General features: G+C 35.0%; 2 protein-coding genes across 5 annotated transcripts; one reads left to right on the top strand and one right to left on the bottom strand.

The window, feature by feature from the left end:
* The first annotated feature begins 3256 nt into the window (after positions 1 to 3256).
* Positions 3257 to 30823, top strand: LOC102808348 (uncharacterized). Of its 2 annotated transcripts, XM_006819490.3 has the most exons (9): positions 3257 to 3310; positions 3797 to 3979; positions 6395 to 6970; positions 21416 to 21567; positions 22376 to 25232; positions 27071 to 27200; positions 27930 to 28083; positions 29325 to 29424; positions 30126 to 30823. In XM_006819490.3, the coding sequence occupies exons 3-9, from the start codon at positions 6680 to 6682 to the stop codon at positions 30300 to 30302; spliced, it is 3861 nt and encodes a 1286-aa protein (XP_006819553.1). In that variant the 5' UTR covers positions 3257 to 3310; positions 3797 to 3979; positions 6395 to 6679; the 3' UTR covers positions 30303 to 30823. The 2 variants fall into 2 exon arrangements, with proteins under 2 accessions (XP_006819553.1, XP_085360303.1); XM_085504177.1 differs by lacking the exons at positions 3257 to 3310; positions 3797 to 3979; positions 6395 to 6970 and adding an exon at positions 17407 to 17586.
* A 2665-nt stretch (positions 30824 to 33488) lies between these two features.
* On the bottom strand, positions 33489 to 51891 carry LOC100371119 (ornithine aminotransferase, mitochondrial-like). Of its 3 annotated transcripts, XM_085504185.1 has the most exons (9): positions 51803 to 51891; positions 49001 to 49139; positions 44438 to 44621; positions 41994 to 42218; positions 41536 to 41759; positions 38657 to 38779; positions 36320 to 36448; positions 35718 to 35976; positions 33489 to 34790 (listed from the first exon to the last, which is right to left on the bottom strand). In XM_085504185.1, exons 3-9 carry the CDS (start codon positions 44613 to 44615, stop codon positions 34630 to 34632), a joined length of 1299 nt encoding a protein of 432 aa, XP_085360311.1. In that variant the 5' UTR covers positions 44616 to 44621; positions 49001 to 49139; positions 51803 to 51891; the 3' UTR covers positions 33489 to 34629. The 3 variants fall into 3 exon arrangements, with proteins under 3 accessions (XP_085360311.1, XP_085360309.1, XP_085360310.1); XM_085504183.1 differs by lacking the exons at positions 49001 to 49139; positions 51803 to 51891 and adding an exon at positions 48796 to 48885; XM_085504184.1 differs by lacking the exons at positions 49001 to 49139; positions 51803 to 51891 and adding an exon at positions 48773 to 48879.
* Positions 51892 to 63922: the final 12031 nt, after the last annotated feature.

Raw genomic sequence — 63922 nt, 5'->3', positions numbered from 1 at the left:
GATACGCGCCACACAGCATGGCCAGAATGCGGCAAAGGCCTTCAGATCTGGCTGTAGTAGGATGGTGAAAGTAACGGTACAGCATTTTAACAGTGAATAAGTACTGAGAAATAATTTTTAAACTCATAGTTGCTGTCGACATAGGAAGTAAAGTAAGCAAATAACACCGAATAAACGGCAAGGTAAAGACTATGTCTAATTATAGTAAATACGTACTGCGTGCGTGACTCGAACCGGCGCTCGCGTACGGCACCTAATCGCCTAGCTACACGCCACTACACGTCTTCCCCTCGGCCACCGGGCATCCCCAAAAAAAGAATGCTTAATAACCGAGCTTATTACGTGCAGAGAACGTGAAACCCGTCCACGCGATACGCGCCACACAGCATGGCCAGAATGCGGCAAAGGCCTTCAGATCTGGCTGTAGTAGGATGGTGAAAGTAACGGTACAGCATTTTAACAGTGAATAATGCTTACTTTACTTCCTATGTCGACAGCAACTATGAGTTTAAAAATTATTTCTCAGTACTTATTGTTGTTGTTGAACAATCGATTGGAAGAAAACAAAGACTTCAAACCAGCACACAGTGTGACAGAATTGGTTTGAAAAATGCCATAATAGTGTATAGTAACAAAAACTATATTAAATGTCATTAACTATTTACAACAAAAATGACTGCTGTTCACACACTGATATTGTAACAACATTCAGAATTTTCTGCTTATTGATTTTAACATATTTACTATAATAAATATTATTTGATTAATTACATGTTAATAGTGTGTCATATTTGTTATTGTTAGTTGTTTCTTATGGAGTAAAAACACAAGGTTTTGTTGGTGCATTTTTTACTTCTGTGGGCAAAGTACACAATTGGAGTCTTTGTGGTTTGGGCGTCTCTGTGAATGTATGTATGTATGCTTGTGTGTGTATGTGTCTGTTCTACTGATATCTCATTTCAATGACACTTGGTACATAGATGCTCTGGTATATACTCAGATCTGATTAGCTTTTAGTTGAAATCCATGCTTACTAATCACCCAATTTGCATAAATTAACCAATTTATAGGTGTTTCACAGATATCTTGAGTACCACTCATCAAATTTCATTGAAACTTATTAGGTGCTTTTGGATATCCACAAATCTGATTACTTCAGGGTTGAAATCCCCATTAATATCCCACCTTATATAAATGGGTTCATGTGACCTCATAAGCATAAGTGTAATATCTCAAGCACTGTTGCAGATAAGGACATGCAACTAGTGATATATTGAAGGCATTTGACTAACACATCAAATGCCCATATATGGTCACTTGACCAGCAATGCATCAAGCAATGCTGCTGATGACATTCAACCAGTGCTATAACAAAGGCATTTGACAAGAGATATGACTAACCTACCACATGTTCATATATGGTCATGTGACCTCATCAATAGGCATAAATGGAATATCACAACATTTAATTGTAAGATGTATATTTTTTCTGGTGCGAGAGTGGTTCAAAAGAATCGACCAATACTTCTAAGTCCCAAACAATATAAACAGCGCACAGTATAAAAACAGTACTTCGTTCTGGCTACGTCCTCAGATCAGCCTCGTCAAATGGAATTTTCCATTTTTTCAGACGCGGATAGCAGTATGAATGTTCAGGAAAGGCATAAATAAACTTATGCGTCAATTTGACATCATGCCATTTACTTTTGCAGAGAAATTCGTTTCAAATTATCTAAAACATTGAGATATGAATTTGCCAGTATTGTGCAAGCTTAACCACCTCATTTTGTAGATGTCTACATAAAATGTGAAGTAAAATAAACGCCATTAGTATGTTGTTTATGTTATTGATTACAATGGAATCCATTACAAAGTAAACACAGATGAGTCTCTTTGCAACGGGGGGGGGGGGCGAAGTAGTCAAAATGTTATTACTCTTATCACAGTCCCTCAATGTGATTGTGCTCTCATGTATGTGTGAATAATAAAACAATAAAAAAATCCCAATCATGCAGGACATTCCGGTCGTGTATCCTTTTACAGCGTATTAGTCCTAAATCATGGCAAGCGACCCAAAAATGTGAAGTTCTAATTATTCAAATTCAAGACAAATGCCGCGCGAAATAAAACACTGAAGATGTTTGTTGGAACTGGTTGGAAATAAAATATTTGATCGAAAGTAATAAAAACATGAATAATAATTAAAAACATTACAGATATTGTCATGCTCATCCGAGTGAGGACACGCACCAAATATGAAAATAAGTTTTGTAGAAAAAAGACAAAAATAGAAGTTTGACCGAAAATAGAAAAACGTAGATATTGAGTTATAATTTTGGCATGGCTTTACAAAGGCGAGCGTGGTTTCTATGTTCGCGCCATGATGTTCGCAACTCGAACAATCCACCATCTCTGGTAACATTACTAAAACCCTAATATAAAGCGTGTATGGCATACTTGTTATACATAGTCAGAGGAACTATACAGGAATGAACAACTTACATTCCAAATTTTAATGTAATTTTAACCCAAAATGTCCTTTCATCACAAAATAAAACAGGGTCGATGTTTTGAGACCGGAGTATCAAACTTTTGTAAATATTTTAAGTTGAAATTATGTGTAGTTTCAAATAGTGTGTCTCAAGTTGTTGAAAAAGATAACAGTTTCACTGAAATATACCATATAACATAAAACAAAAATTGAATCTAAAAAACGACAAAATATTACCGGTAAATCCACCTAGTCTTTTATATTTTGAAATTATGACAAAATAGTAAGACTAGAATATTTCCTTTTAATATAAGGGATGTTACCATCTTACAAAAAAGATGGCACAATGGACTGACTTGGATCACAGTCCCTCTATATAGAGAGACTGTGCTTGGTTACATTGATTTGACAATTCCAAGCAAAGCCGTCGGTGATCACAAACGAATAGGAATTGAAAGGAAAATGATGTTTTTTTCATGACTTAAGCCCCCATTACTGTAAATGCATTACTTGTTCACTGGGTTTTAATTTCGCTGATAAGTAAAATCCGCTAAATTAAATTTACGAAATTAAAAAAACAAAATATTAATGCCGACGAACCATGGACACTTTCGCAATTGTAAGGTCTTCCGGTATATGGCCCGAATTCTATGCATACCGATATAAGTGAGACCTCTATCGGGAACCTCTCTATGACCGATTCGATGAACGCACGTAACCTCGGCTAGAGTCTGGGTTTGAATGTAGTACCGACCAATCTCCCAGCATCCCTCGCGCGAAGTGCGTTGGTGCTTAGCGCCTACCTGCTGTGTAAGAGAGGTAAACATACACAATTTGGGTCAAAATATTACATTATTACAAAACAAATGGTTCAAATACACCTCATCAGAGTTGAATAGATGAACAACGTGAATTGTTTGACGACAGCCCCGTAATGAAGGCTAATTTTCAAGTAATTGTCACATTCGGACTGATCCGGTTCCGGGTTTTAGAGTCCCCTGTAATGCGTTTGCGCAGTGACCGTTTATAGAAACGTATAGCAACATCAGTGTTCTTCCGCCACAATTGAGTTGAACTCCAACTCACATTTCATTACTTTTTCCCATTATTAAAACAGGTACAATTATTATTAAAAAAATAATCCAAGTACGTTATTTAGTTAAATAATGTAGGAAATAATGCAACTCTTCGAAACATTGTCGTACGTGCACTATTATGCGCATTGATCGTAAACCTATGTGATACCCGCAATTTTGCAAATGGAGTTCAAAGGCCAAAAAACGCAAAAGAATTTGTTCATTTCAGTACCATCGCACGTCAAACAGACTCCAGGGTGATTTGGCAGACGCATATTATTACTACCGAAGCGCAATATAACAATCAAAACCAGGAGTGTTTGATCTGTCAATTATTTTTTTCCGTGTACCGACTGCGGCACATAACTGAGTTGCGTTGACTGTTGTCTCGCGTTACAGAAATACCTGGCAGGTAAGTACCTTGTTGTGTTGTCGGATTTGTTTTTGAGCTGGCGACCACAATTTTGCCCAAACAAATAATGTTCGAATCTTATGCTTGAACGCGAATTTCTTTAGGACGTGAAAATCGCATTTTACATGTACAGGAACACATTGATTTTATATATAGGGGATTTACCATTGACAACATTCCCTATCTGGTCCACGAAAATTATGCTTGTCATATACCTTCTCGGAGCTTCTTCCCTTTGTATCGATCCACCTAAACTACGATCATCCAGCCCCTCAATTCAATTGCATATGACTTTCTAGATTACTATAGATGTCTTTAGGAGAGTCATACAATTGTATTGGGAAATAGTGAAAGTTAGGGTTAGGGGTACAAAACAGTCTTTCTGTTCTGACAGTTAGTATTGCTTGCAGTATTCCCTTTAAATAGAAAGTATGCGTGTAATCAGAACTATCTTTTGGTTGCATGGCTTCAGTTGCGGAAATCCTGAAATGTAAATTGACAAAATCTCTTATAGTATACAATTTATTTTCCCATGGAATACATGTAGTATAAATGTGTCCAGTTGAAAATGGATGCCACTGTGCAAATAATTTTAAAATCATGAATTTTGTCATTTTTTGAAATCATGAATAATTTGAATACTAGTATTAGAAATGTTGTAAAACTGGTGTTTTTTTGGTGACCCTGGATGTACATCATGTATGTACTGATGTTATTAAACTAATTTCACTTGTTTTGTTTTGATTGACAGCAGTTTATATATGGAAGTACTCCACACTGATTGTTATTTTTCTGTGGTAGACTTTGTTTCATCAGTAACAACCCAAAATACTTGCATCTGATATTTGTTGCAGTAATTCTGAATAACTTGGTCCATAGTTTTATTTTGATGTTTTATTTCTGTCAAACAATGGAAACTATTTCTAGGGGTACAATACATGGATTGTTATTATGTTGTTGCACCATAACATTTATTTCAATTCATCTTGGTATATTTTATTTAACAAATTTTGAAAAAATAATACTATATTTATTTATGTCAGAGAAAGAGAAAACGTACTAATGTAAGTGTAAACAAAGTTTATGTAGTTAAGGTTTTATTGTCAGATATATTTCGTTTGTAGCCTTTGACCTAGTATTGAAGTGGTTTGTGATTTGTATCAGACACAAGATATTTAGGTCTATGCTAGCTACTTTTGCAAATAGCGTTTTTTTAAGATTAATTAATTAAGTTGTGATTGAGTTCTAACCATCTCAGGTTGTCATTTTGTCCAACAAAATCACACACAGAATTTTCTGGCCAATGATTTTATTGTTTGTCATAACCTCTCGCCTTTTATGTGTTTTTGTGTGAAATTGAGCCTTTAGATCTTTTCCTTCTAAAGTTTTATGACGACTCTTAACTTGCCAGTGCGTCCAAGTAAACTTTGAACATTTTGTACTTTTTATGTTATTTATGATGAGTACTGTGAAATACTTTATTTTTGCTTTGCTGAAGGAATGATTCAGTAAAAATTAAATCCAGTGAATGGATTTTTCCTATATTTTACATTAAACTTGTCAAAAATCAGTGAAAATAAACTCCATACAAAACACACAAAAAGTGATTTCAGCAAAAATTAATTTCAGCTGAATGTATTTTACAGTATATTCTGATCTAGGATTCAAAACTGCAATGCATGATGGGATATTAGGTTGTCCAGATAAAAAATTAATCAGCCAGATCCTGCATAAGAGAAAATAATATTCTGTGTGTTCGATAACCTGATCAATCCATAGGGGGAAATGAAAAGTTTATTTTATGCAAATCACTTAGAATTATTTATTTATATGTAAAGTAGCTATGGTAATTCCATCAATGTTGTAATTTTTTGTTTTATATACTTCTATGTTGCAAATGACAATTAAGACCTTAAACACATCTTGAAAACTATAGATTACCGGTAGATGCCATTTTCATTTTTTGGTTAAATTATGATTATGTTTGAGCAATAACCTGAGAAAAAAACAGCTCATTGGGGAAAAAATACAAGAGCCCTACTTTCTTTTATTTGTTTTGGCCTGTGGTGTTACGGGAAATACCAACTTTGTTTTATTTGGTCTAACTCATGGATTCTGTAACTACTAATTTCAGACTTCAAATAATTTGACAGAATCATGTAAAACTATTTTAATTGTGATATGAACATAGCTTAAAATAGCATTCAAAGAGTGGTAGTTACCTTGACATGCCCTGTTTTGATATGGGTCTCAAGCAACAAATACAACTTACATAAAATAATGTGTTTCTTCTTTACATGAAATTAAACACTGTGCTGTACATCTACCACTGCCTTTTAACTCTATACTTGTAATCAAGTGTGATAGCCTTTTTTCACATTTGTGATTTCTTTACATTTTCTTGTTATATTTCAGATTAGTGTGCAACAAAACCAGTACTAATGTTGTGTCCTACCAATATCATGAGTGGCATTACATTCTTGTCGTTAACTGTATTGAATAGAAGTGGACTACTACCAGAATCATGTGGTAAATTAAGATAAAAATGGAGTTTGTCTCCTTCACTGGTCTGTCATCATCCCATAGGGCTTCACTCCTTCACAGTAATGGTATAAATATGTTTTACTGGTGACTGTTTGACTTCTACACATCGAGTAACTTGACAGTGTCAGCGAGTGAAAAGTTTCTTGAATCTTTAAAATGGCTTTATACACATTGCCATCATTGCAGAGTTGGTTGGGTCATGAACTTGAGGTCAGAGGTATTGACGCCATGATCTATACCAGATACATACTTAGTATCTTGCAGCAAGACAACCTTGATGTGGAAAGAGAGTTGCTGCAGTCACCAGGTGAAAACACCCTGCAGCGTCCTGGTAAGGATATTTGTAAGTCTGGGAAAGGCAAGAATGTGAAGAGACCAAAAAGTTTAGATGTCGAAGACTTCAAGAAAAGTACTGCAGTGAAATGCTTACAATCTGTTGTAGAGCAGGTCAGTGATTTATTGGTTGTCTTATATCAAAAGTGTTTGTATTCGTCTAATTTATGTAATTAATGAAATGAACAATGTTATAATCATTTTAAAGAGAGCTGATCATTTGTTATCAAAATTTATCAAATATTTATAAAACTTTACCCTCTGATGACCTTTGCATTAAAATCCAAAAAAGATGTTTTCTTCCCTCCCTGGGTATAAGCCCACCCCTTATTTTTAACGAGTTGAGGGCATACCTAGTTACATAAGCCCAGGCTGTCTTTTTAATCGGCATTGACAATGAGTTTATTCCTAAAAATGAATATGTAGTTTATTAAAGTGTGTGTAAAAATTGTGTTTCGTTGCATGGAATTCGTTTTTGGTATGGACGGTATGGTGGCCCTGAAAAAGGCTGTTTAATTCATGCTTTTACAACTCACATAAATTTGATTTGAATTTGAATAGCAAACAAATGCAATGCAAACACACTCTATTTGTTATTTTATTATTCAGCATGAACCCTATGTTGCAATACTGAAATAATCCATATCCCAAAACACCAAAAAATTGACCATCATGAAAGCTGGTAATTGTACAGCATTTTACTTAATAATAAGTGTCCACAATAACTACCATGAATGAGGTATGGACGCTTTAACGTGACCTGTTGACGGCGTGAAAGGTATTAAATATTTCCATACTCAGTTTATCTTTAAAAAATTGCAAATCACCAGTTTAAAAACAAACAAACTTTTGTTGTTGATATCACTGCTAACAGATCGTATTTTAACATTGCGGTAATTAACTTCTGCATTTTTGCACCATAAATTCAGATGGTACATGTAATACTGTAATAAAATGTGCATACTTTGTGTGAAATTTTTGTTTCTTTATTGTGAAAGTGCTGTAGAAATCAATGATGATGAAACTCATTTCACAATTAAATTTTTTCCAAAAACATATGCATGAAAATTATCATATGGGTAACATGGTTACAGTGTTCAACAAAAAACAATCTTCATCTTTTCACCCTTTACATTTACCTTTCCTGATTTTACATGTTGAGACCACTGGGCTTATGATCTGGAAAGTACAGTATATTAGTCATTGCCGAAATATATTTCAAAAATAACATCAGCTGATGTAGGGTGGTAAATTGTAGAATGTATTTTCAAGTTACTGGGAAGCTATTGTGTTTTGTCAAAGGTCGCACTAGCGGTTGTGGAGTTGTATACCAATGGTTTTCATTCACTAAGGCATGGTGATTGTTCAAATGGTGTTCAGTTGTCTTTTCAAGTTAATTATAAAAAAAATGTTCACTTCTTTTTTAGTTAACACATCGCCTGCCAATTGTATTTTTAGCTTCACTGTTCATTTTGTGATGTTATCTTCAATGTGATGTTATCTTCATTTTTTGAAAAAAAAAGTTATTTTCGGTTTGAAAATCACCAGCTCAATTGTTTTGTAGGGTCCATGGGTTAACCTCCATGTGATTTATAACAAGGTAACAATTGAATTTGCCATGGCAACCACCAAATAAACTAAATGGTTGTGATATGGGAACACTAATAACCATGGTGAATTGTTAATACATTGTATCACAGGAAGAAGACACTTAATAAAGACAGCAGAGCTATTTCGACCATTAGATTGCTTGTTTCCCGTTCATTTTGGCTATCCTTGGATGTTTTCAGCTGGCGATGTGTTGATATAAAAAAAATCCTGCTTACTAAAATGTAAGCATGCTGGAACTACTACTGGATTCTGCCGTAAGTTCGCCCTGGGCTGTTAAACGGCAGTTTGGGTTTTTAAAAAAATAAAGTGAAACCAAGAAATTGCCCAGGGCAATTTTTCGGCAGTTTTTTTATGGTGTTATTTTAATCTTTTCTGATGCCTAAAAGTTTCATCGTGGTCATTGACGTCTATTCAAGAGTATGATGTTTATTGCCACTAGTGTGAATGGGTAAGCTTCGTTTCGACAATGAGCTGTTATCACTGTAAAAAATGTTAAATTATTCTTCAAATGCTCAGTTTATTTTTTTAAAACAACATTTTTTATCAAATCATGCCACTTTCCCATTAAAATCCAAGCCAAAAGATCGTACAACAACATCGGCAAACCTCTTCCGTGCTACGCTCAATAACATTAACATATTTAAATAAGCTATGGTAATTTGAACATGTTGGCATCATCCATCATTTTGATTGGTTAATTAGAGATTTGACCTGTCAGATCAAAGAACACTGTCCCAGGTCAAAACATGGCGGATATTCTTTTCTAGTACTACAGCATAGAGTGTTTAAAATGCAGTCGGAATCATTCGCTTACGATGAAATAAGTTTAAATTTATTTGCATTTCATAACAATTTAACAAATTTATTTTTTGCACCTTATTATAATCACTACTAGGTAATAATCAACAATTGTGAAACGCACCATGACCGGATTGTGATACCGCGATCATTGGCTACTAAGCAATGCAGTTGCGTCGTTTTTATTTGAAACTTCTTTTAGAATATACTTTTGTTACTAATAAAATGAAAAAAAAAATTGTATTTGGTGCACAAGGTTCGTTAACATGATTTTTTGGAGAAAGATATGCTGGATGACATTGTAATGACATTTTAGGCGATCTACTTTTTAATCCAGCAAGAAAAAAAATCTATAAAATTTTAGATTAGCTTCTGCAATAGTTTCTTTCGTTTTGGGTGGTCCAACTGCTGGCGTTGAAAGTCAGCGTGTGGGTGGACTTTTCTATGAAAATATAAGTCCCCCAAAAATATTTGATGATCATTTTTTAAAATTTTGAACCCCAAGTAAGGAGCCACCAGCCGTGAAATCGCCCAGTCGATTCGTCCCAAAGTCGATTCGTCCCAAAGAAGATTCATCCCACAAGTCAGATTTAAGGTTAGCCCACTACTAACTCGCCAAATAAGCACAAACAAATCCAAACAACAAACTGTTCAAATATGAAAGTTACAGACAAATATACACCTTAATACAAGCAAGAACAACAAGTAACAACTAGTTTTATTCAATACCATGGTTGACAGCCGACGCGTGAACTTAATCTAATAATTAGGCATAATTCGTAAAACACACCTTTAACAATTAAATGTAAGTGAGAAGTAGCGAATGGTCGAATGCTCAAAAGAAATTGGAATGCAAGTTACATCTGCGGCCTATAATTCATAGCATTCATACAAATACACGCAACGTACAAGTTATTAGTCCCCGTTCGGACAAAGTCCGAAAACGGGACTTATAATTCTGTCTCTGTCTGTGCGTCCGTCCGGAGTCATATCTCAGAATCCCTTGGACCGATTCCGTTCATTCTTTGCATGTGCCTAGTACTTTATCTGGGACATATGCACATGCAGTGGTTTAGCGATTCGATTCAAAATGGCCCACTGGCAGCCATCTTGTTTTTAGAAAATGTTGTATTTTGGACATGCTTTGTCAGTTTTCATTCAAATTTAGTACATCGATCATACATGTTAGGATACATGTCCCCGACCGTCCGTCCGTCCGTCCGTTCGTGCGTCAGTCTGTCAATAGTAATATTTCAGAATCCTGTGGACCGATTCCGTTCATTCTTTGCATGTGCCTAGTACCTTATGTGGGACATATGCACATGCAGTGGTTTAGCGATTTGATTCAAAATGGCAGACTGGCAGCCATCTTGTTTTTTGAAAATGTTGTATTTTGGACATGCTTTGTCAGTTGTCATTCAAACTTGGTACATACATGTTAGGATACATGTCCATGACGATTTATTTTGCAATTGGATCAAAGATGGTCGACTGGCAGGCATCTTGTTTTTTTTATGCGGTATCTTGGACGTGCTCTGGCAGTTTTCATTCAAATTTGGCACATACATGTACTTTATACATGTTAGAATGCATGTCCATGACAATTTGTTTCAAAATCTGGTCAAGGATGGCCGATTGACAGCAATCTGACTTTTTGGCCTTACTACTATATTTCCACAATTTATGTACCATTTTCATTCGTATTTGGCACATACATCATACATATCAGTGTGTTTCATAATCAGATCAAAGATGGCCAAATAACGGCTGTTTTTATTTTTGGCCATATTACTACTACACGGAACACGTGTTTTGATGTAAATAAACAATCTGTTGTATACGCCACTTGGAACTCAAGTTTCAAGGACACGCTCGCGACAACCCCTCCGCTTTAATATGACAGCACAAAGAGAACTTTCAAAAATGTAATGGGGACTGTGTCATTTTCAATGACTTGTTAATTAATAAATACAAATACACCGTACAAGTTATTAGTTAATAAATACAAATACATCGTACAGGCAACATGGAGTTATTAGTTATTAATAAATACAAATAATGTAATTTTTATGCACTTTTTATATTTTACTGTTTATCCCTTTTCTATTGTCTTGTAGTTTTAGGACTTTACTTCTGTACAAATTTCCAAAATTTCTCGTCTTTTATCTTTATATATTAATACAAACTATCACACTATGCCCCAAAAAATTGGGCGCGAATGACCCGATTGACCTGCCACCCCACGGTGAATACAAGTAAGTATGGCGGTGCTGGATAGTCATATTTCGTGGTATATAGCAAATGTGTCAGTAACAGTTGGCCTAACCTGCAACTTAAACCGACAAGACATACCAGATATACAAGATATACCGCACGTCGATGTCAGCCTCTCGCACAAAAACATAGAAATTGACCCTGCTCAAGACCAAAAATAAAAAAAATGTGAAATGGGACAAATGTGAATTGGGACGAATTGACTTGTGGGACGAATGCGTTGGGACGAATGTGAATTGGGACGAATTGACTGTGAATCCTATATGTTAGCCTGCTGCTAGCTTTATATTATAGCAAGCTTGCATAGCTATGTGTTGTCACTGTGAATTGCCAAGATGATAACCTGTTCTCAATCTCTAAATATGTAGTGCACATGTAAGGTTATGCATCATAGGTCAAGAATTTCCACCAACTGAATTGATATAGTATAACTTATAGCAGTTTATGTTAATTTTTAAACAGATCATAAGATGTTTCTTCATATAGCTGAACCTAAATCAGGAAATACCCTGTATTATATTATACCAGTATATTGATGGTGTTAATCCATTGATTTGATTGGTCCAAACACAAAATTTGCATATGCAATCCATGGTATATTGGCTGATAATGCATGGCTAAACCAAGTGGCCCTGAAACATGAATTGACTACAGGTTTAATACGGAAATGCATAAAACCGGTATTATTTGATTTTTAGGTAAATATAGTGGTTGAATTTTAGAAGAATATTGAAAAAAATACTGAATTAAAAACATCTGAAAAGTTATATAACTATAATATTGTATTTTGTTAATGGTGGGATCCAAGTTGTGAGCGTCGGTCGTTGGGTGATTGTCGTTCGCCACACAAACCTAAACCACCGTCCCTTAACACCGCGAGGTGCCTACACGAACGCCAGAACGCTATGTTCTCAGTGTTGTTACTTTGAGATGGATTGCGAACTTCCAACAAAGAAAACATGATCTTTAAGTACAAGATATAATTGAGGGAATTAATGACATAAAAATGCAAAAAACTATGAGTCACAGGCAAAAATGTATGCCAGTTTGCCACCAATGACAACCGGTGTCCGGTAGCGGCAGCTGACAAAATTGCAGTGCACCTGGGTAATTGTCATCTGTTTCAAAAAAACAAGGGACAACGCAGGATTCGACGACGATATATGGTATTGTAATTCTTCACTATGGGTAAATAAATTACAGGAGATGATGAAGGTAATTTCGAAAGCTACAGATTTGTGCCGAGTGTACACCAACCACTGTATTAGAGCGACGCCGTGCAAAGTCTTTCGGCCAGAGTTGAGACAAGGCATATCATGTACGTGTCACAAAAATGATGCGAAAATCAGATCTTACACCATCAAACTTACGCCAGAACAACGACAAAACTTGTCAGTCATACTGCCACAAAACTTTGGTTATACCAAAGGTATCCAGGTCAGATGTTGGAACTGAGGTCGCTGTGCCGGTCGCCGTACATGATACACCGCGTCCCGCTGAACGTCAAATATCCACAGTTACAAGTAGTATGATGAGTCATAAAACCGGTTTATTTCAATGGGCAAATTACAGTCCAAATTGTACAAAAACCGACATGAAAACGTGGAAAATCCGTTGTTTAAATGATCCAAACTGTACACGACCCTGTATTTCAAATCGCGTTGTGCGTCAGTAAAAGGTCAGAAAGTTCATCCTTTGTTATGCTAATTTGTGTGTTTACGCTGCTCTATTCAACGTGGATGTTTTTTTTCATGTGGAATAAAAATTAGTTTGTATTCAATTTGAACTGTGTTGCGCATGTAATTTTTGTATGCATTCAGCGTACAACTACATACTATTCTTATAAATATTCATGTTCAAGGGCCATAATCATGATCTTTTAGTAGATGAAAGTAAACTCTTTTTTTATAAGTTTTATCGAATTGTCAATATACTGGTATAATATAATCGCCTGCGGCTTGTGCATATATGTCGTGAATTGTGCAATATCTTATGGTATACCTGCCTTCGGCGGGGGTTATTGCTTAATTATATGTCAAAGGTGATTGCCTTGATCATCAAAGAGTTATCTTTGGTGCACTAAGATAGTCCCTGTATGCTAAGGCAATGTTATCAATTTGTTTTATCAATCATGACCCTCGTAACTGCAAAAATTCAAAGGATTTTTAGTTTATATGCGCTTCTACTTGAGATGCCCTTCTAAATATTGTCTGCCATTTAATTATTCATTCATCGCCTAACTTTTTTTTCAATTCAAGTGATCAACATCACTCACCTATATCAAACCCACAAATTATCAATTCTCACCATTTTGTCACAACATTGACAATCGGCTGATTGGTTGAATCACCTTCAAACAAAATGATATTAAAATCCTTGCAAAAACAAGAAATGGTAAATAACAATTAAAAGTCAAAGATGATGCAAAATGTAACTTGAGCAAAAATCATCACCCACAATAAAACATTTTGCGTTGTCTGGATGGTGCATAGTGACGCTTTGACATGTGTACAACAGGAGTGTGTTTGGGATTGATACATATTAGGACATGTCTCCAAGCCTTTTAACAGGGTATCATAGTATGAGCGTATGCATCCTCAATCTTATAAATACGGGCTAAATAAATAAACTGAAATTTACATTGCGTCATTAAAATATTACTTACTTTTCACCATAGAAATACCCTTGTAAATTACCTCAGCATATGACAATCTATATTCATTGTATATGAATATTACAGATTAGAGAGCCATTACTATAGTAGGCTTCTACTGTTCATATTTTGTTTAGGCCCTCAATTCCTCAGATGGGGCTGTAACTGAATTTCAAAATCAAATTGAAACACAAACCTAACATATATACATTTTACACTTTCTGTTAAGTCTGGTTCTTTGCATAAGAATGATATTCTTAAAGCATTAAGGTAGAGATGCAGTTTACCTGACAGGTATTTTAATTAGTTAATTAGGAAACCAAGATGACCTCCCTTGTCCAAAAAACTATATATTTTCGGAAAAGCTTATTGTATATATTTTAACATTTATTTTTTTATGTACACTGTAGTTTGAAATATGCACAAAAATGTGTTTTTTTTGGTCAAAAGTGATTTAAAAAAAATTAGCTCCTAAACCATGCTTCTGTTTCCTGTTAAAATTGGTTTGTGGGTACATCTGTTTACTATGAAGAAAGCGCCGTCTTGAAAACTGTCTACCATTTGTCAATTTTGCAAGGCAGCAGCTCAAATTTCACTACTTCAAGTTTATGCATAAATTAACACCCAGGCTAGTTGTCTGTACGATTGTTGTAACACTGTTCAATCTAAAGCAATGCCCCGACGGAGTTTTGAAGATAAACACATTGTCAATCATTTGTGAAAATTTCAAAACAAAAGGTCAAATCGTCTAGGAGCTATTTTTTTTTAAAGTTCTGGGATGTGCACTAAAAAGAAGCTGAGATGCATAACAATTCACGCAGTAAGAAGTTTGCTAATACTCATAATAAAAATGGCTGTAACAGTTCCAAATTTAAATGTATTTTAGTTTTGTTAAAAGTTAAATATAGTGCATATCATGGAGATCCCGTTATTTCTTTTTTTCACCATGTTTCTTTTTTATTATTTATGTACAGCCTTGCTAAATCTTGCTAAGCATTCAAAAGAGAGAATGTTTGCACCTGTTATCTATATTTTAAAATCGTTTTTTGAGTATGTTCCACTATTCATAATTCTACAAAATTTTAGCAGTCTATAGCCAAGACTGTTTGGATAATAAAAGCAAAAAAAAAAACAATTTCACTCCCAAGTGCCCACAAACCTGCATCTCTACCTTAAGATATTGAAGTTTATATTGGCACTGATGGGTTTTTTTATTATTTTTTGTTGATTATCGTATATCAAGCACTAGGTTTACCTTATTTTTGTTCTTTTTACCATTTGTGTCATTATTGAATCTATACTTACTCACATTTCCATTAACAAATCAACTCCAAATATTAGATATTGTATCATTCTGCATACCAGCCATTGGAAAGTGTGCACCTCTTGTGCTTAAACCTTTGGGCATTTCAATTTTTTTCAGGAAATCAGAATTTCATAATTTGTAAATAAAATAGTAACCTGACTGTAATTAGTCTCAGGCATGCTGCTAGGTAGTACAATGTAGCTGCAAACGCTGTTGATCTTTGTTTGAAATTACTACCTTTTGTAATGTGTAAATTTTTTCATAAACATAGAAAATACATGGTACAGCTCACTACATCATAGTTGGAGTTATTATACACGTACATGTACAAATGATATACGTGTGTATATGACCCTAGTTTTGACAAAAAACGCAGATAAAGTCCAAGATGTTCGTTTAAGTGTTTGTTTAGGCAGTGACCAATTTTATAAATTATGTCCAAAGTTTAGTACACTGTGCCATTATATTGATAAGCTAATGTTGTGCAGAAATCGCTCCAGTGTGTGAAACTCATTCAAATTTGTACTAGCCAAGTAGGCCAGTAACGTTAAAAAATGAAATCCACTAGCCCAAAGTGTTATATATTTTTTTGTTAATGTTTCATTTGGTGCATGTCCTCAATGATAATATATTCCAAACATAATGCCCATTCCTTGCAATTTATGCATTCAACACAAATTTGGAAATTACGTTTACTTAACTTCACAGTTAGTTATAAGTTATAAATGAATACTAGGATACAAGAATAGGAAATAAAACTGTTTTAATTGCTTGTAGAAAAACATTCTATATTGTAACAGACATTATGTAACTCATTCAATTGATTCAAAATGAGTTCATTTCAAAGTCAAGGTCAACAGCCTCCTTGTGTCCCTCCGCCAGGGGATCGTACACGCTTCAACATTTTTCACAAAACATTTTCGAAATACACACATCAGACTTACCAGGGTCATAGATTATCTTCTGAAAATTCTTCTTTCATGATTCTTGAATCTTCTCTTCATCTTTCTCAGCATCATACACTTTATTTGCTGCAAGTGTATCTTCTCTGGAGTCGATATTTAAATATCTAAACATGTTTGCAATCGACTATACCGCTACCATTTTTACTGACGTCGTGCTGCACAAGATCTCGACTGATTTTAACGTTTAACACTTTTTGTTTGAGTATTTTTAAGTATTGCATGTTTTGCAAATGCTGGAATGACAAATTCTGTTCTATTTAATACTTGTGTGAAAGTTGTGTCAGGACAGTAATCGGAATATTTTAAAAATAATAGCAGGACACTCGCACCAGCTGTTCAATAAACTTACTGACCTGGCAAAAAAAAAATAGGTGGCTTCGGATCTCCAGGTTGGAAGAGTTTCGCACACTGCATTGCTTGCTTTTCAGTATTTGTTACAGATGTAGGTTTTACATTGGATTCTGACAAGAGTGGCATAAATGCATAACATAAAATGTTACCGGTAATGGTAAAATAATCAGTGACTAATACTATATTGTTTATTAGCCGCAAACTAACAGCAATGATGATCAATTTACTTCTCTATTGGGGATGATTGCTTGATTTCAGCTAAAATGAGGTAATTTGTTGGTGCCAAATCTAAATTGAATAATTAGCGAAATGCCCAGAATAAAAGTATTGGATTATCAAACTGCATTGTATTTAAAGTTATCCATGAAATACAAGAAATCTTTATAGTTTAGAATAAATGGCAGATGACAGATGAATCAGCAGTACATACATTGTAAGCAATAATATTTTTTGGCATTGTGTTAGGTGGTCTTAAACTGTTCAGTACAAGGTTGAGGGGTATCAAGATACATAACTTTTGCATTGTTTAGATTCCAGTACAGTTAAGTTATTAGAAGAGTTAGACATTCAAGCCATTTGTTATTTCTGGTTCTGGCTCTAATTATTCGGAATAATGGCTAAATTTGTATTTGTCTGTCTGTTTGTGTTGGTATAACTGCAATAATTTGGACAGAGTAAAATGTTTTGTTGCTGGTGGATGTGTCATACGCTTTGGATTTAGTTGTCATTGCTGTAGATGTGTTAACTGGACAATGCAGTCGTCATCAATATGGTAAAATTAATTTATTTGTTATATTGAATACTTTCGTTTTTTCTATACCTAACCTGCGAGTATCGTCTGTGTTTCAGTTTCCATCTATAAACGTTATTGTTAGTGTACAGATTAGTTGTGTGTATGTGATGTTATGCATGTATACGACTGTCAGTGCCCAGCTCAGTAACCTACATCTGTAATCTGTGTTTATCGCTTTATACATCGTATGAAGGCCTGATTTTGTGAGCGTTGTAATTGTATGTATAATGTTATATGGCTCAGTTAGCTGAACTCTAGTGACCCCATGATGAGGCCTTATCAAGGTTAACCATTGTTAGCTGACAGACGTCATGCTTTATGATCAATTTGTCTAGATACAAAGAAAAGGTAGATGAGGGCAAACACTTTGAAGTTGATACTTTATAAACATGCACTTGAATACTTTTGTTGTGCAAAAATAGCTTTGATTGCGTGCCTCAAATCAACACAAAAATTGCTGATATATTGCAATGAGGGCTTGTACTTCTGCATTGTTTGTTTTGGACTATCTTATCAAAATATATCATTGCATTTAAATAGTTTTATTGATGACTAAAACATTTTTCAGGTGTACAGACATAACATTCTGGGTTACAGGTGACATTTCGCCACGTTTATATGGTAATCCAAGATGGCTAACTGACAACAATTATCAACATCAGCTTTCTTGTTCATTCCTGATCTATGATGTGATTTCAAACAAGCCTAGGTGTGCATCAGTTGATGGTATTTGTACATGCTATTTAGTTTGCAGCATTTTGACTCATCACAATCCACTATTTTCAAATTCTACAGGTTTTTTTTTTTATTTATTTTAGAATATCTTGTGATTTTCAGTAAATCTTATTGAAAACAAAATTTATTTATCTTGGTATGCGATATGCAGACGCCTTAATCAGGGTGACATTCACATTTGTTTACACAGTCTGTGATTTTCTATTTTGTGCTTGTACATGTGTTTTTTAAAATGTTGAGTAAAAAATAAATTTATTTATAAATTTATTTCTAAGTATGTATTATCAAATACAGAAGACATATTATCTGTATACAGGTATAGTTCCTGATATGACTATTTAGTGATGTTTGTGAATAATTTTGGATGTAATTTTAGTTTTTTAGTGCATATTGTGGTAAAAGATACTAATCTCGACTAAAAATCCTAACTACACTGGGCAGTTTAATATAACAGAACGGTAATTTGAGAGGGAAACAGGACTCAAACAACAGTGTCAGCAATGTTGGATTTGATAAAAACATTGACCTGTGGAGACAAGATGTGCTCAGTGTTTGACAGCTGCTGATTTGTTACGTGGAAATATGTTAGGTAACATTCCTGACATGAGGTCAATTATTACAGAATTGTAAATTGAAACTAATGTAAACCAAATAAAGGTACACTATACTGTGACAGTAACAGGTTTTATTGGCCGATTCTGAGAAGTAAATTAAACGATTATAATTTTTCTGAGTGCAGCTATTCATACTGATTGTTTTTACATTTATATCTGCTTAAAAATAAAAACCCAAATTGTCTTACTTACTTGGCAGACACCTTGGGTGGTTTTCTCTCAGTTTTATTGTGAATATTGTTTGTGTTTTTAGACTCTCTAATACAACGGTACTTTGACATGCAAGAGTACAGCTCTAAAAGTTATAATGACACTTTAAAACAAAACTGAAATACAGACTTTGTGACAATAATAAACAATCAAAAAATTATTATTACTCAACTTAATGCTTTCTATAAAAAGCGGCAGTCGGTTATTCATTACTCATTAAAATGATGTTGCCACCTGTTTTTCCAAAATGTTTACGATACAATTTAACTGCCTTCATGTACTTGTAGCAGTTGGACTCCTGCTAAATACATGGAGAAATCCCTTTTAATTAACTTATTATATGTTTCCATAGCATTGATAAGAAACTATTTCACATCCCCATTCATTTCTTGACATAATTCTTCATCTTATTTGTCTGTGCCATCATGAAAAAGAAAACAATTATTTGCTTTCCCTGCACAAACTACTAAAGCATTAATCTCAACTTTGGTACCCGTCACTATGGTAATTAATCATAATCATAGGCAGCCATAGCCTACTGGATTAATGTTGTTATGGTTACCAACAATTGTTTACATTACAACAACAATATTTTATATTTACCAAATGGATACCTTGGGTGGGTTTCTCTGAGATCATTTTGTTTACTTCATCTACTTCTAATTTCTATTTTCAGTGAATATTTTTGCTCTTTTTTGGTTTAATCTAATATTTTCAACTTTAAAATGGAAAAGCATAATGCTATATATAAGGACTTCTTTCTGTTTTTTTATTTTTTTATTTGAAAAAAATGGTGCTGTTTTTTATAGCTCCTGTTCGAACAAAGTTCAAAACTTATAATTCTGTCTCCATCCATCTGGTCTGTCCGTCCATACATCCAGAATCATATATCAGAACCCTCTGGACTGAATCTGTTCATTCTTTATGTGGGACTGGGACATATGCACGTGCAGTGGTTTCATGATCAGATTAAAGATGGTTGACTTGCAGTCATCTTGTTTTTTTTTCGAAAAATTTGATACATACATTATACATGTTAGTATAAATGCCCATGACAATTTGTTTAACAATCACCTCAAAGATGGCGTCTGGCAGCCATCTTGCTTTTGGCCATACAACTATATCTCTGACATGTATAATGTATGTACCAAATGGCTGACTGGAAGTCATCTTGTTTTTTTGAAAATGTGGTATCTTGGACATGCTTTGTCGGTTTTCATTCAGATATGTTCACATGTTGAGATACATGTCCATTATGATTCATTTTGTGATCAGTTCAAAATAGCCAACTGGCAGACGTACTAAAAATGAATTATTTTTGTTTTATTTATCATATTTTTGTCACATACATCATAATGCACTCCTGTGTTTATTTGTTGGAATATCTTCCACAAGTTGTTTTGTAAATGTTCATAGTCAAAAATTCAAAATATTAATAAATAAAAAAAAATGTACATCATATAGAATAACATGAGTGAGTCTGGCTGGCTGTAACCATATATTAGATTGCAAATTTAGAAATCATTTAATAAATCTGATTATTGTTGATAATAGATTTATTTCACTCTCAATCACTGACTATAAATTCATTCAGAAACTGTTTACCACATCACATGACCAGTGATTTGCATATCCAATTTGATTGCATATATTATGCATGTAGCAATACATGTTCATAACAATTCAATTTGTGATCAGATAACAGACTTGCATTCATTTTGCTTATTGGCCATATTACTTTATCTTAGATATGAATAACATTTCTCTTAATTGCAACAGGGACTATGACACTTTTATCTTTTTAGCTCCGCTGTCGACTTTGTCGAGCGTAGCTTATATGAGTGATTGTCCGTCGTCGTCCGTGTCAATGTTTTACCTTTTAGACTTCTTCTTGAAAACTACAAGCCTGAATGCTTTGATACTTTGTGTGTATGTACCTGGGGTAGACATCTCCGATATTTGTTCATTTCATGATGATATCTTAAATTCTCTAATTTTGGTGAATATTTTTGGTAAAAAAAGTGATATTTTTGACTTCTTGTTAAAAACCAAAAGTCCAATTGCTTTGATATTACATTGTACATATATAAGTACTACATGTGGACCTTTCTCAGATTTGTTCATTTCGTGATGATATCTTAAATATACCTCATGGTCTAATTAAACTGTTTGCAAAACATTTATTTTTATAGCTTGATGCATCAATTGATGGGCAAGATTCTAATAGTTGGGCTATGTTTATTTTCTAGGAATGTGATATTGAGAATCTAGTAGAAGAACTGTGTGTACGTCTGAAAAGTTTACATGCAGAGCAGTCTGCTGGTGTCAGCTTAGTATCAAGCCCTAGGGGACTGCAGAGCAGTGATTCAGGAAGTGAATATCCAGAGAGTGATCCTGAAAAGTGAGTATTCTGAGAGTATTCAATGCGCAAAGAGTCCAATTACAGATCTGGATGTCCCAGCTCTTATGACAACATGCATAAAAAAAGGAACCCCGTAGAACTATCGGTAAACATCCAAACTTCAGTGACTTTTTGAATGTTGGCAATCAGTTTCATTTTCAGGCAATTTCAGTTTCCCATTTGATTGTTCAAAATTTTCATTCCCGAATACATTTGAATAGTGGCATGGATTCACAAAGATTCAGCACTGTTCCAAATTACTATTATTAACACTGTCAAATTTTTGAACTACATAAATACTTCAAGCAATTCAAATGTGTTACATAATAATCCCCAAAACCAAACAAGCTTTAGGAATGATTATTAGTGGTAGTGAAAACCTTACATAAGCAAGGTATAAATTAGCCATCATTCATATATTAGTAGTTTGTTTCAATGCTGAGGTTCATTAACACTTTGAGCACCATCATTTTCCGTCCAGGTTTTGATGCAAGATTTGTTTTTATGTAATTTTTTTATATTTTTTTTGGGACCAAATAGACATAATTTGCTAATGGCTTGATTGTGGTGAAAATATGTAAAAAATGATGTGTGTTTTTTTTTTTTATTTTGTTAATGGTGACAAAAGTTGACTTTGGCGCTCAAAGAGTTAATGAGAAGGGATCTCATAATAGCATCACAAATAACTGATTTGAGCAAAGATTCATTCCATTCTTCCCTGCTTTTCTCAAAAGAAAAGTACACCTGTGAAGCAAGCTATTATGTTAACCTAGCTTAAATGCAATTGGTCTTGTATTTATGTTCACAGATACTATGAAGCCTTTCCAGCTCTAAGCGACAAGACCAATTTGTTGCCTCCTGATCCTAAACCAAGAAATAGCTGGGCGTCTAAAGTGCTGTCATGTAAGGGTAAACATGATGCTGAAGGTAATACCTGTAAAGCTGATAAACGGAATACACATAGCTGTTCAAGAAAAACCAAGTCTGCATCTACATCAAGAAACAGTACAACACCTACCAAATATTATATGAAACACCAACGTAAATATAGCCTTCCTGAAAATGGGATGAAACTTAGAAAGAGTACATTTTTCTGTCCAGTTGAGTGCAAAAATTGTGAAAATGGTACTGAAATAGCTGCAAACAGTGAAGAATCCTCTAAAAAGAACAGCACTTGCCATGAAGTTAATGCAGAGAGTGCCAGGAATGAAACTCTATGCGACTTGCTAGCTTCTTCTGCAAAGGAAGATTGGAAATGGTATACTGATCCAATGGCAGATTTTTTTGTACCAAGCACAGAGAAAAGTAAACTAGAAACTCTTTATAAACCTAGTGACAAAGACGAGTCTCCTCAAGTTGATGAATCTAATCAAACAGTTTTTATGGAGAGTCTGCATCCAGAAGCGATTGCCATGGAAACAGAGGATGATACGAGGATGATACGTCTAAACAAGCAAACTGCCATGGAGTCTGAAAGTAAAGCTTGTCAGAAATTGATTAAGGACACTTTAGATGAATTGACCAATGATGGTGAAGATGATGTTTGTTGTACTGCATCAGAACTAACAAAGACTGACGAGACATACTTGAAAACTGAAGACCTGTTTTTGGGATGCACTGAATGTTTGAAAATGACGAAATCTGATAAACAATTGGAAGAGCATGGTTGTGCAAGTGTCGTTGTAGAAAACAATAATGACAAAGAAAAAGAAAGTCTGACAGTGGAAGATTTGTTTGGAGCCTTTAATTTAGCTGCTATTTGGGACAGAAGTCGTGATGAAGTAGTCACGCCGTCTTGGGAGTTGAAAGTAGATACAGATATTCAATCAGTGGAACAAGACATTACTGCAGGTGACATGGCTGAAACAACTAATGAGGTGAAAGAAATGAGTCAAGTACCAGGAAAACAATTTTTCTTAACCCAGTCTACTCTGGATCCGGATAATCTAATAAATCCTGGATTGCAAACTGCATGGTCACATCATACCACTCCTTATACCAGTCCTAATATGGACTTGAATAAACAGCAAGAATGTACAAATGTATGTGAAAACCAAACACATCCATGGAATCTTCATCATTCTACTGTACTGCCTGAAGAAACTGAGAACAACAACTTTGACTTGTGGGATGTAAATAGTGCATTATGGTCAACGTATGATTTGGAACTGAGTCCTATACAATCACCAATGTTTGTTGATTATAATCTTAGAGCATCTGGAATTCAGTCTGAATTTCCATCAAAAGAGACCAGCTTCATTCCAGGAGGGGTCTACGGTGATATTGAGATTAAAACAGGTGATTGTACGAAGACAGATACAAATATCAGTCCACAGGATCTATGGGAAAGCGATCCCATAGGTCAGCAATATCCTCCATTTTCTAGTAGGAATTCTTCAAGATTTTCGTTTGCCCAGGCCGACCACGATAAGAATAGTAAAACTTATAACTTTAATCAAAGGACAACATCTCGTTTTAGATTTGCACAAGAATCCATGTCGCAGAATGGTAAAACTTACAGTAGCTCACTGCCTATAAGTGATACATTTATGAATGCTTTGAAGGACAAGGAAACACAATATAATTTACAGAGTACAGCTGAAGGTGTCAAATACTCACAGCAAGAAATTTTAAGTGATGAGTTTGTGCCCGACTCTAATGAGCATCGACACAGAACTACCACATTTACATATCACAAAGGTGCTTTTACAAAAATTATTCCCCAAACTAAAGCTGAAACCTCTGAAACTGGTTCCAGCTGGTCTGGACCTGTCAGGAGAGTGCAGGAATATGGACCTTTCCAGTTGTCTGATACTTCACAATCTTTTTCCAAGCAAATGGTGGCATGGGAAAATTTATTAATTTCTCCGAAAACTCATTTTAAGCCAATAAAAGAAAGCTTATCTTCGGATTCACCAGGTGAGGGATACAGCAGCGAGAATTCTCAGCGGAGTAGCGTGAAAAATAATGAAACAAACATTTTAGATTTACATTTAGAAAATGATGATATTTATAACGGACTTGGAGGACGATTTGCTCACAGTGCTCCTGATTGTGGCGGAAGCAATAAATCTGATCATAGAATTAAATTTTTTCTAAGCCAATATGCACATAGGTGGTCCATTGGTAGTGATGATGCGGAGATTGCTAATTATACCGCCCCTAAATTAAACCAGACACAAGACATTGCTATGTTGTGGCCAACAAACACTAAAGGTTTCATGAAAAAGCAGATCAAGGAAACTATGAAGGAGTCAAAAGAAACATACATGGAAGAAGGGCAGCCACATAGCACAAATGATCTTTCAAATGATTTTATGAGAAAGCAGATCAAGGAAACTATGAAGGAGTCAAAAGAAACATACATGGAAGAAGGGCAGCCACATAGCACAAATGATCTTTCAAATGATTTTATGAAAAAGCAGGTCACGGAAACTATGAAGGAGCCGACAGAAGTATACATGGAAGGAAAGCAGCTACATAGCACGGATGATGTTTTAAAACTTGACAATTTTCTTAGGTCTGATTCCCTGAAGATGTCTAAAGAGATTATCCCAAATCAGCAAGGTTTGTCTAGTAGCCAGAGTCAGGTGGTAGACAAACAGTGTATGATTCCAGATGTGTATATTCCTTGGACCAGCATATCAGGTGACTCTGAGGATCATGTAAGTAAATATGTTTGTTTGCGTGAAGTACCAAGAACATTTTGCATGTATATGTTGTATTGTCTCTTTCAGTATAATTTGTTGAAAGGCATTAACAGCCATTCTGAAAATTATTCGGACAGTCAGTTTAGCAAGATGGCTTGAAACTTTGCAACAAATGAAAAGCATTCAGTAGAATATACAAACAAATTTTGTTTAAATTTTTTTGAATTACGTACAATGTAGACAAACAAGATTTGACGAATAGTTATTGAATATGTAAACTCGACTTTTGAATCATATCATAATGTTGATCACCCTATAAAATAGTAAATCACACACAGCATGCCATCTGCCAAGTCTAGAACAAAGCAAAAAGTGTTTTGCAAAGTTGCGAGCCATCTTGCTACCTGAAATTCTATTAAGTAAATTGAACCAATTCAATAGTAACTTTGTTTGTGAGTTATCGAGTTTCTGACCCTGATTGGCCGACCACTTAGCAACGGAAGTCATTTTTATCTGGATATCCTAAATCTTACATGCATTGTTGTTTTGATTTCTCTTGCGTGTGCACTAAACACAACTTATGGATAAATGTGTATGTAATACTCAAAGTTTTGCCCATACGCAGTGCTAACATAGTGACTTAAACATTTTGAAGAGAGAAGCATAATAGCTTTGGAGGAATTAAATCGAGTCTGATGTGCATGTCAGACAAATCGGGTTTTAAAAAAAACAAACCATCTTACAATTTCAGTTTTCAGTAATTTTCAGGTATTTGTGCTTTGGTATATCCATGCTGTATTTCCGTTTGTGAAAATACACCACATCACTTGTGAGTTGCATACCCTACATACGTCTGGGTGAGGCCATAGGTTTCAAAGAAATAAGTGACAGTACTGCAATGAAATTTACCCAGAGCTTGCTGCCAAATAACCGTGTTAACTTTGTTGTCAGCTTCTGATATTATTATCTAAGACGCTTTTTGAAAAAATGTTCTCAAAATGGGTGGTTTGGTTTCTATCTGCAGTTTCATAAATATTTGTGTGATTTTTAGTCAAAAATGCTATTTTTGATTTGTGTTCGAAATTTACAAACCTGATTTCTTTCATAGAAAATTTGGAGGTTTTTGATTATTTTGATATAAGTAACTATACAAAATGTTTTTTATGAGTGGGTAATTTCGAAAGTACTTTGCAATTAAGTCAATTCCAAGGGATTCAGTGAGTGGGTTTGTCGAAGAGGCTTTGTGATCAGGTAATTTAACGGGACACATTGATAGTCGATATGAATAAGTACATTATTCGACAACATCACAGCGTCCATGTACGCATGGATTCAACTTATTGCAGTGAGTTAGCTTTATCAAAGGGCCAAGAAGTATGTAAAGTTGTGACCCCTGTTGACACATAGTCCGGCAGTTGTCACCCTTTGTAGTTCAGTAATGACAGCCAGTAGATGTTAAGTTGTCTTTTCCAGCTTTTTAATGGCCAATTGAAAACATTAGTTCTTCTACTTCAAAATTGCCTGCAAAAGACAGTAGAATTTTTGGGAGCCATTCAACTTCCCATGACCTAGCCTAAACCTTGACTTACTAATGCAACTGTGACAACTATTGGTTGTCTTTACTTCTTTGGCATGCATCATCATTGTATGCAGATTAATGAGGTCATTTACATCTCACATTATTTCACTTTCCTTGTGATTTCTCATTTAGTGAGCCATTCACTGCATGACTCCTTATATCAATGATTCAAACAGTGTAGCCCAACATTTGCAAAATTAAAAACTTACCTCTACCATAACATGTACATCACTTCTATAGTTCACCTAATAATTTCACCATGCTCTCTTTGTAGATATTCCCATTTGAAGGAGATGTGCCTTTAGATACATGTCACATGCCATACTCATCTGATCTGGAAAAGGAATGGTTACGATACACTCAGCCAGATACGCTGTCAAGGAAAAAACAATCTGTGAAAAGAGGTAAGTCAGCATGTACTGTAAAACCATTTATTTTCTTTTGAGCATATTTTCTGGATTTTTAAGTTCAGAAACTGCCAGTAAAACTTTGCATGAATTTAATTTAACCGATTTTACTTATCAGTGAAATTATGTAAAATCATGAAGCTACTGTCCCATGGCACAATGAAATAGCATTCTTTTGTGTGTAAAGTATTTGAGAAACTGGTCCTAATATTTTTCAAAAATCGCTATATTTTGAACAATTTCGTAGAGCACAATGTTCAAGATAAAGTTGCATTTTTTGACATTTTTTAAAACCCAGGTTTTTTTGAAATAATTTAGGAGAACAATAAGTACCCCGTCATTAACAATATATCATTATTTCAGGCTACAATTTGAAATATGGCATAATATTTCTACAGTAAAATCCACTAAAATACAACCATAATTCTCTTGAAAATTAAGCTGGTGACCCCCAACATTTTTTAAGTCAATATCCTTATAATAATGCCAGGAAGTACAATTTATTGGAAATGAATAAATTCTGGATATTTGCATTCATGAGTTGGCTTCTACCTTAATTAAGTTCCTGCAGTTTTATAAAGAACCTGTGATCTCCTGTGTATCAAATTGACATGTATTTATGACAATGAGAATTACACCTGGTGGATTTGTGATATGATAAAATGGAAAGGATGGGTGGATTATGGTATTTTAACTCACTTATAATTGTTCTAATATATATTATAGGTTGGAAAAAGCCGTGTACATTCTATTTAGAAGGAAGCTGTCACCGTGCTGACTGTAAATTTGCTCATGACCTCAGCAATATAACTTGTCGCTTTTGGGAAGAAGGAAGCTGTTTCAAGGGGAAAGATTGTCCATTTCTACATGGCTATCCAAGGTGAACACTTTATACCACACGTTCTCCATACATGGACTTCACTTCGTGTCATTGCTTTGCATTATCTGTTGATAGTCTTAATTATGTTTGCCCTGACCCTGGTATTGCCACCTTAAATTCACTAAAAATACACATGTACAAGTTAAGGGCTATTGTTAAGTGTGATCAACAAAAATTATAATATTTTAATTTTTAAAATTGATATGTTGACATACGAATAATATATTCTTAACCTGCCTATAGAGGGCAGTGTTTATGGGGTCAAATGTTCATTGAGCTTGTTGACTTGCGTGTTCTAAAGATAAAAAATATATATTATACCAAAATTTGTGAGACATCAATTTAATGAAAAATGGTGCTTAACCTACCAGTATTTGCACCAGAAAGTCTTTTATGGTAACAGGTCACAGCTAGCCTCCTAGAAAACATGGTAGCAATGCAAAATAACTGTGTCAGCTCCCTAGCTTTCTCAAAACAACTGTGTCAGCTCCCTAGCTTTCTGAAAACAACTGTGTCAGCTCCCTAGCTTTCTCAAAACAACTGTGTCAGCTCCCTAGCTTACTCAAAACAACTGTGTCAGCTCCCTAGCTTTCTCAAAACAACAGTGTCAGCTCCCTAGCTTTCTCAAAACAACTGTGTCAGCTCCCTAGCTTTTTCAAAACAACTGTGTCAGCTCCCTAGCTTTCTCAAAACAACTGTGTCAGCTCCCTAGCTTTCTCAAAACAACTGTGTCAGCTCCCTAGCTTTCTCAAAACAACTGTGTCAGCTCCCTAGCTTTCTCAAAACAACTGTGTCAGCTCCCTAGCTTTCTCAAAACAACTGTGTCAGCTCCCTAGCTTTCTCAAAACAACTGTGTCGGCTCCCTAGCTTTCTCAAAACAACTGTGTCAGCTCCCTAGCTTTCTCAAAACAACTATGTCAGCTCCCTACAGTGAAATAAAAGAGTTGAGAAAGCTAAGGAGCTAACACATTTGTTTTGCATGGTTCCTATAGTAATATAATTATACTTGTGCATAGGTGTACTTTCTCTTTTATGTTTAGACAGATATTATTAGCAGTCAGTCTTCATTCATTGTATTGGAGCTATTAATACTTGCGACATAACCACTGATTAAAACAACCGTTGGCTTTTGAGCAAATAATGAATAAATAACATGATTTTATTTGCTCAAAAGCCATCTAAATGCATATTGACTTGAATAATTGTACTATATTTAAACACTGTATTCTCTATTTGTGTAGTGAACCTGATACTGCTAGTCGACGACAAGACACTGCTTCCAAATCCAATGCGTTCTCCTTTGATGTTCAACATTTTCCGGAACTGCCAAAATCTACTAATGTGAGTGCTTTATTATTAAGTCAAATATATCAAGCGTAATAACATATTTATTTGTCAAGTTCTCCTTGTCATACTTGCTATACAACATGGAAAGCATCATAATCATTAATATCAAATCAACCTGCATTTATTATTTACATAAAATAAATCAAAGCTAGTAAATTTGAGAATGCTGATGTAATTTGTCACAAATTATTTACAAGTTTGGGAATAACTACATGTAATTAATTAATTTATATCATTTTTTTACTCTCTTGGGTGCCTATCAACCCTAGATGTTTATAGATAATGAGGGGGTCATAAGCTGCCTGAAAAGGCAGGCTCTGTTTTCAATTTAGCCAACTTTACCTGAATCATCTACTTGAATTAGGATGAAAATTGTTCTGCCAAAAAGTTTGTAAAAATTCTTGGCAAACATCTATCAGTTGGAAATGGTGTTATTGTTGCAACAATTGAATGATACTTGCATACATCCATCCAAACTTGTAAATTGTGTGCAGCTATGTGCATTTACAAAACTACTAAAAGTGGATTTCTTGTCCACATGTGTGTTTTCTGATTTTTCATTTGCATGCATTTGTGTAAATGACAAAGGTGTGTCTGGTTAAAATACAGAGATATTTTGATGATCATGTATACAGTAAATGTATTATGTGCTTGTAATGGATCAAATTTATATCATTAATTTGTGTTTTTCACAGGATAAAGGTTCCTCTTCCAATGACAGCACTCCTCCAGGTACCCTCCATAGAAGCACTATATTCAAAGCTGATATAAACAAGAAAACCAGCAAATCATTATCCAAGAAACTGTCTGTACAACCGGTTGTCAGCAAACACAAGAAATCATTGCCTATCAATATCAAGTACAAAAAGTAGAGAAAAATATACGAGTCAAGACAGTAACAAGTGTTATTTATTATCTTCTGCATTTACACTAGAAATGGTTATTTCTGAAGAAATTGCAAAATATGGGTTTAAAATCACTCACTACTGGTCATGATACTGTAATTGATAAAAACCATTTGATGCTCCATTGCAATACATTATCTCATGATAATGAAATAAATTTTTGAAATGTTTGTTTGCATTGCTCATCCAATCGCATACAAAATAAAGCATTACCAGTACCCCTCCCATTTCCAGTAAACCTGCCTTTTGCATTGCTTATCAAACATGCAATATAAAATGAAGCATTACCAGTATGAAGTCAGTGTTCAAAACGAGCCTTTGTTCTTGTTTTACAGAATTATTTCCCCCTTTCCAATTTAGAAATTTTACTAAGATGTGAGACATATGGTTGATGTACAATGTGCATAAAATTAATGTGGATTTCTGTTGTACAAACTGTAATTTACATACAATCTACAATTAATAAAAGCTTGTAGTTTCAATCTTAATTTGTATACAAGTATTGTTGTTTACTACTAACTGCAGTAAGGAATGTGTTGTCATTTACTGTTTGCAATGAATGAATGTATTGCTACGTTCACACGACAGCAATTTTATCGGACCCCTACAGCTCGAGCCAGCAACAATGACTGTGTATACGCGTTTGACTCGAGCCAAGTACGGCTCCAATAAACCCTCGGGGTTGAACCCCGAATCCAAATCACTCCCTCAATCGTATCCTTCAACTTGAAGTAACCTCTCATTTCAATTATGGTGGAGACAACATCGTTTGTAACTTCACGCAATTTCTGATTTGACGAAGAGGTACACGCCCTAATATCTATTTGACAGAGTAAAGAAATATTGCGATAGATTGACAGGTCAACAGGAAACAGAAAAATGGCGTACGAAATTATGCACCAAAAACTTGAAAGAAGGACTGAACAGATCCAATGAAAATTGAAGATACTTTTTAAAGACACCAGAGATAAAAATCGTAGAAGCAGTCACGATAAGGTGACATGTTCCTAGTAGGTTTAGATTGACAACAGTTGAACAATAACTTAAGCGAATAGGCAGTGTTTCCTGTTTATTCAAGATACTATTACCGAAATCATGGCGGTATAAACCTCCATGTCTAAATCATAACACCAGTTCATTGTCTTTTCTACCTCAATGCTCAGACTCAATCATGTGTTTTTTTTCACCCAGATCAACACAATTGTGCCATGTAAAGAAACAACACAAGCTCAACACCAATATCGTTTTCAGCCATATTTTTATTTCACACTAATTATTCGAGTTCTATTAGGGTCTGACCGAACTGAATCGAACTATGGCTGATCTCGGCTCTCCTTCAGTCCCGACCGTATGAACGCATTGGGGATAATCTCCTGTTAATCGGTGGGAGGAGCAGTAGTTCGGCTCCGGTAGAATGCTGCCGTTTGAAGATAGCAATTGTGTTGTCATTTACTATCTGCAATGAATGTTGGTGGTGTTGTTGTTCACTATCTGCAATAAATGTTGGTGTTGTCATTTACCGGTACTATCTGCAATGAATGTTGGTGTTGTTTACTATATCTGCAATCTGGCAACCGAGGTGCCTCACAACATGGCATTTTATAAAACCATTTTTACAATTCATTTACATTATATATTCAGTTTTTAATAACCATTTTGACTAGACAGTTGACTGGTCAATTCAGTACTCCAACCTTGTTCCATTTTGCTTGGTTATCTGACTCTGCACGTCAATCACAAGGAGTGGTCATTCTATATATACAGCAAAGATTCCTATTTTTTCAAATAGCAAATATATTGTTTTTCTTTAATTTGATCACCTTCTCATAATAGGTAGAAATGCTATAGACATCTCATGTATAAAGTCTTAGCAGATAGACTGATTGGACTGGACATTATTCCAGTATTATAGACACGTTTGCGTAAAACGCATTTTGGAATGTTTTCAAAATAAGTCACTCAGTCGCATGCATTCAGGGCTGGAATTCCAGCCCAGAGAAATTACTTGCTGTTTTCAAGGGATGTCGGTTTCCAACAAATACACATGTACCCAGGGTACATCATATACGTCACATTGCCTCCAATTTATTTCTGCAATCAGTGTAGGTTTCCAGCAGAGGATGTTTTAACAAGGATGTATAAGCTGTTGAAGAGAAGTGACCACTACAAAAGTCGTTGACTTCAAGATCACACTTTGTGCAGACAGAGTAGTCACAACTCTTACTTCAAAATATTCTATATTCATGAATTCAGTTGTAGGTGAGAAAGTGGATACGAAAATTGATTCTTCAGTGCTATTCAACACACCTTTAGTCATTCAGTTATTTGGGATTCAGCAATGGTCTCAACCTATTGTAGTCGGGTCAACACGATAAAGTGTCAAATGCATGTGTGCATACTGCATGTTAAACAAAATATTACAAACCTCAATGGTATCTGTTCAGCTAGCAACACAAGGCATTTTTGCATTTCTCTTTTGAAGTATTAAAATGGTAACAATTTTATTTTTCCAGATCAAGTATAATCACATTGTAATTGATGACTTAACTACTTTCACAGGCAAGGGACGACAAATTCATATCAGATGGGGGTCATTTAATGTTTCACAAGTTTTTGACTGACTTCCACACCAAATTCATTTCTAAAACAAGTAATAATGGGTAGACATTGACATATCAATTTGCTTGTTTAATAGATTGGTATCTTTGCTGAAAAAAACAGAACATGTTGACCTGATTTCATTCAAACAGACTTATCAGACACTGATACCGGACATACAATGAATGCACAGCATTGCATCTTCAGTCATTTGGGGATTTTTTGTAATGTTAATTTTACTCTGGTATGCCTTGGCTTATTTTATTCACTTTGTATTACAGATGCAAGTCTGTTTTGTCATTTGATCTCAAATGGTTGACCGGCAGCCATTTGGTTATATTTCTATGTATCCTTAATCTTAACCAACATACCTTATTGGACAACTACTGAAAAATAGTAAAACCACCCCTTACCCCGTTTATGTCTGGTGCCATCTTGTAGCTGTTTTATCAAATTTTAATGCATCCATTCATTCCACTCTTGGCATGGAATTTCATCTCAAAAGTGGATATCACATACTGCCCCACTTACTCGTAATACATGATAAAACTTAAGTTGTATGCTGTTTATACAATGTTTAATGCTTTTTTTTAAATTGATGGAATACATGTTACACAGATGTTTTTTGTTTGTTTTATACACAAGTTTCCTGGTGCAGACATCAATTCATAAAATATCTGAAACTGCAGGAAAATAGAGGCACTATTAAAATGCGATTTATCAGGCAGGGTTATACGAAGGGGCAAAGTATACAACAACCTGCACACTTAACACTGAGCTATAGAAACCATTATTAGTTACAATTTATACGATGTTATTTCTACTACCCAATATAGAGTTGCAATTTAATTAAATCGCAACCCTATATAAAATTGTGTTTTAATCAACCATAATTCAAATTGAATTTGTAAATCGCAGTTTAGTAGTGGTGATTGGAAAATACAACTGTTTTACATATCCAACATAACTGACTACAATTGTAAAGTACTTCTTGTAATAAGAACATTCTTGTAATAAGCAAACAAGCATATTAAATTGTTCTTAAATTAGTGTGCGATGAAAAAATAACCAGTGTAGTCATTGATATGCAAGAATGAGGACAAGAGTTGTATTTTCCAATACTGCATTGTCCACATATTGCTAGTTGAGGAAATGTCGACATGCAAACGTTTTTTACCAAATATTTCATCCATGCAATACTAAGCCAAAATGCCTTGTGTCGGTAAATTAATACAAATAATGTAATATGTCATGTCGCATATTTATGGTAATATTATGCAAATTTTGCAGCTGTCTGCTTAGATATGCAAAATTTTTACCTCTTAACTTTTATCCCATGTATGTTTATTGATAACACAAAGGTCATTCCACATCAGTATTAACATGTATCAAAAAATTGATAAAAGATGCAGCTACAGGACAAAAATGCGTTTCCACCATTTTGAAAGGGTTATGGTTGAAAATTGAACCATAGAGGGCGCTATCTTTTCCATATACATGTATGTAGCCAAGAACTGAACCTTTCAGGTTTTCAAGCAACGTCGTTAGTTTTTGTTTTTAAAACTGGTAATATTGTCAGACTGTCATGTAATTTCATTGCAAAGATTGTTTTAAAATTATATATAAATTCGTGATTTGGTGAGACAATAAGATGACCTATGACCTTTAATACGGGTATACATGATTGTGTTAATTCCTAGAAAGATTCAATTGTGCGTTTGATAATCTGAAAGCAATCTTTGATCTCATCTTCTGTAATCACAAGAGGTGGAGCAAAACGAATGATATCACCATGAGTTGGTTTTGCAAGGAGACCGTTGTCACGGAGACGCATACATACTTTCCAGGCATCAAATGCTGTAAATAAACATACATTTATTGTATTATTTATATGACAATCAGTGCTGAATTGACGTTTCACGGTGAATAGATGGTGTAATTTGTGCATTATTAGTCTGAAGAAAATGTTGAAAGATAGCATTTTAATAGTCATAATTCTTTGTAGTTGAAAATTAGTTCCGAAAAAAGCAAAATAACACGTTTTTTTTTCAATAGTATACAAACTATTCTACATCTTTTAGTTGGTCACTGAGCCTGGTACTGTTGAATACTTTAGTTTTCGCTTGGAATTTATTTTCGCTAAAGGGATGATTCCGTGAAAATAAAATCCAGCGAATATACTTACTTTCCTATATTTTACATTAAACTCATCAAAAATCAGTGAAAATAAAGTATTCCACAGTATGTAAATGTACAATAGATTGTTCACCCACAACTTAGTATTTGAAAATTAAACCTAAACTACACAGTAAATTTGTACCATTGCTTAGAAATAATTAATGCAAAATATTTTTAGAATAATGATTTCTTGTTTGTCCACTGTCACTACCGTAAGTCATTGTTAATCAGGAAAACTTGTTGCCTAATGTACAGGTCGTAATTGTGCTATATTAAAACCCAGTGAATACACACAGCTAGCAAATAAATGAATTGCATATGTTTATGTTTATACTAAAAAAAACAAAAAAACAGCAGTTTTTTCAGATTTTTAAGAAAATGCATCCATAGAATTCAACTAGACGGACACCATATAAACAGATCAGGTCAGACTCTAGAATGTCGGTCAGGTCAGAATGTAGGTCTGGCAAGATAACAATAAAGCCATTTTTGGCACAAGTGCAATTGATGGGTGGATGCCTAAAATACTGCTATTAACATGTTTGTACAAGCAAGACAATATTAATAATGATATCTCAATCCTAATGAAAGTAAGAGTTCTTTTACCTTCAGTTTGCTTAATAACAATAGCATTCAATAATCCTTTGCCACGAACAGTTGTAACAATATCTTTGTTAAGAGTATTCAGTTCAGCACGTAAATAGGTACCAAGCTTCTCAGCATGCTCAGCAAGTTTTTCCTCTTCCAAGATTTTTAGTGCAGCCATGGATATTTTACAAGCTAGAGGATTTCCACCATAGGTTGATCCGTGTGTGCCTGGTTCCATGGTCAACATTATAGGGTCATCGCAGAGTATTGCAGACACCTGGAAAAATATATGTATTTATGCAAATTTTATTTTTGAATATTCTGTTAATTTGTTTTTTTTCAATTATGCACACTTGCCAATTAAGCAAATTCATTAGATTCTTGACATGTGTATATGGCAGTGAGAGCCTTTTATTTGAAACAAACAAGCAGCTTCCAGAGCCACCAATAACAATGTTTTGAATTCACCATAGAGGGCAGTGTTCAGTGTAATGTAAATCACTCCCGGGGTTTACTGCACTTACTGCACTGAAGTAGAGATCTGGACTTTGACATTTGTGCATAATACAAGTTTTTAAAAAGTTTGTTTTTATTATAATAATAAATACAGTGGCACTTACAGGATAAAATCCACCGGAAAGTGCTTTTCCAAGAATCACAATATCTGGTCTGACATTGTCATGGTCACAACACAGTCTTCTACCAGTTCTAGCCAATCCAGTCTGCACTTCATCAGCAATAAACAAGACCTAGTAAAAATATATGGGACAGTGGTCTAAGGTCACTAAGTGAGAAAACAATTTTGTTAAATGCAATAATATAAGTTAATATTATAATGTAGTAAATTCCATGCATAGTGTTTGCACTGCTAAACAAATGAAAACAAATTATCTTCAAATACAACTTTACACCCAATGAGTTTGCTTTGATGTTCTTATGCAATTCCTATTATATAAATGTTGGCTTAGAAATGAGTGCCCTGAACCCTGATAATATACAAACATTTATATAACTATAGCAATTACAATAAAGGTCAAAAATCTATTTTAAGCGGGGAAAATACATGTACGCAATTTATATTTGGGTGAAAGTTCAAAAATTAAGTATAGAAGTACAGGTATACATGTACTCTTCAAAGCATACTGATATGACTTCATTTATATATTTCATAGGATACAATATTTTATTTGTTACTCAGGTCAATCATTACTCAAGGTATACAGACTCGGATACAACGCCTGATTTGCATGGTCATATTCATGTTTGGGACTACATGACAGTGCTATGTGGCCATCTTTCTATCAAATGGCAATTTTAATGCGCTATCCTGGCGTCAACCAGGCTCGGTCGGACACCTGCGGACGTTAACCAAGGTCGCATTCATTATTGAATGAATCTCTGCCAGTGCAATAGGCCTGCCCATTGAGTCTGTGGCACACTCACTCAAGGTAGGGGTTGACCCTTTTGATGTTCAACCTAAGGTAGGATTTGAACGTGGGTAATGAAACTTGGCTTGCGAAGATGGCTCAGATAAAGATACCCCAGTTTTTACTTTGAACTGACAAAAAGAGAAAGCCAAGCATCTTGCAGAAATTTATTACTCTATGCAATGACAATGCCTGGATTCATTAACATACTCAGAGGACTGAAACAACACACAAATCTGACAGTTTCAAAAATCTAATACTAGGTGCACAAAGTGTCTTGGATATGAGACAAAAGATGAATACTTCCCACTGTATCACAAGTTTAAAATAGAACATAGTATAAATAGCACCTTGTTACGTAAAATAATCTGCTGGCACATCAGTGTGCCCTCTAACAGGACTGAGAATCACTGTCAAAACGAAAACCCCCCAAAGCAAGTTAATTCAACTTGTTGACTTCTTGGGAGAGAAGTTGTTAAGAAAACATATAGAGATTGTATTGACATAGAACTATTGAGACTCAAACTAAAAAGTTGTGGTTCCTCATTATTTTTGTTTTACACTTATTTTGTTTATAAACCATGAATTTTTTTACAAATTTTGTAATTATTTTAAAATGTTTTTCAAGATCACTTTAATTTGGTCTTATTTTCTGATGCACCAATGGCAGCTAATTAGCATAATAAATTATGTCACAATAAATTTCTGTACCTGTTTTCTCCACCAGACATGCATATTTTAGCTAGAACAGGTAAATGTACTAACTACCTGTCCCTATGGACAGGTAAATAAAGTTTTCACTAACTGACCAAATCAGGTTGATCAAAGTTGCTAATGTCCAGAAAATTGCCTACAGAATTTTTATAGACTCATGAAATGATGAGAGCCAGGAATCAAAATTTTATTACAAACAACACGTCTTGCTAGTGACATCATCAATTGGGACACAACACGTCTTGCTAGTGACATCATCAATTGGAACACACACTTTTATTCACCAACCAGTCCAATGTACAGGCAACCCCCTCACAGTGATATACAGCATAACTATTGTGTACACTTTGTAGATTGATTAGGGTCATAGTTCAACCACCTAATGACCTGAATACATACATGTCATAATTTACTCTAATTAGAAGTAATAAACAAAAATACAACTATAATGGCAGATTTTAATTAATTACTGCATTTTCAATAATTGCTATTATAATTAATGTAATAATTATTACCGTAGATACTCTACTACCATCAAACTGTTTTATTACGTATCTAAACCAAGATGTCAAAGTTAACTTTTCCCCCCAAATTTGTCTGCACTTTTTTCTTATAAACTTCAATAGTTCTGCAAGAAAGTACAGGCTAAACTGGACTATTTTGTGAACTGGTGGTGAAAAGGTTAATATTTCATATATATTGAATGCATAAATGTACATTCATAAAACACTGCACCCTCTGAGTCACTGAAACTGAATATTGACCATTCAAAACTACAGCTATGCACCGCTGAACTATGGTTGAACTGTTACTTACATTATTTTTTGTACATATATCTCTGACTCCCTTCAGATATCCAGCATCAGGTACCATGACCCCTGCTTCACCTTGTATCGGTTCTACCATGAATGCACACACATTAGGATCACTTGTTGCTTTCTGTGAAGATACCACAATGTTATCTAAATATAATGTACCGGTAAGTTGTTTTGACCGGTCACTCACAGGACATTGTGATTTGTAATGGCCATAACAAGTCTTATTGGAATAATCCAGTATAAAAAGAATGCAATTGTACAATTACTGAAACATGCCATGGTATTAATGGAATATTTCTTTTAAAGTAGGTAGACATTTTGTTGTGACACTATTAAAATTATTGGCACACAGAATTCAAACACATAATGCATTGTATGCTTTACTTGCATCTAAACATGAAAACTTCAACATTGGGAATAATCACCTGTAATTCATGCAAATTTTGTCCATTGAATATTTCACAATGAAATTTCGCCTTCTCTAAAAATTCAATCACCTAATTATTCAGGGAATTTTCATAATTTACGACTTCTTGAATTCCTTGTACTTGAACGTTGATTACTAAGAAAACTGTTGAACTGTTGGTACGTGGTGTTAAGATACTGAAACAATGAAAACCCTCACAAACTATAGACATACACACAAAAATAAACTACTTTTGCAAATTGTTAACAGCATTGCTCATTATTCAGTATGGTTTTGATATATCTCTGGTTTGCTGTGAATTCCAGGTAAACTTTTATCCTGGAAGAATGTTTTATAACACTCTACTGACAATTTCCGACATCTTCTGAATTATTCGCAAAGCATCATTCAAACACAAAGTAAGTACACAAATTTAAATATGTATACAAACATGCAACACAGTTGGCATTGAGATCATTATATGCGTATACTAACCTCTAAAGCATTGAGATCATTATAGGGGTATACTAACCTCTTAAGCATTGAGATCATTATAGGGTATACTAACCTCTAAAGCATTGAGATCATTATAGGGTATACTAACCTCTAAAGCATTGAGATCATTATAGGGGTATACTAACCTCTAAAGCATTGAGATCATTATATGCGTATACTAACCTCTAAAGCATTGAGATCATTATAGGGTATACTAACCTCTAAAGCATTGAGATCATTATAGGGTATACTAACCTCTAAAGCATTGAGATCATTATATGCGTATACTAACCTCTAAAGCATTGAGATCATTATAGGGTATACTAACCTCTAAAGCATTGAAATCATTATAGGGGTATACTAACCTCTAAAGCATTGAGATCATTATAGGGGTATACTAACCTCTAAAGCATTGAGATCATTATAGGGTATACTAACCTCTAAAGCATTGAGATCATTATAGGGGTATACTAACCTCTAAAGCATTGAGATCATTATAGGGGTATACTAACCTCTAAAGCATTGAAATCATTATAGGGGTATACTAACCTCTAAAGCATTGAGATCATTATAGGGGTATACTAACCTCTAAAGCATTGAGATCATTATATGCGTATACCAACCTCTAAAGCATTGAAATCATTATAGGGTATACTAACCTCTAAAGCATTGAAATCATTATAGGGTATACTAACCTCTAAAGCATTGAGATCATTATAGGGGTATACTAACCTCTAAAGCATTGAAATCATTATAGGGTATACTAACCTCTTAGGCATTGAGATCATTATAGGGGTATACTAACCTCTAAAGCATTGAGATCATTATAGGGGTATACTAACCTCTAAAGCATTGAGATCATTATAGGGGTATACTAACCTCTAAAGCATTGAAATCATTATAGGGTATACTAACCTCTTAGGCATTGAGATCATTATAGGGGTATACTAACCTCTAAAGCATTGAGATCATTATAGGGGTATACTAACCTCTAAAGCATTGAGATCATTATATGCGTATACTAACCTCTAAAGCATTGAGATCATTATAGGGGTATACTAACCTCTAAAGCATTGAGATCATTATAGGGGTATACTAACCTCTAAAGCATTGAAATCATTATAGGGTATACTAACCTCTAAAGCATTGAAATCATTATAGGGGTATACTAACCTCTAAAGCATTGAGATCATTATAGGGTATACTAACCTCTAAAGCATTGAGATCATTATAGGGGTATACTAACCTCTAAAGCATTGAGATCATTATAGGGTATACTAACCTCTAAAGCATTGAGATCATTATAGGGGTATACTAACCTCTAAAGCATTGAAATCATTATAGGGGTATACTAACCTCTAAAGCATTGAGATCATTATATGCGTATACTAACCTCTAAAGCATTGAGATCATTATAGGGTATACTAACCTCTAAAGCATTGAAATCATTATAGGGGTATACTAACCTCTAAAGCATTGAAATCATTATAGGGGTATACTAACCTCTAAAGCATTGAAATCATTATAGGGGTATACTAACCTCTAAAGCATTGAAATCATTATAGGGGTATACTAACCTCTAAAGCATTGAGATCATTATAGGGTATACTAACCTCTAAAGCATTGAGATCATTATAGGGTATACTAACCTCTAAAGCATTGAAATCATTATAGGGGTATACTAACCTCTAAAGCATTGAGATCATTATAGGGTATACTAACCTCTAAAGCATTGAGATCATTATAGGGTATACTAACCTCTAAAACATTGAGATCATTATAGGGGTATACTAACCTCTAAAGCATTGAGATCATTATAGGGTATACTAACCTCTAAAGCATTGAAATCATTATAGGGGTATACTAACCTCTAAAGCATTGAGATCATTATAGGGTATACTAACCTCTAAAGCATTGAGATCATTATAGGGTATACTAACCTCTAAAACATTGAGATCATTATAGGGTATACTAACCTCTAAAGCATTGAGATCATTATAAGGGATTACTTCAAATCCAGGCATGTAAGGACCATAACCTTCATAAGCACTAGGATCTGTAGATGATGAAATAGCTGCTAAAGTTCTACCCCAGAAATTGTTCTCAGCAAATATAATTTTTGCTTTATTGTTTGGAATCTTCTTGACTTGATACGCCCATTTCCTTGCCAGCTTACAGGCAGACTCGCCACCTTCAACACCTAAAATAAACAAATTACAGTATTTGCAGAAAGACACCAAGTAATACAAATACCAGTGGTTACCAGACATAATACAAATACCAGTGATTACCAGACATAATACAAATACCAGTGGTTACCAGACGCAACACAAGTAACCAGACGTAATACAAGTAACCAGACGTAACACAAGTAACCAGACGTAACACAAAATATATAAAAGTAGTTACCAGAAGTAACAGTAACATGACTTACCTGTGTTCATTGGCAGCACTTTATCATATCCAAATAAACCTGTGACATATTCCTCAAATTCACCCAATACATCATTATAGAATGCTCTTGAAGTTAAAGTTAATTTTCCTGCTTGCTTGGTTATTACTTCAACAAGTTTAGGATGACAGTGACCTTGATTAACTGCACTGTATGCACTGAGAAAATCGTAGTATCGTTTACCGTCCACGTCCCACACATGAACACCTGCAAAAACCATTTATTTCACTCATTACAGTAAAAAAAAATTTTACAAGTCATTTAAAATGACAGTCCTTATTGTAATTTTAGAAAGTGATCTCTTCTAAACAAAATGGGTTGACATTGAACGGGAACATTTTCATGAATTACAGAAGAAAGCAATGACCTATTTTAATTAATGTGTCAATTGATGTTGGTGTGGTAAGTATGATGGTAGATTACATCACAGTCTCTCTATCATACAGAGATTGTGATTATATCCATACAATGGTGTTACTGTTCTTGCTGGTATTACGACAGTGGATAGAATACATTCATGTTTTTACATATATTTAACATTATATTGGTTGCCATTCGACCATTTTATTTAGATTACAAAATTAGTTTGTGCATATATGTGAATGTGGTTGTTCAAGGCATGTTAGAAATACAACCCTTGAATAGCATTCTTTCATACAAGATGCTTCAGTTTTGAAAGCCAGCTTAAATTTTGCTAAATGTATTGATCAAACCACATTGTATACATCTGAAAGCATTGTTATAGGAAAATACAGTAGTACATATGCTGTACCAATGTTTGTCTAAGATTTCCTGATGGCTAATTTTGTAGGTCAAAAAGAGTGGTTTTCAGTCTTAATATTCATTCATTTTTGAGCAGTTTTTGGTGACAATGTACAGTAAACCTGCATCTCTGTTTTACCTGTGCTTTAGTTTTGTAAAAAACAGACTGTCAACATTGTTCAAGGAATTGTCATGAACATGTTGGTATATATAGTTATTCAATCTTAGCTAGAAAACAAAGGCAAAGAGGAAACAAATCACAAACTTCCAGACTACAGTATTTCATTCATAATTGTGTTTAGTTACAATGGTTTGGACATTACATTTAATTTAGGGAGTTTCTAGCATGATAACATTTCATTGAAACTACTAAAAAACAAGCCATGCATGGCCCAGTCCCTGTTAGTTATCAAATTTAAGATATAGTTTTGTTTATACTGTAAAATGACTAATTTTCACTGGGTTTAAATTTCACTGATTTACCATTTCAGGCATATTCAGTGGGTTTTAAATTCACGGTTTTATCATTTAGATAATGTGTTCTATGCTAAATTTTACATATTCACTGTGTTTTAATTTAGCGCATTTTTCCAGTCAGCGAAATAAGCTAAATTAAAACCCAGTGAATAATTACCCCCTTTACAGTAGTAATATAGCTGGAATATAACCATGTCAGGAATATGATTTTTTAACATTAAAATGATTGACATTTGTATCTGATCGTCAAACAATTACTTGTCCATATTGAGAGATATTGCTCTGGAACAGCATTCAAAATCAGCCATTTTGAATACATGTATATATATACAACATGATGTATAACGAATATATAAAATTCAAATATAATAAGTCAAAGCATTTAAGAGATATGGCTCGAGAAGCCCAATCATTAAAACAAAATGACCACCAGTCAGCCATTTTGAATCTAATCTGAAAAATAAAATGATGAGCATCAGGAACCCGTAATGTCTAATGTATATACCAAGTTTGAACGAAATCCACCCATAAATGCTTGATATGTGATGATTTTTTAGCACAAAAATGACCACCATTCGGCCATTTTGAATAGGATCGTCAAACCAATATATCTGTCTATCTATGACATGATGTATAATGAATATTTAAAATTTGAACATAATCAGTGAAAGCAAGTCAGAGATATAGCACGAGAACCACATTCATTAATACAAAATGGCCACCAGTCGGCCATTTTGAATCTTATCTGAAAAACAAATTATTTGGATCAAGGTCCCATAATGTCTAATGTATATACCAAGTTTGAACAAAATCCATTTGTAAACAGCCGAGAAATGGTTGATTTTTAGGATTTTTAGCACAAAAATGGCCGCCATTCGGCCATCTTGAATCAGATCATGAAACAAATTGACGTGCATATGTATAATATCATGTATGATGTATGTGTGAAGTTTGATTGTGATTGGTCCAGGCATTTCTAAGATACAGGTCCGGACGAACGCACAGACGCACGGAGATCAAAACACAAGTCCCCGTTTTCGGACTGCGTCCGAACGGGGAATAAATATCTCCCATAATACACTGCACAAATGCTCAGTAGGGCTGAATTGTCACAAATACCCATAATGCATTGCACATTATCTGAATGACCAACTCAAATCAATCAGGAGAGGATGCTGAAACATTACCTTTCCCTCGTTCAATTGCTACTGGTATTGGCTGGTAGTTATGGCAACCAAATTTTTCTTCTTTCTTGAAAATTTCTTCGGAAGTGAGTTTTTGAGCAGCTCCGAGGCTAGGACTGGTACTTGTATTTCTCAATAAAGGGGCCACCTGACAAACACCACGACTTAGTCTTGACAACATCTTGAACTGATAATAAATGTAAGAAATATATAATATATAAATGTATGGAAATTTCAAGTAGTCAGCAATGTTAGTAACTACATTTTCTTTACTGTTACTGTAAAATATTTTCACTTGGAATTTATTTTCGCTATTGGGGGTGAATCAGTGTAAATAAAATCTAGTGAAAATGCTTGTTTTTCCATTCAAATCATCATTCAGTGAAAATAAATTTCATACAAAAATAAATTATTTTACAGTATTAGTAGTGCATACCCATACAATACATTACAGTGTTTCTATGATCAAAATATGTTGTATATTAATGTTCAGTACACACATTTTATTTTGTGTTTATATGCACTTCTAATGGAGATGTGCTTCTATCGGCAAACATGTTTATCATGTGACTAAAACACTAGAGACGCAATGATAAAAGTAACCAAGGAAACCATGGTAGATTCATGGAACACCATAGTTATAAAACACTTCATTGAAGAACAGCCATTGGCAGGATTCTCTCCACGGCTGGATAAAATAACCAATCAGCATAAAAACAGTTAACAATAATTTTTAACCAAAATTGTACATTTTTCAGGCAAAAAACAATTTAAAATGAATGAAAAAAATATTAGCCAAATATAAATATACATGTACAGGTATGGCATGTCGAAAATGACATTTTCATCACCTACCGTATCAACTCATTCGAAAAGTATAGTCGAAAAAAGTGCATCTCATCTTTCATATCAGCCACACACAAGATAGAATAAAATCAATTATTGTACAGGCAATTCACATTTTCATAAGCTATCCAGTAAGACATGCTTAACTTAATATTTATTCACTGAAAATAGATTTACCATCTGGTTGTCATGACAACTAGTGTCTTGATTGTCCATCTTCATCAGTTTTGCTACTTTGTATCTAACTGACATCTATCAAATCATTAATCCAATTTTAATAGAAACCTGAATTTATACACAATGGTCTTGTTATTTTTAGCCATTAATTGCTATACATGGTATGAACTCCACAGATGCATCATAAGCCATTGCCTTGATGCCCAATAATTTTGCCATGGTGTCTTTCACTATGTTACTCCTACATTTTATGTGCTAGGGGCAATTCGTAAATATGGCCTTGAAAATCATTAAATGGGTACCCTCACTTCTCCGTTCAAGCCCTGTTAATATTTCCCCTGCTGAAGTGCTTAATATATATATGCTTGTTGCTATATTTGCTATTGTTTTAATTATATGGTTTAATTAAATGCTTTCTTGAATAATTATTCACATAACATGATGTTGTGACATCAGGGTTTGAAAGCTCTCAAAACCAGACACCAGGGCAGGTAACCTTCAAATTTTACCATCCCTACCAGAAAGTTAACAGCCCTACATCTAAGAATATTTTAAAATAAATCTGTTCCTGTTTTAAGTAAAAATTCAACATACTGCAGATATTTTAATTTCCCATATCAAATTGTTGCTTTTTCTCATATTTGTATCTGCCATTAGAAAATGGGTTCAACTTTTTAATATTATTTAGTGAAATTACATTTAGTAGCAAACCATGAAAACAATTTACCAGACCACCAGCCATGCACGTTTTAATTTTTACCAGCCTGACTGAAATAATTCCTATCATAGGCGTACAAGCATTAATTTCAAACACTGGTGTAAACTATGTTCTATTTCCACAATAAAACAATTGTTTGGTTACTGCCAAACAAGGTATTCTGTTACATTAGTCAGAATAAGCTTAATTGACACAGGGTTGTGGTAATTGCATGAAATAGTATCTTCATCGCACACATGGTTATAAATATTGCTTTTCCTTAAATAATCTCCTTTTTGGAGTTTTATTTTTTCCCCCCAATTTGAACGACTAAGTTCAAAAGAAGTCTAGTTTTTGTGTTACATTCTTATCCTATGATTACATTATTTACTATGTGTCATTAAATCATGAATAGTGTATTAGATTAGATTAGATTACTAGTGCAGCATACCCATTGTTGTTTTTATGTGATTATTTCTTATTACGTTTACTGGTAGTCGCTTGTCTCCATGCTCTAGATTTTTTTCAAGTATTAGTAAATATGATAATTGAGACAAGAAAACAAAAAATTACAAACATTTCCCCATATACATCATACCAGTAATGTAATTTTGACTAATTCATCTGTTTTGATACTTTCCAAAAAATCAATTTACTACATTTACCAGTAATAATAATAACAGAAACAGCTTAGAAAGTAAGGCACACAAATAGTTTTGTTTCTTGACCCAGGAGAAATCAAATTATGATGGAAATTAATTTTGTAAAATTTACAAAACCTCAACATGATCACCACAACATTTAACATTAAATACCATGCTTTTAACATTCATAAAAGAAATAATACATCTATCTTATTTGACTATTGTTTTCACTGTTTTAATTTTGCTTTTTAAGTTTTGTTATAAATTGTTTTCCCCTAAATACCTTTCTGAAACAGAAAAATATGTCATTACTATCAGAATATTCAAGTCCATTAAAGATATGTCATTACTATCAGAATATTCAAGTCCATTAAAAATTTCAACATTAATATAGAGCACTTGGGGCAGCCAATTGCCAACTTGCTAGAGAATTGGCTAACTGATTGGGTTTTGACTGAGCGGTTGGCTTTCGAATCTCGCTGGCGCCGTCCTGTGGCCACACCCACTCTGGGTGAATCGTGGAACATTATGCAAATTAGGTAATTAATATCCAATGAAAACTCAGGTCTCTGCATAGTCCTAGAAGATCTATGTAGCAAGTCTCATTGAAATATGATGATTAGTACTTGAGATATCAGGCAAAAAGCTGAAAATTAACTAATTATGCTAATAAGGTAATTAATATGCACAAATATTTACCCAAAAACTAATCAGGGGTCTGCACAGTCATTAAGTAACTATGACCCAGGTACCAAGTGTCATTGAAATGTGATGATTACTATTTGAAATATGAAAGGTTGAAAATTAATTAATTATGCAAATTAGGTAATTAATATTTACTCATATTACCCTAAAAACTATCAGGTCTGTGCAGTGTCCTATGACATCTATGTACCAAGTTTCATTGAAATGTGATGATTACTACTTGAAATATCAAAAGCTGAAATTTAATTAATTATGCTAATTAGGTAATTATTATGATATCTATGTGCCAAGTTTCATCAAAATCCAATGAGTGGTTCTTTGGATATCAGTGGAACAGTCATGGAACAACTAAAAATCATCTAATTATCATGCAAATAAGGTTAATTAATATGCATGGATTTTTACCAAAACCTAATCAAATCTGCGCATTGGCCCAGAACATCTATGCACCAAGTTTCATCAAAAATCAATGTATGGTTCTTGAGATATCAGTGGAACAGACACGCACATACAAAGACACACAGACAGACACACTAACTGCAAAAACTCCCTTTTTGTGCTTCGCATACGGGAGTCAAAAAACAAAACAAACAAAAAATGACATTGACTTTTGATTTACCATACTGAACCCGCTGATGGTTCGGTAGTGTAATAAAGTTATTATTATTAAAGGGTAACAAGAAATAAATATATTGTACTGTAGTTTTTTTCCCTTCTGTAATTTTCCCTGTAGATTTTTTCCCATAAATTGCCATTGTATAGATTTTCTTTTTCACCCCACCTTTGAGTTTCAAATAATCAACCCTAACTATTTAAATATACAGGAAAATAACGTACAGACAAATAACGAATATAACGACAACGAAATCCCGACCACAACACCTTGCCTCTATAAGCAAACGCGCACGTCATTACGCCAGTCACCGACTAAAGTCGGATGATCTCCGACTGACAGCAAAAGTCACATGACCTATGTCAATAAATAAACGTGATTGACATTACAAGCGACATAAACGCCACAGGATGAAACCCAGATACAAAACTACGTCGATATATAAACATGTGAGGTTCTAAACAGAAACCACCCAAGTCATAATAAACCGTTTTCTATAAAATACAACATTCCAATAGTATATCCCTAACAGCTGCACGAGGGGTCGTTATCATGTGAGCTCACATGTGAGCATGTGATCCGTTCAACATATTTGATGCCAAGCACCAGTGTGGAGATACAAGTCACTCGATGCATATTATAAAACGTAAGCATACATGCATCACCCCAGTACGCTTGCCTCGTCAATCGCCGACAGTACTAGTAACTCAACCCACATCATGCATATCAGGGAACAGACACTACAAACCCACGCCGGGACACGGTTCAGTTAGTGATGGTCAAAGGCTATCGCAGGAAAACCCTGGTAGGCAAACATATGCGAGTTCTGGTGGTCACTTTTTCGTCACCGGTGAATATGCGTTTGGATATTTAAATTCACTTACCAGTATTGTATTTCAAGGTGGATAGAACGTCGGGACAAGAAGATATAGTAGGAAGCTCCGAACAGCTTGGATTCGGTCCCGGGAATGGCAGTCTCAGCTCGCACGACACTCACATGTACACGCACCGGAAGTAGTCAACCTATTTGAATGAAGTGACAACAAGCCTTATGATGGCGCCCTTAACAGAATAAATGACATGGCTGATATCCACTGTGACCCTTATGTAGACTTGCATACAGTCACTTGTTTATTTGTTGTTTTTGTTTTCTCAATACAATCTCAGACTAGTTAAAATGTCTTGTAATTGTATTACCGCACAAAAAAAAAAAAAAAAAAAAAAAAAAAAAACCAAGGATTTCCGGATTTAGGCATTCCCATATCTTTGGGAAGAAAAGATGTATAATTTTGTGTGTGTGCGGTAACCTGACTTTCGCGGTAACTCGGATTCCACCATTTACACTCCCACAACATTTTTATTTTGTCGAGGAAACAAGAACAAATAAACAAGGGTCTGTATGCAAGTCTACCCCTTATGTGGCACCCATGTGTATCTATGTAAACACTTTCCTCAATATCTGTATTTGTAGGTTTGGTTTATCCCAAGGTTTTGTTCCCGTGACACACATCGAAAGGGGTGATATTTTTTTATAAATCAAAAAGACTGGTATAATTCAAATTATCTAATCCAGAAACGATATTGCCACATCATCGCAAATTATAATTAACATTAATGAGCTAGTCCAATTTTGAATAAGTAGGCGGTCGCAGTTGCACTACAGAACCAAGTATTAAAAGACAGGGAAATTGTCTGAATAGCCACAAAAAACCATTTAAAAATTCAAAAAGTCAATTATGAAGGCGGAAAAGTTGTCTGAAAAGCCACAAACGTCTTTTGCAAAGATCAATTGAAACGAGAAAATTGCCTATTAACATTTATCACATGTATCATGCACTTTCAGTGTAATAACACCCGTGTGATATTTTTGGTATTACACACTTTGAAAGTGACGTCACACTTTAAGTCTGTGATGTGATTGGCCAATACAGCTAATTTCACCTTTGACCTAATCAGCAAAGTTAGTACTGAATTATGCAACACTTATGATGAGGCAGATTTTAATGACAAATTATGTAGAAATTATTACATATTATACTTATTAGATTTTTAGATGCTATATAATCTCTGATTTTATCGCTGTTAAATAAACAAAATATTAAAGATATTAATCACAGTCTCAATTCTCCCAACCCGAAAATAGTTCGGGCATGACAATGTTTCGTCTGCTGTCAATCGTACAAATTTGCATCTCAAAGTAAACAAACCTTCAGCTGATCGAACGTTCAAAATCATGATACATATGGGCGACTTAGTCAATACTTTTGATATAGACGTGACAGAATTTATGAATGATGAGCAAGAAAGACCAAGTGAAGGTACGTTTACGTTTTTTTCTTTCGTCAGAACTGATAAACTGAGATCATGATCGCATAATGCATTGGGTAAAAATACATCACAATACTGCGAGTACTAAATAAAATGATTCCACAACATGAATTTATTTTTATATTTATAATAACAAATGTAACATTTCTTTTCGTCACAGAAAATGCTTCCTTGGGTGAAGCGACAGCACAGACCACTGACAGCGACGGCGCCGAGGCCGGGCCTTCACGACCATGTAGATTTGTGCCAGTCACCGATGACGATGTCAGAAGAACAATCGAAAGTCAACAAAACAAAAACACAGCCAAGAAAACTCTATATGATATGAGATTACTGGGCCAATTTTTTGAAGACACCAGAAATAAAAGAAGCTAGAGAAATCCACGAAATCCCTCCAAAAGAACTGGAAACAATTCTATGCAAATTCTTTATCAGTGTCCGTAAACCAAGCGGTGATGACTACGAGCCTACTTCCTTAAGATCTATGCTTTCTAGCTTTGAACGTCACCTGAAACGACACAAATACATGTATTCACTGATCAGTAGTATTGAGTTTAATGAGGTGCGGGAAACAATAAAAGCAAAACAGAAGAAATTAAAGAAAGATGGTAAGGGCAACCTACCGCGAACAGCTGAGGCGGCTACAGATGAGGAAATCGAAATTCTGTGGGAATCGGGACAGTTTGGGTCCCACAGTCCTGAAGCCATAATAAATACCATGTGGTTTTATAACACAGTACATTTTGGTCTGAGGGGTAATACCGAGCACCGTAACATGTGTTGGGGAGATGTGAGCCTATGTACTGATAGTAGCGGTCGTGAATATCTTGAGTTCTCTGAACGGCAAACTAAAACTCGGACTGGAGAAAATCCAAGGGATACCAGAAAAGTGAAGCCAAAGATGTGGGACGTCCCTGCGAATCCCAGAAGATGTCCAGTTGCTATTTTCAAAAAATACCTCAGTTTACGACCAGCTAGTTACACAAATAGTGACGACCCATACTACATCGCCACGCATTCTCGCGGACTGCCCAGACCGGGTGAGCAGTGGTTCCGTCACCAGCCTATCGGAATTAATAAAATAGGTTCCCTGATGAAAAATATGGCAACTGCAGCAAATTTACCCCCAAACAAACGCCTCACAAATCATAGTGCCAGAAAGCATCTCATCCAGAAATTAAGTGACCAATATATACCACCGACACAAATAATGCAGATCTCCGGTCATCGTAACATTCAGTCCGTCAATGCCTACAGCACTATATCAGAAAACCAACACAGAGAAATTTCTGGCATTTTGAATAATCAAGTAGCCACCCCTAACTATAGCACATCAAACCCGTGCCAAACATCAATACCTTCTGTTATGCAACCTCAACCACAACGTAACATCGCGTCCCAGTTGACATCAACCAATATCAGCCATCATGCCTCGACCTTGAGTTCACAATCCACACCGATATTTGGAGGCCCCATTTCCGGCGGAGTATTTAATGTACACGTACATTACAACATTGCCAACAATGATAGTTCAACAATTCCACCGAAAAGACGTCGGATATATGTGTTTGATTCCTCTCAGTCATCAGATGAGAACTAAATAATAACTTTCAATCGACGCAGCGTTGACTTCCATGTTTGATCTCGTGGACCATGTCAATGACGTCATGGAGTGACGGGGAAACCCCCGATAAATACTTGTAGTTCCTACAGCTTTTTGATGTATTTAATAGTTTTTACTGCTTTCGTTTTTCGCTTTAAGTGTTTAAGTTAAAAATAATGTAATTTGTTTATTTGTATTCTAACTAGTTTGGTGTTTGGACCTTTATTAAAGTTCTTTTTGATCGCTTTTGTCTCTTCAATGACTCTTCACTTTTACTTGTTCGACCGAATCAATGCGCCCAGTGTTTGCGTTGTCGATTTCGGCTGCCGACGACAGCCTGAGTGGAAACATTTGGCTTTGAATTACAACAAAAAAGAATACATGTGATAAATAGGATCTCAAATTCGTGACCGTGTAATATCGGATTTATTAAACTCGTGTAGTAATTTTCATATGTTCCTCGCCAAAGGCTCGGAACATATGAAAATTACTACACTCGTTTAATAAATCCGATATTACACGGTCACTCATTGGAGATCCTCTATTTAACTATGGTCCTGACAATATAACACATTAATTTCCAAGCAAATTTTATTATTGTTTTCTAGTATAGGAAATATCTAACTGACATCTCATCGGAACCAGCAGATTTGTCATTTTTAAATTAGAAATTATTTTAATAACTTGCTCCTTTCTTACTAATATATGTTGCATGTTTTGCTTGGAATCTTGATCATATTCAGCTACAGGTTCTATTACTTTTTTCTCAAAATGTTTTCTTTCTTCACTATAGGTATCTTCATGTAATATTTGGCTACGTTCTCCCAAATTTTCCCAGTACTTGATTAAAACATTTTTAACTTTATCCTTTTCTAGCACAAAATTCATTTCCTGGTCAAGCACAGCAGTTGAATAAGTCTTTGTTTCGGACCACTGAGAACAGACCAAGATTTCTTACTTCATTTTCCATCTGCTTTACCTATCTCTATGCATTGTTTAACCTTGGTTCCAATTTGTTTTTGTTTGATAATCTTTTGAACATAATTTTTTTAATTTAATTTTATAATTTTTATGGTATTTATGCCATGATTTTTGGCCTTCATTATTAGAGTAATTATTATTTTCTTTAACACACTTTTTTCTGTTATGCCAATATGTAGTTGGAGGGAGGGGGGGGGGTCGATACTGTAACAAATATTGTCACATGTAATACATGCAAGAACGAGTTTCATCTTTCTTACATATGTCTAGAATGTTTCATTTTTAATTCATGTTTTGATCTGTTAGTATGTCATAAAAGGCCGTTTGAATATCGTAGTGGCCCTCGAAGGATGTAAAATATTTAAACATTTCCATACATTAAATGGCCGCCAATTACGATCATTTTTAAATGTCCCTGATAGATGAGTGGTCAGGTGATCGACCGATAATGGAAGTAAAGTTCAATCGGTCGTGGTTAGTACTTGCATGGGAGACAACCTGATAAAACCAGCGGGTGACACTTTTTTGAGTTTCTGTAGTCTGCACCTATTTGGTCCAAAATGACTAAAATACATCATGATTTGAAACTTTCCATGTTAGCAGACTGTCATATGAGCCGGCCGTAAAATGAACAAACACATACTAAAAATGTGAAAAGCGATTGAAAAGTTGGTGAATTTGCGTTTATATTCCCCCTAAATCATTTTATATAGCACCCCGCAGTTAAATTTAGAACAAAATTATGTAAAAGTCAAAAACAGCTATTTATGTTGGCACATTGTACCACTACCCAAGCGCAAAGTGATTAACAAAGTGCTTACAAAGTTGTGAAAAGCTTGAGCAAAGTTGGTAGATTTACATGGAAATGTTAACTATTCTGTTACATTATCGAGTCCAGTTGTTAAAAGTTTGCGAAAGTGAATGACTATGTCATAAAAGGCCGTTTGAATATCGTAGTGGCCCTCGAATGATGTAGAATTTTTAAACATTTCCATAAAATAAATGGCCGCCAATAACGATAATTTTTAAACGAACCTGATAGATGAGTGGTCAGGTGATCGACCGATAATGGAAGTAAAGTTCAATAGGTCGTGGTTAGTACTTGCATGGGAGACAACCTGAGAAAACCAGCGGGTGACACTTTTTTGAGTTTTTGCAGTCTGCTGTCATGAATTTGTTTTCGCGTATCTGTTGACCGACTTAATTAGTTGATTATTAGCTGAATTGCTGTGTTATGTCTGTCATCGTTTAGGCCTATTTGAAGTTTTGGACGGAACTTGGCTCAGTGATTTGGAACTAATTACGAGATAACCCTCGCTATTCTGACTACTCATTCTGACAGTTGGTATCCGTAGTTATTAATGTAGTGAACGATTAATCAAAAGATATGACGAATTCAGTACTTAGTGTGATTGGCTTTATGATTGAAAGTTACGCCCTAGAGTCTTTTTACTGTTTTGTAATTGGTTAGAGTTTTGAAAATGAAAGAATAAAGAGAGTTTGAGTTGGTTTTGGCGAATACTCCACGAGAGACGCAGTCGAGAGTCCAGTCCTGGGTCGAGCCTTGAGGCAGTCCAGTCTTGGGCTAGTATTGGGTCAGCCTTGCGATAGTCTTGGGGATTTTTTCCCCAGGGCGCCGCGTCTCATAGAGTGCTCGAAAGACCGACTAAGACGAGAGTTGAAACGTATTTCGTTGTGTGTGTCTTATTTGACTGTAAAGTATAAGTGACTTTCCCGATCCCGCACCTCAAGGGGACGCGATATAGAGACGAGACGAGATTCCCCCCGACAAGTGTGGAGACCCCCGTGGAGAAGAATTCCCCCCTGATACTGCACCTATTTGGTCCAAGCTGTTAAAACAGCGTGCAAAGTTCTCCAAAGCGATTCCAAAGTTGCTTGATTTGTTTGTTTATTTGACCTAAGTTTTTGTTATATCGAACCATGCAGTTATAAAGTATGAAAAATGACAAAATACCATTTGAAACCTTCCATCTTAGCAGACTGTCATATGAGCCGGCTGTAAAATGAACAAACCCATACTGCAAATGATAAAAGCGATTGAAAAGTTGGTGGATTTACGTTTATATTCCCCCTAAGTCATTTCATGTAGAACCCCGCAGTTAAATTTAGAACAAAATTATGTAAAAGTCTAAAACAGCTATTTATGTTGGCACATTGTACCACTACCCAAGAGCAAAGTGATTAACACAGTGCTTACAAAGTTGTGAAAAGCTTGTGCAAAGTTTGGTAGATTTACATGGAAATGTTACCAATTCTGTTACATTATCGAGTCCAGTTGTTAAAAGTTTGCGAAAGTGAATGACTATGTCATAAAAGGCCGTTTGAATATCGTAGTGGCCTTCGAAGGATGTAGAATTTTTAAACATTTCCATAAAATAAATGGCCGCCAATAACGATAATTTTTAAATGACCCTGATAGATGAGTGGTCAGGTGATCGACCGATAATGGACGTAAAGTTCAATAGGTCGTGGTTAGTACTTGCATGGGAGACAACCTGAGAAAACCAGCGGGTGACACTTATTTGAGTTTCTGTAGTCTGCACCTATTTGGTCCAAGCTGTTAAAACAGCGTGCAAAGTTCTCCAAAGCGACTCCAACGTTGCTCGATTTGTTTTTTTATTTGACCTAAGTTATTGTTATATCGAACCATGCAGTTATAAAGTATGAAAAATGACTAAAATTCATTTGAAACCTTCCATGTTAGCAGACTGTCATATGAGCCGGCCGTAAAATGAACAAACACATACTGAAAATGTTAAAAGCGATTGAAAAGTTGGTGGATTTGCGTTTATATTCCCCCTAAGTCATTTCATATAGAACCCCGCAGTTAAATTTAGAACAAAATTATGTAAAAGTCTAAAAAGCCTATTTATGTTGGCACATTGTACCACTACCCAAACGCAAAATGATTAACAAAGTGCTTACAAAGTTGTGAAAAGCTTGTGCAAAGTTGGTAGATTTACATAGGAATGTTACCTATTCCGTTACATTATCGAATCCAGTTGTTAAAAGTTTGCGAAAGTGAATGAATATGTTATAAAAGGCCCTTTGAATATCGCAGTGGCCCTCGAAGGATGTAGAATTTTTAAACATTTCCATCAATTACATGGCCGCCAATAACAATAATTTTTAAACGACACTGTTAGATGAGTGGTCAGGTGATCGACCAATAATAGAAGTAAAGATCAATCGGTCGTGGTTAGTATTTGCATGGGAGACAATCTGAGAAAACCAGCGGTTGACACTTTTTTGAGTTTTTGCAGCCTGCACCTATTTGGTCCAAGCTGTTAAAACAGCGTGCAGAGTTCTCCAAAGCGATTCCAAAGTTGCTAGATTTGTTTGTTTATTTGACCTAAGTTGTTGTTATATCGAACCATGCAGTTATAAAGTATGAAAAATGACTAAAATCCATTTGAAACCTCCCATGTTAGCAGACTGTCACATGAGCCGGCCGTAAAATGTACAAATACATTCTAAAAATGTTAAAAGTGATTGAAAAGATGGTTGATTTGCGTGTATATTCCCCATAAGTCATTTCATATAGACCCCCGCATTTAAATTTAGAACAAAATTATGTAAATGTCTAAAAAGCCTATTTATGTTGGCACATTGTACCACTACCCAAACGCAAAATGATTAACAAAGTGCTTACAAAGTTGTGAAAAGCTTGTGCAAAGTTGGTAGATTTGCATGGAAATGTTACCTATTCTGTTACATTATTGAGTCCAGTTGTTAAAAGTTCGCGAAAGTGAATGAATATGTTATAAAAGGCCCTTTGAATATCGCAGTGGCCCTCGAAGGATGTAGAATTTTTAAACATTTCCATCAATTACATGGCCGCCAATAACGATAATTTTTAAACGACCCTGATAGATGAGTGGTCAGATGATCGACGAATAATGGAAGTAAAGATCAAATGGTCGTGGTTAGATCTTGCATGGGAGACAACCTTAGAAAACCAGCGGTTGACACTTTTTTTAAGTTTTTGCCGTCTGCACCTATTTGGTCCATGCTGTTAAAACAGCGTGCAAAGTTCTCCAAAGCGTTTCCAAAGTTGCTAGATTTGTTTGTTTATTTGACCTAAGTTGTTGTTATATCGAACCATGCAGTTGTAAAGTATGAAAAATGACTAAAATCCATTTGAAACCTCCCATGTTAGCAGACTGTCATACGAGCCGGCCGTAAAATGAACAAACACATACTGAAAATGTTAAAAGCGATTGAAAAGTTGGTGGATTTGCGTTTATATTCCCCCTAAGTCATTTCATATAGAACCCCGCAGTTAAATTTAGAACAAAATTATGTAAAAGTCAAAAACAGCTATTTATGTTGGCACATTGTACCACTACCCAAGCGCAAAGTGAATAACAAAGTGCTTACAAAGTTGTGAAAAGCTTGTGCAAAGTTGGAAGAATTGGATGGAAATGTTACCTATTCTGTTACATTATCGAGTCCAGTTGTTAAAAGTTCGCGAAAGTGAATGAACATGTTATAAAAGGCCCTTTAAATATCGCAGTGGCCCTCGAAGGATGTAGAATTTTTAAACATTTCCATCAATTACATGGCCGCCAATAACAATAATTTTTAAACGACCCTGATAGATGAGTGGTCAGGTGATCTACCAATAATAGAAGTAAAGATCAGTCGGTCGTGGTTAGTATTTGCATGGGAGACAACCTGAGAAAACCAGCAGTTGACACTTTTTTGAGTTTTTGCCGTCTGCACCTATTTTGTCCAAGCTGTTAAAGCAGCGTGCAAAGTTCTCCAAAGCGTTTCCAAAGTTGCTAGATTTGTTTGTTTATTTCACTTAAGTTGTTGTTATATCGAACCATGCAGTTATAAAGTATGAAAAATGACTAAAATTCATTTGAAACCCTCCATGTTAGCAGACTGTCATATGAGCCGGCCGTAAAATGAACAAACACATACTGAAAATGTTAAAAGCGATTGAAAAGTTGGTGGATTTGCGTTTATATTCCCCCTAAGTCATTTCATGTAGAACCCCGCAGTTAAATTTAGAACAAAATTATGTAAAAGCCAAAAACAGCTATTTATGGTGGCACATTGTACCACTACCCAAGCGCAAAGTGATTAACAAAGTGGTTACAAAGTTGTGAAAAGCTTGTGCAAAGTTGGTAGATTTACATAGAAATGTTACCTATTCTGTTACATTATCGATTCCAGTTATTAAAAGTTTGCGAAAGTGAATGAATATGTCATAAAAGGCCGTTTGAATATCGTAGTGGCCCTCGAAGGATGTAGAATTTTTAAACATTTCCATCAATTAAATGGCCGCCAATAACGATAGATTAGTGGTCAGGTGATCGACCGATAATGGAAGTAAAGTTCAATAGGTCGTGGTTAGTACTTGCATGGGAGACAACCTGAGAAAACCAGCGGGTGACACTTTTTTGAGTTTTTGCAGCCTGCACCTATTTGGTCCAAGCTGTTAAAACAGCGTGCAGAGTTCTCCAAAGCGATTCCAAAGTTGCTAGATTTGTTTGTTTATTTGACCTAAGTTGTTGTTATATCGAACCATGCAGTTATAAAGTATGAAAAATGACTAAAATCCATTTGAAACCTCCCATGTTAGCAGACTGTCACATGAGCCGGCCGTAAAATGTACAAATACATTCTAAAAATGTTAAAAGTGATTGAAAAGATGGTTGATTTGCGTGTATTTCCCCATAAGTCATTTCATATAGACCCCCGCATTTAAATTTAGAACAAAATTATGTAAATGTCTAAAAAGCCTATTTATGTTGGCACATTGTACCACTACCCAAACGCAAAATGATTAACAATGTGCTTACAAAGTTGTGAAAAGCTTGCGCAAAGTTGGTAGATTTACATAGAAATGTTACCTATTCTGTCACATTATCGAGTCCAGTTGTTAAAAGTCTGAAAAGGCCATTTGAATATCGTAGTGGCCCTCGAATGATGTAGAATTTTTAAACATTTCCATAAATTAAATGGCCGCCAATAACGTTAATTTTTAAACGAACCTTATAGATGAGTGGTCAGGTGATCGACCGATAATGGAAGAAAAGTTCAATAGGTCGTGGTTAGTACTTGCATGGAAGACAACCTGAGAAAACCAGCGGGTGACACTTTTTTTGAGTTTTTGTCGTCTGCACCTATTTTGTCCAAGCTGTTAAAACAGCGTGCAAAGTTCTCCAAAGCGTTTCCAAAGTTGCTAGATGTGTTTGTTTAATTCACCTAAGTTGCTGTTATATCGAACCATGCAGTTATAAAGTATGAAAAATGACTAAAATTCATTTGAAACCTTCCATGTTAGCAGACTGTCATATGAGCCAGCCGTAAAATGAACAAACACATACTGAAAATGTTAAAAGCAATTGAAAAGTTGGTGGATTTGCGTTTATATTCCCCCTAAGTCATTTCATGTAGAACCCCGCAGTTAAATTTAGAACAAAATTATGTAAAAGTCAAAAACAGCTATTTATGTTGGCACATTGTACCACTACCCAAGCGCAAAGTGATTAACAAAGTGCTTACAAAGTTGTGAAAAGCATGTGCAAAGTTGGTAGATTTGCATGGAAATGTTACCTATTCTGTTACATTATCGAGTCCAGTTGTTAAAAGTTCGCGAAAGTGAATGAATATGTTATTAAAGGCCCTTTGAATATCGCAGTGGCCCTCGAAGGATGTAGAATTTTTAAACATTTCCATCAATTACATGGCCGCCAATAACAATAATTTTTAACCGACCCTGATAGATGAGTGGTCAGGTGATCGACCAATAATAGAAGTAAAGATCAATCGGTCGTGGTTAGTATTTGAATGGGAGACAACCTGAGAAAACCAGCGGTTGACACTTTTTTTGAGTTTTTGCCGTCTGCACCTATTTTGTCCAAGCTGTTAAAACAGCGTGCAAAGTTCTCCAAAGCGTTTCCAAAGTTGCTAGATTTGTTTGTTTATTTGACCTAAGTTGTTGTTATATCGAACCATGCAGTTGTAAAGTATGAAAAATGACTAAAATTCATTTGAAACCTTCCATGTTAGCAGACTGTCATATGAGCCGGCCGTAAAATGAACAAACACATACTGAAAATGTTAAAAGCGATTGAAAAGTTGGTGGATTTGCGTTTATATTCCCCCTAAGTCATTTCATATAGAACCCCGCAGTTAAATTTAGAACAAAATTATGTAAAAGTCAAAAACAACTATTTATGTTGGCACATTGTACCACTACCCATGCCAAAGTGATTAACAAAGTGGTTACAAAGTTGTGAAAAGCTTGTGCAAAGTTGGTAGATTTACATAGAAATGTTACCTATTCTGTTACATTATCGAGTCCAGTTGTTAAAAGTTTGCGAAAGTGAATGACTATGTCATAAAAGGCCGTTTGAATATCGTAGTGGCCCTCGAAGGATGTAGAATTTTTAAACATTTCCATAAATTAAATGGCCGCCAATAACGTTAATTTTTAAACGAACCTTATAGATGAGTGGTCAGGTGATCGACCGATAATAGAAGAAAAGATCAATCGGTCGTGGTTAGTACTTGCATGGGAGACAACCTTAAAAAACCAGCGGTTGACACTTTTTTTGAGTTTTTGCCGTCTGCACCTATTTGGTCCATGCTGTTAAAACAGCGTGCAAAGTTCTCCAAAGCGTTTCCAAAGTTGCTAGATTTGTTTGTTTTTTTGACCTAAGTTGTTGTTATATCGAACCATGCAGTTGTAAAGTATGAAAAATGACTAAAATTCATTTGAAACCTTCCATGTTAGCAGACTGTCATATGAGCTGGCCGTAAAATGAACAAACACATACTGAAAATGTTAAAAGCGATTGAAAAGTTGGTGGATTTGCGTTTATATTCCCCCTAAGTCATTTCATGTAGAACCCCGCAGTTAAATTTAGAACAAAATTATGTAAAAGTCAAAAACAGCTATTTATGTTGGCACATTGTATCATTACCCAAGCGCAAAGTGATTAACAAAGTGCTTACAAAGTTGTGAAAAGCTTGTGCAAAGTTGGTAGATTTGCATGAAAATGTTACCTATTCTATTACATTATCGAGTCCAGTTGTTAAAAGTTCGCGAAAGTGAATGAATATGTTATTAAAGGCCCTTTGAATATCGCAGTGGCCCTCGAAGGATGTAGAATTTTTAAACATTTCCATCAATTACATGGCCGCCAATAACAATAATTTTTAAACGACCCTGATAGATGAGTGGTCAGGTGATCGACCAATAATAGAAGTAAAGATCAATCAGTCGTGGTTAGAACTTGCATGGGAGACAACCTGAGAAAACCAGCGGTTGACACTTTTTTTGAGTTTTTGCCGTCTGCACCTATTTGGTCCATGCTGTTAAAACAGCGTGCAAAGTTCTCCAAAGCGTTTCCAAAGTTGCTAGATTTGTTTGTTTATTTGACCTAAGTTGTTGTTATATCGAACCATGCAGTTGTAAAGTATGAAAAATGACTAAAATTCATTTGAAACCTTCCATGTTAGCAGACTGTCATATGAGCCGGCCGTAAAATGAACAAACACATACTGAAAATGATAAAAGCGATTGAAAAGTTGGTGGATTTGCGTTTATATTCCCCCTAAGTCATTTCATGTAGAACCCCGCAGTTAAATTTAGAACAAAATTATGTAAAAGTCAAAAACAGCTATTTATGTTGGCACATTGTACCACTACCCAAGCTCAAAGTGATTAACAAAGAGCTTACAAAGTTGTGAAAAGCTTGTGCAAAGTTGGTAGATTTGCATGGAAATGTTACCTATTCTGTTACATTACCGAGTCCAGTTGTTAAAAGTTCGCGAAAGTGAATGAATATGTTAGTAAAGGCTCTTTGAATATCGCAGTGGCCCTCGAAGGATGTATCATTTTTAAACATTTCCATCAATTACATGGCCACCAATAACAATACTTTTTAAACGACCCTGATAGATGAGTGGTCAGGTGAACGACCAATAATAGAAGTAAAGATCGATCGGTCGTGGTTAGTACTTGCATGGGAGACAACCTTAGAAAACCAGCGGTTGACACTTTTTTTGAGTTTTTGCCGTCTGCACCTATTTGGTCCATGCTGTTAAAACAGAGTGCAAAGTTCTCCAAAGCGTTTCCAAAGTTGCTAGATTTGTTTGTTTATTTGACCTAAGTTGTTGTTATATCGAACCATGCAGTTGTAAAGTATGAAAAATGACTAAAATTCATTTGAAACCTTCCATGTTAGCAGACTGTCATATGAGCCGGCCGTAAAATGAACAAACACATACTGAAAATGTTAAAAGCGATTGAAAAGTTGGTGGATTTGCGTTTATATTCCCCCTAAGTCATTTCATGTAGAACCCCGCAGTTAAATTTAGAACAAAATTATGTAAAAGTCAAAAACAGCTATTTATGTTGGCACATTGTATCACTACCCAAGCGCAAAGTGATTAACAAAGTGCTTACAAAGTTGTGAAAAGCTTGTGCAAAGTTGGTAGATTTGCATGAAAATGTTACCTATTCTATTACATTATCGAGTCCAGTTGTTAAAAGTTCGCGAAAGTGAATGAATATGTTATTAAAGGCCCTTTGAATATCGCAGTGGCCCTCGAAGGATGTAGAATTTTTAAACATTTCCATCAATTACATGGCCGCCAATAACAATAATTTTTAAACGACCCTGATAGATGAGTGGTCAGGTGATCGACCAATAATAGAAGTAAAGATCAATCGGTCGTGGTTAGTACTTGCATGGGAGACAACCTGAGAAAACCAGCGGTTGACACTTTTTTTGAGTTTTTGCCGTCTGCACCTATTTGGTCCATGCTGTTAAAACAGCGTGCAAAGTTCTCCAAAGCGTTTCCAAAGTTGCTAGATTTGTTTGTTTATTTGACCTAAGTTGTTGTTATATCGAACCATGCAGTTGTAAAGTATGGAAAATGACTAAAATTCATTTGAAACCTTCCATGTTAGCAGACTGTCATATGAGCCGGCCGTAAAATGAACAAACACATACTGAAAATGTTAAAAGCGATTGAAAAGTTGGTGGATTTGCGTTTATATTCCCCCTAAGTCATTTCATGTAGAACCCCGCAGTTAAATTTAGAACAAAATTATGTAAAAGTCAAAAACAGCTATTTATGTTGGCACATTGTACCACTACCCAAGCTCAAAGTGATTAACAAAGTGCTTACAAAGTTGTGAAAAGCTTGTGCAAAGCTGGTAGATTTGCATGGAAATGTTACCTATTCTGTTACATTACCGAGTCCAGTTGTTAAATGTTCGCGAATGTAAATGAATATGTTAGTAAAGGCTCTTTGAATATCGCAGTGGCCCTCGAAGGATGTATCATTTTTAAACATTTCCATCAATTACATGGCCACCAATAACAATAATTTTTAAACGACCCTGATAGATGAGTGGTCAGGTGAACGACCAATAATAGAAGTAAAGATCGATCGGTCGTGGTTAGTACTTGCATGGGAGACAACCTTAGAAAACCAGCGGTTGACACTTTTTTTGAGTTTTTGCCGTCTGCACCTATTTGGTCCATGCTGTTAAAACAGCGTGCAAAGTTCTCCAAAGCGTTTCCAAAGTTGCTAGATTTGTTTGTTTATTTGACCTAAGTTGTTGTTATATCGAACCATGCAGTTGTAAAGTATGAAAAATGACTAAAATTCATTTGAAACCTTCCATGTTAGCAGACTGTCATATGAGCCGGCCGTAAAATGAACAAACACATACTGAAAATGTTAAAAGCGATTGAAAAGTTGGTGGATTTGCGTTTATATCCCCCCTAATTCATTTCATGTAGAACCCCGCAGTTAAATTTAGAACAAAATTATGTAAAAGTCAAAAACAGCTATTTATGTTGGCACATTGTATCACTACCCAAGCGCAAAGTGATTA

The sequence above is a fragment of the Saccoglossus kowalevskii genome, chromosome 10 (assembly GCF_978046115.1).
Source record: "Saccoglossus kowalevskii chromosome 10, keSacKowa6.1, whole genome shotgun sequence".
NCBI lineage: Eukaryota > Metazoa > Hemichordata > Enteropneusta > Harrimaniidae > Saccoglossus > Saccoglossus kowalevskii.
This window is presented reverse-complemented; position numbering and strand designations above follow the sequence as displayed.

Coding starts and splice junctions, on each gene's coding strand:
- LOC100371119 (XM_085504183.1), bottom strand. CDS start 48,837: ATGATGTGGGTTGAGTTACTAGTACTGTCGGCGATTGACGAG. Junction 41,760..41,993: donor AGTGCTGCCAATGAACACAG/GTAAGTCATGTT, acceptor TGTTTATTTTAG/GTGTTGAAGGTGGCGAGTCT. Junction 34,791..35,717: donor TGTTATTAAGCAAACTGAAG/GTAAAAGAACTC, acceptor GTTTATTTACAG/CATTTGATGCCTGGAAAGTA.
- LOC102808348 (XM_006819490.3), top strand. CDS start 6,680: ATGGCTTTATACACATTGCCATCATTGCAGAGTTGGTTGGGTCATGAA. Junction 25,233..27,070: donor CAGGTGACTCTGAGGATCAT/GTAAGTAAATAT, acceptor CTCTCTTTGTAG/ATATTCCCATTTGAAGGAGA. Junction 29,425..30,125: donor AACTGCCAAAATCTACTAAT/GTGAGTGCTTTA, acceptor TGTTTTTCACAG/GATAAAGGTTCCTCTTCCAA.